Source organism: Drosophila gunungcola (assembly GCF_025200985.1).
Source record: "Drosophila gunungcola strain Sukarami chromosome 3L unlocalized genomic scaffold, Dgunungcola_SK_2 000003F, whole genome shotgun sequence".
Classification (NCBI taxonomy): domain Eukaryota; kingdom Metazoa; phylum Arthropoda; class Insecta; order Diptera; family Drosophilidae; genus Drosophila; species Drosophila gunungcola.
In genome coordinates, this window is record NW_026453179.1 from 48,497 (window position 1) to 120,585 (window position 72,089).

The 72,089-nt window shown below is 36.9% G+C and overlaps 2 protein-coding genes and 2 long non-coding RNA genes across 7 annotated transcripts; 1 reads left to right on the forward strand and 3 right to left on the reverse strand.

The window, feature by feature from the left end:
* Window positions 1-4,683: 4,683 nt before the first annotated feature.
* On the reverse strand, window positions 4,684-5,766 carry LOC128258326 (uncharacterized). The gene is given in 2 exon segments (XM_052989886.1): window positions 4,684-5,080; window positions 5,082-5,766. Coding segments are annotated over 2 exon segments (843 nt in total). The 5' UTR covers window positions 5,670-5,766; the 3' UTR covers window positions 4,684-4,825.
* Window positions 5,767-33,764: 27,998 nt separating this feature from the next.
* On the reverse strand, window positions 33,765-35,883 carry LOC128258512 (uncharacterized). The gene is made up of 3 exons (XR_008267970.1): window positions 35,686-35,883; window positions 34,651-35,219; window positions 33,765-34,149 (listed from the first exon to the last, which is right to left on the reverse strand). It is a non-coding gene; the product is annotated as an uncharacterized LOC128258512 (long non-coding RNA).
* A 4,248-nt stretch (window positions 35,884-40,131) lies between these two features.
* LOC128258382 (uncharacterized) lies at window positions 40,132-58,525 on the forward strand. 4 transcript variants are annotated; one of them, XM_052989970.1, is made up of 4 exons: window positions 40,132-40,642; window positions 41,668-42,306; window positions 42,539-43,055; window positions 58,312-58,525. In XM_052989970.1, the coding sequence occupies exons 1-3, from the start codon at window positions 40,480-40,482 to the stop codon at window positions 43,021-43,023; spliced, it is 1,287 nt and encodes a 428-aa protein (XP_052845930.1). In that variant the 5' UTR covers window positions 40,132-40,479; the 3' UTR covers window positions 43,024-43,055; window positions 58,312-58,525. The 4 variants fall into 4 exon arrangements, with proteins under 4 accessions (XP_052845930.1, XP_052845932.1, XP_052845929.1 ...); XM_052989972.1 differs by lacking the exon at window positions 58,312-58,525 and adding an exon at window positions 43,323-43,465; XM_052989969.1 differs by lacking the exon at window positions 58,312-58,525 and adding an exon at window positions 43,111-43,307.
* A 116-nt stretch (window positions 58,526-58,641) lies between these two features.
* Window positions 58,642-59,341, reverse strand: LOC128258383 (uncharacterized). Its single transcript, XR_008267954.1, has 2 exons — window positions 59,224-59,341; window positions 58,642-58,763 (listed from the first exon to the last, which is right to left on the reverse strand). It is a non-coding gene; the product is annotated as an uncharacterized LOC128258383 (long non-coding RNA).
* Between the last annotated feature and the right edge of the window lie 12,748 nt (window positions 59,342-72,089).

Here is a 72,089-nt window from a genome sequence, read left to right on the forward strand (position 1 = left end):
TAAATGTTGGCCCCCAAGGACCATCGAAATGCGTCACAAGTCCCAGATATATGACTCATCCTAAAAGGCTAGAAAACTTTAGGTAATGTTGTGGTTGTGGTCAAGTTTTCAGGAAATTTTAAATAGTTTTGTTCACTAGGAAAAATATGCCTTAGTTTTAAGGTAAAATATATTTAATACTCTAGAGTTTAAGTAAGAAAATTGGCTTTTCTTGTAATTGAATTTCCAAAACTATAAAATACATCGTCAATAAATGTTGTAGCTTGCTTTCCTTAATGGCAACATTTACCCATTCTCTTTGTCATGAGAATTAACCGACATGTAAATCGAAATTCTATTCAAACCTGTTAGTTGATTGGTAGTCATTTGTTAGAGCCCCATTCGCGTTAAAATGCTTTGCTTGTTTTCTTGATTGACGGAAATTGGGAAAAACTCGTTAGATATCCATGAGAAAAAAAAAACCCATAAATGGTTTTACATGATGGCATTGACTTTTTCTCGATTAGTTCAGCGAGAATATGTAAATCAGACCTTATGATACAGATGATGATAAAAGCTCCACGTTCATTTTAGAATTTAATAGATCAAAGTTATATAGTTTTTTTCAAAATACGTTAATGCTGACATCAGCATCAGCTGGCTGAAAATTGTAATATTTTATTTTTTCATTTTTTATAGCATTTGGCATTGTTTTGACAACTTTTTGGAGAGGTGGCGAAAGCATTTAATAAACGGCACCGAGCGTTGCCGCAACTCACTTTTTAATCACTTTTCATGAGCTTTTAATTACACACTTCTTGTTTGGGTTGCGTCGGAATGAAATTTATGAAAAACCAAACGCATAAAATGCTTAACAAGCTCCTGCTGCCCAACCGCAGGACATATACACAAACAGGAAAAACACACACACACACACACAACATGTATGTGCAAAAAAAGTTGTAAAAATATATGTGCATATGTGTGTGCAAAAATAAAATAAAAATATCCCCACTCATTTCCGTTATAATAATGTGTGAAAGGATATTAATTATGAAACAAGCGAACGGCAGGAAGGCCGGGCAATAAAAGCAGCAAGCGACAGGAACACCATGCGTGACCAACAATAACAACTACAGGAACATCACAGGCGACAGCAACAATATATGGCGACTCCGGTATATTGTATTTTATGGGAGTTGGTCGGGGAACACTGAAAGAAAAATCCCAAAAATTAGTCATTAACTTAAAACTTGTAACAAAAACTTCGATGTTTTTTACTTGCTCTTTAAATTTGGATATAATTTGGAACAATAAAAAAAATACTTTTGATTACCCTTTTTTTTTTGTAAGACTTTTGATGATTTCAGATCGATATCCATGATTTTGTATCTAATATAATAAAACGGCTTAAAAAAATTAAAAATGTACAATTTAACCATTGCAAAACAAATGTTTTTCTTATTTTATGATTAGATTCAATTTTGTTACATTATTTAAAGCATTTTTTTGGTTATGGATCTAGTTCAAATACATTTATTTTGGTAAAAATAATTGATTGAAATGGTAAAATGAACTTTATATAAACCTTATTTCTCTCTGTGGAAAATGGGCGTTGTATTTGGGTGAAACGAGGTGAGTTGTGCCGAATTGTGTTGAGTGGGCGGAGCGGAAACGGGAGCAACATGTGCAACATGTCGAACGGAAGTGTCGGCCATATTCCACACACATGCACACACGCACAACCATCTAAATAGGCCCACGTCGCACACACACAAATTATGTGTCCTGGCCAAGTAGATTTTTATGTAATGTCGGTCGGTTATTGCTTTCATACATTTATTTTATTTCATTTACCCAAACCGCCTAGAGCAACACCCACACAGGCAGGCGAATTTCCCATTTTTGTATACTCCATGTATACGGAATATACTCTGCTTGGATGAAGTTTAAAATCTTTTAAAAAATCGAAACTAACAAATTTGTCAATGGCTTCTGGCAGAACTTTTTTAATTACCATAAATTTTATATTGTTTAGGAAGTAAATAAACTTTTATAATTTGTTTTTTTTATTTATAAAATTTATAAATCAATAAGTACTTAATATTTGATAATGACCACAAATACAAGAATATTTCTCTAAGTTCCCATTTATTGCTTAGTTAAAGAAAATATATATTTAACCAAATAATGTATCTGTAACGGGGAATCACCTTTTTTTGAAGACTTCAAATATACGAATAAAATCTTTTATTTTGATGAGCGCATTAATTTTTGTGAAACTAAAAGGACATCTCTTTGTCGTCGCTTCACTTATTAAGTTGAACAATTTGTGCCCTGCACTTCATGTCCTGTCATACGACTCAGTCAACTGGCCGGTGGCCCATTCAGCCAGACATTCAGCCAGACATTCAGCCAGTCTGCCGGTGACAGGACCCTCTGCGGCGGCAACTGTCGTCCATCAGAGCTGTGCGTCAGTTGATCACGTTGCCGCTCCACGTGATGATGACAGGGAATGCCGGAATACCAGAATTCCGGAATACCAGAGTGCCCTGCTCCACCTCCGTTGCCATCCGCCCACGGGCATGTTCTGCGGCTCCTGCGTGTAATTGCCGTTGTAATGTCGCCCGACGCGAATATAATTGCTGAAATGTTGCATAAACCGACAGACGTGCCAATGGCCAATGGCCAATGGCCAATGCCCAGGACTCTGACTCTGACACTGACTCTCACTCCTCCTCAGTCCAACTCCGGTGTGAGAGTCCAGGTCGCGGCGACGACACTTTTCCATTTGAATTTAATTTTAATTTACGCCCAAAGGCCGGCCAGCTCTGCTCGTGATGCCCATTGCCATTTTCCGGAAATTGGCAACGGCAATGGCCAGAACATTCCGCATTCCGGACATGGCTCCTGCCTTCTGGCCTGGGACTTGAATGCACACAGAGAAAAATACATATATATATATATATATCAACTGTTTAAGTAAATTAGAAATCTTTATTAATGCGTTTACACTTTTTATTCAGTTTTCAATTTTGTGATATCTTTAATCGTATGTTAAGCGCAATTAAACGTAGTCAATTATGGCTTACATAATTTTTATTTTTTTTATCATTTAATACAATAATTAAAAACGTTTGAATTATTTAATTTTAAAGAGATTTTAAAAAGTTATGAACATATATTATTAAAAATAAATACATTTGTTTTATAAACTTGGTATCTTATATGCTATTTAATGTTTACAAGTTGTTGTTGTGACATGCTTTTTTAAGATAAAAACTTATTTGGGTTGTTTATGGCATCGTTATTTGTGTGTGAAGTATGACACTTCAAATCACTTTTTATTTTTTTTGGTAAAATTATTTCCCGTGTAAAAATGAACAGGCAATGCGGTTCTGGCCACGATTCTGACCAAATTTGAGAGGGCTGTTCGCACCGTTGAGTTAATGAGAAGAGACAGAGGTCGAGGGGAAAAAAGGGAGAGAATAAAGGCTAGATGTGGAGCAAAAGGGAGAAGCCATCGTACATTTTATGTGCAACCGGCTGAAATTTTTAAAAGAACAGTTGGTCTAATTGAAGCTGGCAAAATTAGTCTATACATAGAAGTTAGAAAACTCCCAGATTAAAATAAAAACAAGTACGCTATGTCAATCATATTCAATAAAACCTTCAGTGAAAACAAGTAACCCAGTATACTAGGATGGACCCAAAAATAACGCTTTAAAACCATATAAAAATGAACCATATCTTAGCTAATGAAAAAGTTTTTCCATATTAATTAGTAGCATAAATTCGTTGTCTACTCAGACTCTCACAATTATCCATCCTCCGTCAATCAATGTGGGTTTTTTTATGGGCCCGCTTGAGTCATCGCCATAGTGTCTGGTACTATGAGTAACTTTCCGCTGGCAAAAGTCGTGATTCCAAGGGCCGACTCATTAAATGCAGAGGGAATTAACAGAGGAACACAAAAAATAATAAAGAAATAAAGATAATGCATGAGAAAGATGACGCCGAGGGCAGAACTGGAAACCGACCGATTTGATGAAAACAATTTTCCAAATTTGGCAAAACTATTAACCACGCTACGTTAATTTCATTAGCAAGTCTGTCTAACTTGTTTCGGTGACCGTGTTTCATCCACACATACACACAGGGTATATATATATATATATATATATAAATCGCAGCCATTAAATGCGCTAATTAGTTGGTCAATTAGCGTATGCTTACCGGATTGTTTTTGGCTCTTTGTTGGCCCAAAGAGGATGGCTTTTGGGTGGCAGAAAGTGTGGTGTGGTAGGACCACAATCGGAGTCACACCATCACAGCTTGGACGTCAGCGTTTCGATCGCCCAACTGTCGCCACATTAATAAATCAGTTTAAATTAATTCAGTTGACAGCTTTTAGTCAATATTGTTGATAAATTGTTTTCTTCTTATTTCGGTTATTTGGTTATTTGGTTGTCGGTTTTTGGAAGCCTGCAGCTGTTGCCAAGGGGTGAAAAGAGCTTTGACTGGTCATTAACAGCATTTCAGCTTTGTTGATTAGCTCATTTTCGGACCATAACTGTGGGGATACCACTGCAGGTTCGGTTCTTAATGGAAAATAAATCGAATATTGTTTTGTCCAATGTGTTTACATACCTTTTCTCCAATGTTCAGATTAACAAAACATTCATTGCAAAACAAATGTTTAAGCAGGGGAATTTAAATTATATTTATTGCAGAAGTGATGGGCTCACAAAAGCTTTTTTTGTGTTGCTTTGTAAATTGAGTAACAACTTTTGATGAAATGGAATCCCTACTATCAAAAGATGAACAGAAAACTTGTAAAATAAAACTAAATAGCCTCGCTGTTTCTGGTCTCGCTAAGGATGTCGCTCCAGGACATGCTGAATGCATCCTGATCATGCATGCTCCTATTCTGGGCCCTTTCCGATTGGGCATTCTCGAACTCGGCCAGTTTTTCCAGACGGAGTTCCATCCGGCGTTCCAGTTCCTCCGTACTACTGGGCTTCCGTCTGATGGGAGTGTCCCTGCCGTAAAAGGACGATTCGCTGGCCGGCCAACGTGGCGTATTGTTTTGATTGACTGGCGGATTCAATGTCACTGAGATCACTGACGCTAGCTGAATAGTGATCGGAAGTCAATTCGAATTCGCTGCTTGATCGTGAAGTAAAACGAGCATCTCCAGCACCATTTAGAGGAGGGGTTACCCTGTCCTCACATAATTTTATCATGAGACAGCGACCACGGCATTTGAGGTTTTCCTGTTGGAGCAGACGAATCAGGTCTTCGCGGGAATCCATTTCCACATAGGCAAATCCTTTGGGTCGTTTTCCCTTCTTTGGAATAGTTAAAGAACGAATCGAAAAGTTGTTAAAAACCTTGTTTAACTCGCGTTCGGTACACTCCATCGGCAAGTTGCTGACCAATGCCACATATGGTGGACTAGTTGGCACCTGCTCTTCGAAATCGGGAATACTTATCTTCTTCGACAGATCAAATTTGGGTTTCTCGGTACCAACCCTGAAGTATAAATCGCTGTCATCCACCTCAGAGGTTTGTACCTGTGTCACGTGCAACATGGCCTCCAAACTGCGACCAGATTCACCTCCGGAAATTGAGGATACGGATGAGGAGCCAACCGGAGGCAACTTGAAATTACGCGATGACTTGGACATCTTCACAAAGTCAACAGCCAAAAGAAAAAATTATATATATTTTTGAGGTGACGCTTTTGTGTCTGCGTTTGTTTATTTAACTTGTAAACTGTGTGAGTTTTTTGAATTATAAAGCAATGACGTTTTTTATTTACTCCAGCAATAGGCATAGAATCTACGAAAATAATAAACACAAATCCACTTGAAAATTATACTAATTTGTATAGTAAATCAAAATCTAGATTTTTCTGGTACTAAGTACTTTAAGTAAACAAAGTCCAAAATAGAAAAATTAGCAACTTATTTGTAAGCTTTTAAGAACAAAACAGAAAAACTTGTTCATACAAATTTTTTATAAAATACAAAATAAGATAGTAACATGTTATAAACACTAATTAAAATTTTTGTTTTTTAGTCTTTATAGTTTTATATAGTTTTTAGCTTAGATCATAGCATTAAATTTGCAAATGTTGTATTTTTTCTTTAATTGTAAGTGCTTAAAAAAAACTTTTTATATATTATTTGAACCTTCTTCCATTGATTAGAATGATTTTTGACAGTTAATTATTTATTATTAATATGCCTGCCTTTAAGAGTTAATACAATCAGCAAGACCCTTGATAAGTTCTCGATCTGTATCTTTTGGGTACTGTCAATTCATTATTTAATATTTCCAGGCCGTGATCTCCTTCCAGCACACACTCCTCCAGTTAAGCACCTGCCCCAGAGCCTCAGATATATATCGACTATCTACTAGGCAAATGCCAAGGTTCGCGGATCCCAACTGACAACTCTCGGAATTGGTTGGAAAATATCAAAAGTTCAGCAAACAAATGGCATCGAGTTGAGTTCGAGTTTGAGTTTGAGTTTGGCTAATGCACGGATTGTGTCGTTTTCTGTTTGCTGTTTGTTAGTTTGGTCGGCATGTTGGCTTGTTGGGTTGGGCCGAAACCAGAGGATGGAAGGAGGTTTCCACATTAGGCAACTGGCAAACGGGCTACACCCATATTCCGTGGAAAATTGGGTGCGTTGGCCAAACACAAACTAAGGTAAGCTGATAAAAATCATGGCCTGCAGCATGAGTGCCAGTACGAGTGGAGTTTGGGGCCAAGTAACCAATTGCGAGTGGCCCAGGGGCTCCGAACCACACACACTCGTAGTACGTGTCTGGGACCGGGCATTTGGAACAGACAGGCTAAAATATTAGGCCAATTATATTTCAAAAATTTACATGACGATGATGTCGACGATGGCCGGGTCATCCACAGCCCAAGCCACATTCAAAGTCCCACTGAAAATAATTATCGTATCCTAAAAACACGAGAACATCATGCTCTTGGCATTATGATCTTAATTATGTTAAAAGATTATTAATTAATTCAAATATATGTTGAAAAATATCATCTGCCTAGGCATTGCAATCTTAGTTTTTTTTACAAAGGTTTATATTTTTATTATTAAATGTACCGAAAATAAATATTTCTTAAATGTGTATATTTCAAACATTTTTCTTTTACAGAAAACTACTTTCTTAAAAATCTCAGCAATGTTTTTTTTTTTTTTTGGCTAGGTCTGGCGATTCCAATATATTTTATCTTATTTTAGGCCTGTATCCATGTATTAAAACCCGTATATTTTTAAGGCCAAACGGTCTTACATAAAAAAATTTCAAGAATTTATAACACATTATACAAACATTTGATTCAGTCAAAAACAAATTCGCATATTGACACTATTTTCTTTATACAACTTTTAATTAAAAAAAGTAAATTTGATAAAATTTCTTTAAGTTATACTTTTAATTTTAAATTTACCTTTATTGGCAGTGCAAGTACAGTGAGGAAGCGTCAAGTGGCCTCCGCCTCCACGCTTTTTCAACAGTATCTTGATGCTCTCACCATGGAACGTGCATGGGCATAAGTCTGGTGTCTGGAGAGCTACTCGTATCTGGGCACTAGGATCGCCTTTGGCTACACGGAATTTTCTTTTCTTTTAGCTTGAATTCGTTGGAAAACGCTGAATGAAATGTGTGGTGTGTGTGTGTGACAGGGAGTAAGGAGGAAGGGGGGGGAAGAGGGGGCAAAAGGTGCAGCGAAGGTAATTAATTTCGAGGATTAGGCATCAGATTTTGGCGATAACAACGTGTCCCCATAATTCTCATATCGAGGGGCCAGACAAACACGTTCACAAGCCCTATCCTCAGGCCCATCTTGATGTACAATGTCTTCTTTGTGGGTCACCAAAGGGCAATACATTGAAATTAATAATTGGATAGTGGGAATAAGTTGAACTAGGTATAAGCAACTTACTTTCGAGCTGCATACAAATGTAGGCTCTTCGAAATATGACCAAGACTTGCACACTTGACTTGAATATATTGTTTTTGTGCATTAATCGTAATTTAATTGTTCAAAACTATCATTCCCTGTAAACATTTTAGATAATATACTTCTCTGGATAGCAAATAATAGTTTTAAAATCATTTAATTTAAATTTAAATGCTAAAATATACATAATTAAGTGGTTATCTAACAGCCACCATCAATACTCCCAAATTAAATGAATTGCCTAATTTACACCAAACACAAATCAAAACAACAAATTTTAATTTCTTGATTGTATTTGGTAATTGAGCCCGTTCAAATAAACGGAAAATATTAAACAAACAAGCCACTAATTATAATACCTAATCAGCGTTTTCTTTCACCTCTATTTGTTTATGTTGAGGGATACAAACTACCCCAGAACCTCAGAATTACAGAGCCCCAAACCAAAGCCACCGATCCAAAGCCAAAATTCAAAAACCAATGCAAAGCACACACACCAACGTGCACACCCGAAAAGTTTTCCACATGACAGCGTGAATAATTTGTCACCAATTGACGGAAACCCGAAGAAGGGGCGGTTCCAAAATGAAAACCGTCATCAGGTAAATGCAATTAGCCCCGACTCGGGTTTGATTGATGTATTTCGAATGAGCTGCGCCAGGAAAATTAATTAGCTTTAAATTATGTAGGTAGCCCGAGATCTGGAGAGCTGGTGCGGCTGCCACACCCCTCCCCCCAAAAACTCTATGCCAAGCTTCAAATAAGCTTGAGCACCTTATTAATTAATCAATTGGCTTCAGCAAATTGTCTCGAGTGGAGCAATTATCATGATTTGCTTAACTGCAGCTTATGGTCAACTGGAAAATGTTCATTAGGCGGTTCAACAATGTGGATAACTGTTTAAGCTTCTCTTCTAAAATCCGGAGTGCTGATAATTAGTATTGATTTTACTTCTTGCGGCTACAATCAAGTGTAATTATCATAAGTATATAATTTGTTTCGATCCCCAAAATGTTCTGTGGTAATACAAACATACATAAGTGTGGATACAATCTTTATCTTTATACATTTTTTCCTTAACAGTGAAATATTAAATTTGTTGAAGTAGAAATAAAGAAATTTTATGAATTTATCATTGGTAATTTATTTCCTAAGATAAACACTCTTTTTAAAAAATTGGAAAGAAAAGGCAATGTTATCGATTTGACAGTATAAAGCTACCCATTGAATTAATGTTGATTTTATTTCTTGTGGCTCTAATCAAGTGTTGTTATTATATGTATATTATTTGTTTCGATCTACAAAATGCTAGGTGGTAATAAAATTGAGGATACAATTTTTATCTTTATAAATTTGTTCCTTAACAGTGAAATATTAAATTTGTTGAAGTAGAAATAAAGAAATTTTATGAATTTATCATTGGTAATTTATTTCCTAAGATAAACACTCTTTTTGAAAAATTGGAAAGTGGAGGCAATTTAATCGATTTGACATTACTAAGCTACCCATTGAATTTCTTAAAATTCTGTAAGTCTTCCACCCCTGTTTAATAATCTTAATGGCCATCTTATTTGCGCCTGAATCATCGCATAGATGACTTCTCCCGGCATCAAAAAACTGGGGAATCTAAAGCCGCCCCATCGAATTTCGCCAAAATTGACAAATGCACGGCTGAAACAGGCTCGAAATGTGAAAATCTATCAATCGGAGGGTTTTTCACACCGGATTCGGTCCGCAGCGAACCGGGCACCGGGAAATAATGTGACTTTAGCCACGGTTATCAATAACCAGGCATCGATATTTTATGAAAATTGATACGCCACACACAGCCACACACACACACTCAGCGGGGGAGGAAAATAAAAATAAATAATAATGGCCATTATTACAGTTTATTCCATGCCGAATAGTTTCGCCCACTCGTCTGTTTGGATAGCGAGTCCTTGGAGTCTTTCGAGTCCTTCGAGTCCTTTCGCCGATGCCACTCATAAGCGAACTAATCCGTCAAAATTTATTGCCACCACCGAGGGGAGCCACTGTCGAGCCAATTGATAACGTGCGTGTGAAATTTATCAAATAAATTGAGGCCATAAATGTCAAAGCTGCGCATGATTCATAGACAGACAATCCGAGAGTCGAAGCAGAGTCCTTATTAGCCAGCTTCCGTTGGCCAAACAGCCAAGGAGCCAAGGAGTGAAGGAGTTTCGGCTCCAGTCAGAAGTCAATCCCACATTGGATTAGCTGACAAATTTCGGTAATTTCCGAGTGGGGCATTTATTCTGACTCGGGCGAATTTATTAAACTCCCATCAAATGGTAATGCGCGAGTTATGATTGGCATTCTTGTTTATCCATTATGTTGTCTACACTCGAAGAAAAAAACTAAAAGATTGGTTTTAATAAGTGTTTTTACAACTTACATAATATCTGTATTCATTTAAAACTAAATAATATAACCCCATAATTTGTTGTTTTGTTGTTTCTTTACCTTGCTACTTATATTTTGCAATTACTTACAAATTAAGTTATGTTAAAATACTATTGCGGCATGTTGTCAGTAAAATCATTAAGAGAGCTAACGAATTCATATATATGTATAACTTATATTAACTAATTGCATTATAGTTTTGGTAAGTATATGTATCAAGTGAATTATAAACGTTTTTGAGGATTTTAGATTATTTATTTGTATAAATTAAAATTTGAAATCAAACAATTAGGTTAGTTTATTAAAAATTAATAATTTATAACAAAAATTTGAATACCCAGTCGCTAAAAATATTTGTATTATCAGCTTGTGTGTTTCGCCCAGTCAGAAGTCAATCATTAAATTACAGGCTTACAAATCACTGCGTTTCCAAGTGGAACAGATTTTTGCCATTGCACATTTATTAAAAACCCATCAAACGTTAAGCCCCAAAATTACGATTTGCATTCAGCAGTCAGCATTCAGCTGGCGAAATTTCACCCACTTCCTTTCCCACCTCCACTTCCAAGCCCATTTCCATTTCCATTCCGATTTCCATTCCGATTTCCATTGCGATTCCCACTCCCACCATTACGCGGCGTAATCAGAAAGCGTATAGAGCACCGGAGTTTGAATCTGGGTTTTGGGTTTGGGCTTGGGTCTGGGATTGGGCTGGGGCTCCAGTTGGAGTTCGAGTTCCAGTTCAGTTCCGCGTGGCCATCATTATTCAGAATTTAGTTTACTTTTTGCAGCTCTGCCGCAGCTCTGTCTGCCCCGCTCTGTCTGCCCCGCTCTGACTCGCCGACTCTGATTGCATATGAAAGAGGTGAACGCTTTTTCACGCTATTATTAAATTTGGTTATTTCGCTGGGATTTGGCGCGGGCGAGGTGAAGGCCCCGAGTCGCTTAATGACAATGCATGATGGCACGCCCTGATGGAATACCAATTGAAGGGAAGCACTGCGAGAAAAAAGCCACTAGTGTTATGACAGAAAATTATATACCCCAATAATAAAAATAGCACAACATTAGACATAAAGCTAAATAAACAAAACGTCTCACATCATATAAAGCATGTGCAAAATTCTTTTAAATCAAACATAAATTTATAAGTATTTGATAAGTTCTGGCATTTTTTGTTTACTTAATTATATAATGTAACCATGTTTAGTTTTATTTTAATAAATAGCTACATAAGCATTTCCCATAAAATAAAATAAACTAAAATAGTTAAATAATGAGTCAGTGAAAATTTAAGGACGATGACCTTATAGATTCGCTGGCATTTCCCTTTGCTGGAGGTCAACCCTCATAAAGCAGAACAATGTATTCCACCTTTTGTCTTGAATCCTAATCCCAGCTTATACGTTGGCACAAGCAATCGTTGTAAACTAAAAACCGCTTCCAACTTTTACATAATAAATAGCCCGACAATGCGTTGGAACGGGACGGAATGGGGCTCTTAATAAAAGTCAATTGGCAAGACCACGCCCCCTCCCATCGCCTCCCCTTTTTTGCTTCTGCACAGCCATTTAAAATTTTAATAAAAAGTCCTTTTATCGCACTTAGAAGGCCATTTAGTAAGTTAAATTATACCCGAGTATTATCCGGACCAGCACCGACCCCCGAAAATCTCAATCCCAGTCCCAATACCAAAACCCAAAATCGTAGTCAAATTGGCCATGTTAAACCGCACAGCAGTTTGGCCCTTGTTGTTGTTGACCCGACTTATCTCTCTGGCCGAAACGGAGCCGCACCGGCAACGTAAACTTGCCGCAAATTGGCCAACTTGCTGCTGCTGCTGCTGCTGCTGCTTCTACTGCTGCATAAGTCCAATTTATTTTTGGTTTTTTACATCAAAGCGAAGACAAAAAGGCAGCGAAACCAAATCGAATTAAGCTTAAATCTACATAAGCTTTTTCTCTCTGTGTGCCAGTGGATGTGCGGCAAACTGCTAGGGGAATACGGTGGAAAAACTTTGCGAAATTTGCTGCTTAAATTTGGCTTTATTACATCCCATAAAAAGTATTGTAAGGTAGCTGGGAAATTAGAGTAGAACTATATCCAAAATTTCATTTTGAACATTTTGATTTTAACAAAGATTTGTAAACATATATTCTAAACTTTAAATTACTTAACTTAACACACTTAAGAACATTCATTTTATGACTTTTGTTCTTCTAAATGAATTAATTGAACTAAAAAATAAATTTCCTTCCTGCTCATATGATTTCGTAAAGTTAAGCATAATAATACAACAAATAAAAATGATTTTTAATTGTCAGATTTTAAATAAAAGATACGAATTTCTACGTTAGCCATTTTAGAACACATTTAAATTTGTGTATTTTCTTTCATCGAAATGTTGTGAAATAAATAGTGTTATTTGTTCTGGGTAAATCTTAACCCACTGTGCCCCAAGATTCCTGGTTGTTCCTCTGCCTTTTGGTCCATTTGCTTGCTATGGTTGCTGTTGTTGGCTGTTGTTGCTGGGCATGAATTACATTTCTCTTTGCATTTTGCTTGGTTGTTGCTGCTGCTGCTGTCGGTCGGTCGTTTCCATTTTTATTTCGGTTTTCCACTTTTTTTTTTTTTTTCTAAATGCTAATTTATGGGCATGTGTTGCCATTTGGTTGCCGTTGGGTAATTTTAGTGCCCACCAAAACACAGAACACAAAACACCAAGCACACGGCAACAGCAACAGCAACAACATCGAAACAGAAACCAAAAAACAGGAACAGCAACCGAAACACAAAACCGAAACAGGAAATGCAGCAAGCGAAATAAAAAGTGAAGTAAATTGCATATTTATGAATCTGTCAATTGTTTATACTTTTATGCATTCGGCATTTGGGACTATTGTTGCTGCTGCTTTCACACAATTTCCCAAGTTGTTATTTGGCCGCTTGTTCGCTGATTGTTGCTGTTGTGTTTTTTTAATGTTGCTGCTGTATTTTTTGAGCTGCTCTTGCTGCACGGCAACAATTTTTTTCATGTTTGCAATTATATTATTGATCCTAATTATGTTTGAACTGCATAATATTTATCTGACAGAAAACATACATTTATTTTTACAAAGTAAATAAAGTTTTATTTGATAATTGTTCATAACATCTATTTGGCTATTGTTAAACAGATGAAGTTATGAATTATACAAATATTTAAGCCATAAATAAAATTCAGGAGATTTTATATTTTATGTATGTTGTTATTGAGTTAACTTGATTAACTTATCAAATTTAAATTCTATTATTTATTTATTACATATAAGAACTGTGTCCTAAAAAACTTTTAATTTTTTTTGCTGTGTTTTCGATGTGAGAAATGTGTGTTTAGTTAATATTCAACCATTTGTTAGTTGATAAGGGTTAGTAATTATTTCCAGTAATCTGTTTTCTGTATGCTTTGGCTGCCGCCACGCCTCTTTTTTATGCTTTTCCGCCCTCATAACGTATGATTCCATTACCATTTAGGTATTCGCATTTGGATCCGTTCTGCTTCTCGGTTGTTGTGTTGCTGTCGTTCTTGCATGAATTGCAACTGCAACTGGAACTGGCCCGCCCCCTGACTGACCCCCTGAACTCTCCCTCCGCCCCCCTCAACCTTCGCCCCTAAGCAACCGTCCGCCACCCATCGCTGTCCGGCCGGCAGACAAAACAAACGCATTATGTATAACGAAATGTTTGCAAAAAAAAAAAAAAAAAAAAACACACACAGAGAAAACAACGAAAACAAGAAGAGAAAAAATTACACCTACTTCCTGTAGATGTCCGTTCATGCGTACACTGTGAGAAATGCTCGCTGGGCGGTGTTTTTCACAGCGGTAAGCTTCAAAGCTTGACATTTCCCGGGGTCAGCCACAATATTTCGTAGAAACCGCAACCAAAAACACATGTAGTGGCTATCTGACATCATCTGGAGTTTTTTTCTTTGGTTAAATGGAGGTTAAAACAAGATCTATTTAAAAAGATCTAACACATTAAGCCAACCTCTTACCGAGCTTGCGGGAATTAGAAAAAACTATGTTTACACAGTACAGGTACCTTAATGGCTTAAATATGGAAATTAAATAACTTGGGATAACGAAGAATTTTGTTAGCCAAAATTCCATAAAAGTAAATTCCTACCTTAAGCATATTTAAAAAAAAAAGATCTTTGAAACTTGTATGCTAAACTCTAAAATGTTTCATTAATATTAACCGAAATTTTTTTAGAAATAATTTAAATAGGAAAAATCGTAAAAGGAATCTTATCATATATTTCACCAAAATTAAAATGTTTACAAGAAGAAATATTTATTAAACGTCTAAAGTTGTTCAGAACCGTTTTCTAATGAATAAATCAAATCAAATGTGGGCACTTGATTTTGCTGTTTAAGTTTTTATAATGATATCACCAAAGAGTATTTTCTCCAAGTGCATGCAATAAACTTAAATCAATAAACAAAGCAAAGGAAAAGCACTTCCATTGTCTGTCCCCCGGTTGCCCTTTGCCGGTTCGGTTAGGTTCTGTTTCCCATTTGAAGTGAAGGCATTAAATAAGTCGAAAGGTATAAACACAAGCTGGCAAACAAATAAGGCCGAAACCAAGACCAAAACAGAAACCGGGACCGGAGTAAATGGTTTGGCATTGCTAAGGGAAATGGAAATGGGAATGGAAATGGCAATGGCAGCAAAACCGTCGAAATTCCTTCACAGAACATTTATTTTTCGGCTGCCTTTCGTTACACACATTGATTTCTGAGGCACTGGCCACTGCCACTGCCATTGCCCCACACAACCAGAAAAAACACGCGATGCAATAAACTTGAAAAAGGTAAATTGCTGAACATATTTTGTATCTTTCAGATACCACAACTGGCACCCGAAACTGCAGCGCCAGCAACTCAAACGCACTGAGCCAAGAAAACAAAACCGCCAGGAGGAAAACCAATATATGAAGATGCCAACCTGAGTGGAAGCGTTTCTTTAGTTTTCTGTCCTTAGTTTTTATATTTATGCACTTTTTCCCCCCATAACAACTTTGGCACTCGAACAGCTGCTGCTGCTCGGTAAATATTTTACTATTCGCAATCGTGGGATTGTACAATTGGATAGGTAACAGATAATCTTCGAGGACAATAAGATAGCTGAGTTATGGTCCTTCAGATGTACGGGTACTTTAAGTTTTGACAACACATTTGCCATGAAACTTTATTGAATACACTAGTTCTTATGTGGCACAACATTTGCTTAGATTGCATGTTCTACTTGGAAACATATTCAATTGAGTTACTTACTGAAGACGATGGCCGTTGTAGAAACATATATCTGAAAGAAAATATTAAAACACTGTGTTTTTAATTTACATTATCAGAAGAAAATTATTATCAAGTAGAAAGGTCGCTAAAAATCATCATATTTACGGCAGAACATAAAAAGCTTTTGGTTTGACAGTACTTTAATTTTAATAAAATTTAGTCACACTAATTATTAATACGATTTGGTGTAAATTTAAAATACTTATTCATTGCCATTTAGGACTCTTTCCATACAAATTTTTAGCAGTTTCATGTTGCAAACACAGTATTATAATCCCTCAAACATTTGTTTGTTTTTGTTTTATATGGCCACTTGAATGTGTAAATTACTTTATTATGAATTAATAATTTCCCACAATAATATGAGAATTACCACACCTTCTGTCTTCTGTCCGAGCTCGAAAGTGCAAAAACGAAAGCCACAAAAACAATTAAATTAACTGGCAAGTTAATTCGGTTGAAAAGCCACCTGGAACGATCGCTGCTCGGATCAGGCTTCGTTAACAATGTAAGTTGCATAATGTAACTGCTATTTTTAGCGAATAAAACCCGTTTCCCTTGGTGTTGGCCCTTATCTTACCGCTTAAGCAAAGTCAGCAAAAACGTGTCCTGTCGCTGTTCCGCTCCTTGACCACACATATACTATGTATGTACGTATATATTTTTATACACCATTTCTATAGAAAGGAATCCGCAATGCGGCAGCAGCGCGCGAAACATTCGGTGGCATGAAAAGAAGCCCGGGGGACAAGCGGTGGATAAAGTTTGGAGGAACTGACTATCTACGACAGCAATTCATTGTGGATACTCATTAGCAGCAGGTAAACACATTTCTGGAACATTGCTTTTAATTAGTAAAACAGACGCCCGGTGTCACGGGTTCAACAAAGTAAACCAAACGGAAGGGCCTCTGCCCGTCTGTCCGTCCGTTTGTCCGTCCGTCTGTCCGTTAGTCTGTCCGTTTGTATGTCCGTTTGTATGTCCGCTTGTGTGTCCGCCAGTCACCCTGTGCCTTTTTAATTGCAAGAACGTCAAAACATTTACCAAATTAACGCAATCCAAGCTCAACTAAAATGTTCGGGGCGCAAAAAGAAAACCACCAAAAAAAAAAAAAACAGACGAAAAACGGAAGAAAGACGCGAAAAAAATCTACCCCCGAATCGAAAAAAACAATGCTAAATGTCCGTCAATAGATTGCAGTCAGTGTGCGAGGGGACGACTCATTTCCGACGACTCTTATCAGATAAACCTGCTCTAATTTGTGTACACTTAGTCAACTGAACGAGGACGAATGGGAAGTGGAAATGATAGTTGGCCAGCGATATATATATGGGATACGTAATGAGTCTCAGCTGGTGGACAAGGCAGCGAGAGCATACCAAATCACCCTGGTCGAGGAAATGCTTTTTTCTGTTTTCATTTAATTTCACTTTGAGTCGCAAATCGCTTCTTTTCTTTTTTTTTTTTTTGTCAAAGATATACCCTTGAGATATGGTGGGCATTTGTGAATCGCCATTAATCGGTGACCCCCAAAGGGACTAGCAATATGCATTTGTGTAATGTACCACAGACATGCCATCTATTAGAAGTAACAATTTTGTTAGATTTTATTTAGTTTAAGTATTTTTACCAACAAGTCATCCGTAATTTTTCATTTATTTTCATTAGTATTTTATTGCAAGTTTATAAGATTCCTAGCAATTGATTTGAAGAAATTGTTTGGGAAATTTTAATAATTGGAAGTCCTCTTAATATTAAATTTATATTAAAATTAGTAATATATTAAAAGAGTTTGTAAGTGTATATTCATACTACCAATCAAAATAAAGGTATTTTTTCCATTATTTAATCGAACTTGTAAAGAACATAATAACTTAATAGCAGAACCCTTTCAATCACACATATTCTCATACAGATTTTAAGGGTATTTCTTAAGTAAAGTGTTCAAAAAAAAAATTCCCTTTGCTTTCTATTTCTTTTCAGCATTCAGCTTAGAGTTTGTATGTATATCTGGGTGCGTTTTTTGTCGTCTTTTGCGTTTGTTCTTTATATATATATATTTTTTTGTTGGTTCATGTAAAGTGTAATATATTTTTTCGGTACTTTGCAGCGGACAGATACATTTAAAGTCATTCAGTGCAGACATCAGCAGGGCAGTTGAGGAGGGTTGAGGAGGGTTGAGTAAGAATGGGAATGGCAATGAGAATGGGGATGGGGATGGGGGTTCCGGAGGTTGCGGGGTCAGTGGATCGGGGAGCGTAAGAGACAGCAACGAATTAACTACAAACGACTACACATTAATGCCAACTTAACAACAGAAGCCGTCCAAGCGGCAGACAAGCTGAGTAAATGGAGGGGAAAAGGGCAAGGTGTTTTCGGGCAGCAAAAGGAAGAGTCGATGGACAGCATGAAATACCAGAAGCTAACGACTACCAACGGATATACGACCGACTGAAGCTGCCTGACAAACTGCGGGTGTGAGGGAGAGATCCGCAAGATACAGATACAGCTACAGCTACAGATACGAGATACGAGATACGAGATACGGGATACAAGATACGACCCTGGACATGGTCACGGGCATGGCTAAAATACAATATATTATGCGTGCGTTGCCTCTTTTTTTTCCCCCACTTTTTTCCCTCAGCTCTTTTCAGTTGGCAACACAGAAAAAGAAACAGAAACGGAGACACCCCTACCGCTGGCATTCTTCAAAATTAACATACCACGAAAAGTACACAAGACAAAAGAAGTGTTTGCCATGTTACTAGATGGATGGCTGAGTGGATGGATAGATGGATAGATGGATGAATGGATGGATGGATGGATGAATGCATGCCCCGTATCTTTGGATACTTGACCACTTTGGAGAGCAAGTTACGGGGCTGCGGACAGCTGACGGCCAGTGGATCCGATGACCGTGTCCCAGGTATTAAACATATGGTCGAGATTTACCCAGTTGAGTGTTGTTATAAATCGGGCCATTAAGAGCTGAATTCTGGGTTGTTCCTTGTTGCATCGCCTCACTAAACATGGAGTTTACTCGAAAACTTATTATGGTAAAGCTTAATATGGTATAATACTATATTTATAATCAGGATTATATTTTTTATTAAAAAAGAGCAACATTTTTTTTGCGCAAATTTAACTCACATTAAAGTTTACTGACAAACTTTATAATAACATTGCATTATTTAATTTTTGTGGTGTCAAAGTTGTTCTTTTATCTAAGCACCTCTAAAACTCATACTTCATTACGTTGTAAAGTTTACTTGAAAATTAATCCTCTAAAAAATCAAGCACTGCCCAAGTATTTGTCATTATATTCAATTGAATTAATGGGCAGGCAAGAAAACTCGAGTTAAAAGCTTATCAATCTGGATGATCTTAGTTGATGGTGAACTTTCTATGCCGTCCATGCCAAGAAACATTTCTTTTACGGCCCATTCACGTGGATCCAATTAAAGTTGCCACTCTGGCAGTTTTTCCAACAGCCTCTTCGCTCGAGAATCCTTAGGAGGGCACAACCATCGATGGAGTTTCCACAAGAGGAAGCCACAGAATGCTTTGACAACATCAAGGACGAGATGATGTGATTCCGCCTTCGGCTTGCTTCAACCATAGGAAATTGCGCAAATCCTTCAAAACTTTCGCCTAGCCCAATGATAAAAGTTCGGCGGCAAATCCACCCAAGTCGCTGTGGAGCGGAACTGCCATCTTATTAGCGCTCCCATCGACTTTCCTGTGACACTAATCCCGCTGCAAGTTGCCTGCACTTCAGCTTCAAGTGGGCTGCACATAATCCGCAGCTGATCCACCCAAAAATAAAAGCAAAATAACAAGCAAACAAAAGCACCAACAAACTGACAACAAAACGAGGCTAACGTCGATGCCGATTGCGATTGCGATTGTGATTCCGATTCGGCATTCGCAATTCGCAATTCGCGATTTGCGATTTCCTCTGGAACAGATTAAATTCCAAATTGTTTTTCATGGCCCGACAGACAACTGAGTCCTGACTTTCCCCCTATCCACATTGCAGGATTTCCGAGGGCCTGTGCCCCAGGCTCTGGCTAATTCCCATATGCAATGGAAACAATTTGTACTCTACTCTTTATTTCCTTACGCTGTACGCGAGGAAGGATAATATTTTCCTTAAAACTTCTTAAAATAAATAAGGCACTCTCTATCAGTCACGTTGTGGTTGTTTTGTTTTGTTGATAGATTCGTTGAATTCATAATATCATTAAATTCTATTTGATTTTTAAATTTGATTTGAATGTATAGGAATATCTAAGTCCGATTATTTTTAACTTTGTATTTGTATTTAAATGAAAAGTATTTCCATTTGTTTTTTACTTGTTCTATTCCAAGTGTCATAATGTCATAATGTAAAATTAATTAATGTAATTTTGTAAACTTTACCAATGATGGGTATTTCATGGCTGTTGTAATTGTTTCTAGTTTACTTGTTTTTATTGCTGCGTTTTTTCGTTGCCTTTCTGTGTCTGAACAAGCGCGTTGATTTTATCAAGCTTATTATATGGGTCGTGGTCGCATCATCAGGCTGGGGTGCAACCCTTTTTAGGTTCTTAAGCCGCTGCAACAACAATGACAAGGGCTTTTTTTTATGGGGATCGGTTGAAGGCATCGGAATCGGGGCTTAGCCATAACATCCAGTTGAACGACACACAAAAAATAACTAAGCCAAATATAATGGTTACACAAACAATTGCAAAAAACTGCGTTCTAATCAATTGATTTCATAAAAAAGGTTTTCATAAAATCGAATTATGGTTTAACAGAAGTTTTAATCCGTTTCTAGGCTATATATAAATAAATATACATTATACATGATGTGTAATATTGAAGTTTGAATACATTTTGGTTTAGAAAACAATTAATATAACTTTTTTCAGTGCACCCATCTATGGCTGGGCCTCAGCTGGCATCCTGGCCCGCATGATTCGCTCACATCCACGTCCACATCCAAGACCCTTTTGCTGGCGGTGGTGCCCCCAAGTGCAATGCAGCGCGAAATTCCACTCATTTTTTAACAAGTTCTCAACGCTTTTGTTGCACAACAATGCGAAGGTTGAGTCCGGGGACAAGTCAGAGAAAGGGGCATCCAAAGGGGCAGGGGCAGGGGCCGCCGTGGCACTTCATATCATAAACTTAAGTACCAGCAGGGACCGAGAAGACAGCGGCATCTCCAGCCCTCCTTCCCTCATGGCTTTGCTCAGTTTCATGCGTACTCCCTTACCTTCAGAAAGGTAACCCAAATAGTGTTGGCCATCAGGAACAAGCTAGAAAACACATTAAAATACATGCAAGTGCAGGTTTCTTTTATTGGAAAATAACAAATGTGTACATAGTAGAGGCAAAATCAATTCTCAAACACAAAGTCTCCAAAAATCGATGTTATTATGATGGCAAATGGTGGTTCAAGCTATGAAAGTTCGGCTTTATCTTATTTATATTTTATAACCATCTTCAGATAGCATACCTTATAAATGCTCAAGTTACGTTTTTTTATGACCAGTCTTAAAGCAGTTTTAAATAATTCAATATGAAATAAGCATAAAGCTTTTACTAGGTTTAATTAAGTGGTCACTTTAGAGACTATACTAGTTAAATATTTAAAAAAAAAAAAATTAAAATGTAGTTATTAAGGAACTAAATGTTTTATACGTTAAGTGTTCTTAGTTTTAAAATCATTTGAATCAAAAAAATTTATTTATTATTTTGGGTACTGAAATAATTCGTTAATTAACTAAATTTTAAGATCAATTTCGAAAATGAAATATTTAATATTTTATATAACAGTTTTGTCTTTAATCTATATGGATTTTTCTTTTAAATTAGTATATTTTTGAATTATACAAAAGCGGATATCGTTTTTGATATCTGAAAAAAGGCCAAGTTTGTCTTGAAAATAGTTTTTCCGGCATCACTGATCCCAAGTAACCCAAGAGCCAGCATAGTTTGTCAACGTCAGCGGCTGCTACCGGAGTGGCCGCTACCGCTTTTGGTTCTCGTTTTGGTTTTGCTTCTGATGATGACATTGACAGTAGACCCCGGACCCCCTCATACCGCTCCACCCCCCCTCCGGTACGCCCCTCGCAATCAGCTGTTGCCGGCGAACGGGCTGCTCAAAGAACTACCTACGGGTACTTAGAATGTTTTGGCACAATTAAAGCTGCTGGTCGGTCGGTGCCTGTCTCACTCAGCTGACGTTGTCGGGTGTCGTCAGTGTCTCTGTCACTGTGGTTGGCCTCTTGTTGTTTATTTCCCTTTACCAACTATTTTTTTTTTGTCATCCAGCCAGCCGCACTGTGATCTTAACAAGTGAAAAGCTGTGCATCAGGCCGATCGTAAATAGGGAAACTAATTGGAGGAATATTTTAAGAGAAATAGCCAATTCTCATTCAAAGAAACTGCATTAGAAACACGTTCCTTAAATATTTCAAGAAGTTTATAAAACCCAAATTATGCCTGCTTGATTCAATTACAAATTTTATTTTTAATGAAGTGTACAACCATTTTTAAAAGCAGTTTATATCCTATTAGATCTAATATACTATTAGCTGCTTTTAAAACTAATGAATTTTTGTTCATTTGATTGAAAGTTCAATTTGATTGATTGAATTACCAAAAAATTATAGCCAATATCTTAAACATTTTAAGCTTGTCGAGGTACCTAAAATTCTTTCTAAGCTATGTTTTATAAATAGTAATTTGTATGAAGCATAATAACTTTCGGCAGGAAAATAAAAGAACTAAATAACCTTTTTAACCTTCTTACCTTTAATTTTTATTTATATCCACTTTTTGGCAAACAAAAAAGTTGTATTAACAAACCTCACTTACATGTTATGATAACAGTAGATAAGATTAGGCTTAGGTTTTTTTGGGAAATTTATAAGTATGTCCTTTGAAATAAAATGAACTGATCCGATTCTCGACTCAACTCTATTTGGCAAAGCAAGTTTGGGCCATTCCCTTGGGTTTAAGCCCAGTGTGCATTGTCATTGTCCCATCAGAGTTTTGCTGTCGCTGTCATTATTGTTTGCTTTCTTGCTGCTGTCGGTTTTTTGTAACCTTAGAACTTCTCAAGTTGTTGCTGCCTTTCTCGCAGCCTTTGTAAATGGGCATAATACCGGAAACCCGCAACACAACAACAACCGTCGACAGTCCGACCGATCGACAGACTATAGTGGCCGACCAGCCAAGCGAACAAGCGACCGACTGACACCGACAACGACAACAGCTGAGAGATTGCACTGTGAGAAAAAGTTCGGTCGAAACAATACACTCGTTATTACCTTTTATTGAAGATGAAATACAGAAATACTGAAATATTTTTATTTCAATCAAATATCTTAGATTTAAATCATGAATTTATTAAACATTGAGATTAATATAATTATTATATGTTCATTGCTTCAGTGAAATTTGTATTTAAATAAAAATCTTCAAGGGACTGGCTAAAAAATATGTATTTTACAGCACTTTTATTATATTTAATGTATTCAAAAACTACACCAATAATATACTACGTTGACATTTTATATATTTCCTCGAAAATAAGCTCAGAAATACACCTAGGTAATACATTTGAGATGATAGGCTTCGACGAAAAGATTTTAAGTACCTTACTCGAAAATGATTTAAACTCGATTGGAAAACCTGTGTCATCCAATTACACAAATGTAGTTCGTAATTTTTCTCGGTGTCGAAATGAAGCTGGAGTTGGACACAGGAACCGGGGATCGGGTCGGGAAAAAGGGGTTTCGGGATTGGGATGGGGTATCTTGGTATGTGGTTCGAGCAGCTGAGTTCTTGCCGGTGCGGTTCGGTTCGCTCCGCTGCCTCTTACTCATTTCATAACAAAACGCCACAACAAATATCAAAAACAAGTAAGAATGCAATAACAAAGGGTTCATATAGAAACATACCTCTTATTCAGCTAATGAACTTTTTTTAACTTATCATACTATTTCTGTGATGAATAAATATCGTACTTTTCAATAATACTAAATATTTTCTGATCACTTTACGCACCAGTAATTTAATATGAAACATATTATGAATGAACATTTAAAAATAATATTTTGTAAAGCTTTTCAAATATTGTTTTTCAGTTTTTCAATATTATTTAATACTTTTACTATTAAGTTAGTACTTACTTGGGAAAAAAATCAGCAGGTTAGTAGCTAAGGAGCTTTTTTAAGTCTCCAATTCGAGGGTATAACTTGCTCCAAGACAAAGCCGCAGTGCCGTCTTGGCCGCCATCCCTTTCTCTGCCAGTGTATGAAAAACTTGCCGGCGGTTCCGGTGAAAATTCACGTTTAACCGAACAATTAATAGAATCCACTCGACAACTGCACAATTTACAACATTGTGTTCTGTCCACCGAACTCCGACTTCGTCTGGCGGTTCTGTTTGTTTGTCTGTAACTGGCAGCATAATTACCACATATTTTCTGTAAGTGGCACGGTGCGAAGTTCCCATTTAGCCAAGTCGGAGGCACAGAGTTGGCCACTTCCCAGACCGCCGATGCCACGGGAAATGAGATTCATTCTTAGCGTTTTTCCCTCCCGATTTCGCCTTTTGTTTTCCGCAGCATTCCAAAAATGCTATGATCAGCACTTCAATCTTTCGAGTTGGGAGTTTACCAAATGCCCCGGAAAAACCAAAAGAACAATTCACTTTGTTCACGTCTATGATATGATTTAATTAAATAATGGGAGATCACAAGGGAATTTGATTTAATTTGCCATCATTCGGGGTAATAATACCTAGCTTGGAACTCGTAAGTGGATCATTGTTATTTTCAATTAAAATGTATTGACATAAACAAATCTCTTCTGGTAAAACCAAAAGGGAACGAAATTCTGAAATCAAATCAAGTAAAATCTTTACCCCTTTTTCCTTTACCAAATTAATTTGTTTCGGATACCATAGCTACAGTTTGGGAAATGGAAAATATATAATTAAATATCGAAGGGGGCATGTGAACTACTAAATTCAATGAGAATGATATTTTAAATACTATAAATTGAATATAGAGCGCGGAAACCCCCAGGTGAAATGGATGCCATGACCAATTTCATTTAATTTCCCCTTTTTAATATTTTTATATCCGTTCCTTTGTAGTTTTTTTTTGCCGCAGACGCCACAAAGATCATTAGCTGATAGCCGGCAACTAATTGATGAGCGTAAAATAAAAAGCCAACTAATTTTTAATTAAAATTTGTATAATCCACCGCCATAATTAATTCTCATATAATTTGGGCGGCGCTGGCGACTTCTGTTTTTCGTTTGAGCCTGTGTTTTGGGGGCCCATTTACATAATTTCATAATATGGAAATGGATCTGCATCGGGGCAAGATCGAAGATAGAAGCTATTAAAGGCAGACCAACAAATCAAAGTTGATCGGGAGGAGGCCTTCTCCAGAAACAAATTGCAGATCGGTATCTTTTGATGCGTAATTAATAACTGCAGGGGGACCCTTAAAAAAAAGGAGGATCCCAAAAAAATGAACCAAAGCAAGGGGAATAATTCCCGGATCTGTAATGTGAGACCAAAGAAAAGGAAAACTGGAAACCGCAGCGGCAGACAATGGAAACCGTCGTTCGGGGAAAAGTTCGAGTTGTGTGGAAAAGTTGAGTGGAAAAACCTACTGGAAAATCCGTGTCTGAACCGGGTTCTGCTGTTGTTTGTTTGTTGTTTTTCCTTGCACCCATTGTCCACAAGAACCTACCCGACAACTTTATTGATAGATTGCGATTTCTGGGACTATTTCTCGGCTGCCGTACGAACAAAAGGCAACAAGTTTACAATTACCTTTTGTCAATGCGTGAATTCTAAAGGAGGTGAAAGCCGAAATTTGCGTAACAATAAACTTTTCGCTCGCTGATTTATAGATATTTAATAAAGCACTTTCCCAGGCATGCATCTTAAGCCAAAGATCGGCGAAAGAGCGATTATCATTTGCATGATAAAAGTCGCGGTACTTCAGGGGGAGGGTATGGGAATGGGAATTGGATAAATGGGTGTGTCCATGCAATAATAACAAGCTCCTTGCTGCACCCTGATCGTTTAGTTTACTGTTTTTCACCACCTGAAATGTACCCCCAAAAGATTTCCACAATTTTCCAATGCCGTTTTCCCCTTTTGTTGTTTCCGAGCGCAAAATTATGACGCAATTTATAGTTTTTGAGTTCCATTGTTGAGAAGGGATTTCGGCCGAGGCATAACTAAGATTTATTTCCGGCTTTGTGAAATTTACACCACATGCCACCGGAATCGGCTTTTTCTGGCCAGCAGCTGTAAGTTCAGCGAACCAGGCGGGGCGGTTTCAAAAGAACAAAGTTCTTCATTTTATTTAACAACGTGAGAATCGGATGGATCAATCCCGCGCAGATTTGAATGGGCATATACTGGCGTAATAAAAATGTTTATGACCATGGCAACCGGCTGTAATCCGTAATCTCCGCCCTGGCATCCAAACAAAAGCTTCGCAAGTCCTTTCCTTCATAGTTTTTATTTTTTGGGCATTGAGCATTTGCCTTGAGAATCGGTCATGGCAATAATTTTAATCTGCTTTTCATTGATTACAGTATGTTTTCTGGCGACTTTTATGCCTGTAACGATGGATGGGTTTTTTTGATATCAGTTTATGGCCAAAGGAAATGCGACTTTTCATTTTTGGTGGTGAAAAACGGCAATAAAATGCTGCGATTAATGTACAGTCACGGTGAAAAATATTTTCACTTCAGGTATGCCCAATTTTATGGTCATCTTTAATGGCTTATTAAACTAACGGTTTTAATATTTTCATTAAAGTAAAGTGCAAATGAAATTAAATAAGCATTTAAATTTAATAACATTTTTTGTATTTGAAATAAATGAAGGCTTGATGTTAGGTAATCAACAAAGTTATTCTGCATGAATATTATTACTTTATTTGGTTTAACTTAAATATATATATATATACATAAAAATGTTTATTACTGAACACCCTTTGGTGGTTATTTTTTTTACTAATTCTTATCTTTAAAGAAAAATGTACTCTCCAGACCTTTACTTTGGCTTTAAGAGATGCCATCAGCAAAATGCAAATGAGAAACCATAGTTTCTTATCGCTGAATAAATTGTCGGTCAATAAGCATATGGGAGACCCTAGAAAGGCATCACAAGGAGTATAACTCATCGGGAAAATGGTTGCGGTCTCTAGTTTCTGACAGACTTCCCCCGGCGCTGGTGATGCAACAATATTTCATCCCAATAAAATATGAAATATTACGACTCCACTGGCCGAGAAGGAATTTCGGCCTCGTATCGCTGAAATCATAACTCAAGTTGGCCGGCGTTATGTAATCCAATACCAGAACATAAAGTGCACGAGATGTGGCACTCGTTACGTGGCTCTATGTTAATATTGTGCCATAATTTATGGCACTTGCCCCGATTTCTGTGTCAACGCTACAGTATAAATAACAAATTTCGGTTTACGACATCCGCTGACCTTCGCTGACCTCCCACCACCTCCACCCCCATCCCCGACCACATCCAATTTGTACTCGAAATCTTTGGGGCCAGTGTCCACAGATCATTTGAAAAACATAAGACAACGACTGGCTTTGTTCGTAGTCTCCATTGGCAAATGCCGAAACATTTGATTTGTGTGCCATCAAATGCGAACTCTATTGGCGACCTTTCGGGAGATAAGAAACAAACTATATTTCTCAAAAAAACAAGTATAATTGCACATATAGTACGTTTACAGCAACTCGGGTTGAGTTCTATTTAACTTAAGTTGTTAATAAAAACGTTGTGGAATTAAATGAAAGGGTTTTAAAAAAGGAAAAACTATTTAAAGTGAAATTGTGTAAGCCGCGATTATCATTTTAATATTCAGTTCATTTTTGGCCCCATCTTGTTGGCTTTATTTTAATTCATTAGTGAATGCCGCTCGCTTTTATGATCTGGCTGTAATAAATATGTTGGCAGCGAATCGAAAATAAATATTGTTTCAATTTATTTGGCTTGGTTAAAATGAATTTGGGTGAATGCAGCACATGCTGCCGACAGACAGACAAATGCAGCATAAATCATCTTCAGTTTCATCTGCAGCTACAAGTTGCAGCGAAGCGTTTGCGTTCGCATACTTGCCACATGCTGCCAAATGTTGGAGAGGTTCTTTCTTCGGCCGCTCCGCCCACACAAAACATTTCCCTTTCCATTACCACCAACCGTACACTGAACAAAAAGAAGCTTACTCTGATTTCTTACTTTGAAATTCTTAGTATATGAAAATAATGTATGTAATAGGAGCTAGAAAATTATTTAAAGAGATATAATTTTATTTATTTATATTAGTTTAGAACTAATTGAAAGTTAAAGGTATTAAAAGAAAGATCAATTTAGTTAGATTTTACTAGTAATTGCATAAAGTAAGAAGGTTATTCAAAGGAGTACCAATGTATGTATTTTAATTTGAAGTAAGTATTCAATAATATAAATGTTTTTTTTATAAATGTTTTTTAGATTTAATGAAAAAACTGTTTTTTGTTACTTTCTGTATTAATGTAACTCCATTTCTTACCTTCAACATTTAAGATTGCACTGCTCTATAAAATGTGTTGAATATTCAAGAAATTATTTTTGTCGCAGTGTACGATTCAATTCTTCTACCCATTCCCAGTTCCATTTCTTGCCCCGAGTTGCAGTTGCAGTGGCTGGGCCGACACTATGCCTTTGATTTATGGGCCAGCTTCCAATATAATTATGTTGTATCCGAATCGGACGAACGATGTACGGACTAGAGCAGATATTTCAGCTATTTTCGAAACTGAAAAGTCTCTGGGAAACTGTCGCTATCCACGCATCGATCTGGGGCACCATTCGGCTGCGGTCGCTTCCATTTCATTTCATTTCATTCCATTCCATTCGATTCCATTCTATTTTAATTAAAATTTAACTTGCCAAAAAGAAGAGGAGTCCCAGAAAATGTAAATTGATTTATGGCCCCAGCCTCCGCGATGCACCAGCCCCATCGATGTTGGATTTATCCACCGAATCCGAGTGCTAGAAATATGGAAAATGGGGCTAATCTTTACGACATGTGTTGGATTAGGCAAGGAAACCTTTGGGAATTTAGATTTAAAGAGTAAAGTTTAAAATAAAAGACAAGAAAAAGTGAAAAAAGGATTTTTACTAAAATCATTTAGTATTTAATATGGTCAAGAACATGGCTTAAAATCACATGAAAACTGGAGATTAGAAATTTGAAGTAACAATTATAGTTTCTAAAACCCAAGTTAAATATATTTTTATATTTTAGTTACAAATTATTCTTATGATATTATGTAAGTAAATGCACAATACTTTATAATAACTTTACATTTAAAGATTAATTTTAGAAAACATATTCTGGTTTCTGTTTTTTATTTTAAAAACCAAAGGTAACAACTGAAATATTAGCTTAAATGATACATGTTTTTATAAGTATTTTGAAAATGTTTTACAATTTCTAACTCCAGAGTATGAATGATATTTTCAATTTTACTTGTCAATTTTTAACAAATGATTACCATGATTTAACAATTAGTTTTTTCCAAAACAAGATTTATAATGTTTATGTTAAAGAAGTGAAAATACTAATGTATCCGTAAAGTATAATACTTTATTGATGGCTTTAATTTTTGTAGCTTGAAGTTAAAATACATACATATGCAGGATGATTGATTTTTCAGTTTTAGAAGGCAGTGTTTGTTCATTAGTTTTACAGAAGCGCGCATATATATATATATATATATATATATATATGTATATATATCTCGCAAATTTGATATATGAGTGTAGAAATTAAAAACGAACATTTTTCGTTATCTCTTTGATGCCTCCACCCCCCCGTCCACCCTTCCAGTCCGATTTCCAGAATGATTGAGCATGGAGCACAAACATATATACACATACGTGCATACATATAACCGCAGCCGCGCAAAATCAACACACTAACATAACCTCACATAAATAAATCTGTCAAGTGTTGCGCATAAATATCTCGGCAACATGTTGTTATGCTTTGTTGTTGCCTGAGGATGTTGCTTCGGCCGCTTTTCGCCTTGATTTTGTTTTACTTTTTACTTCTTACTCTGTTGATGTTGTTATTGGTATTGCAATTGTTAATGCTGTTCTTGCGGATGCACAGAAAAAAAATTACAATGTCCTCAAATATGTTTTACAGTTTAGGACATATTTTTTATTTTTATTATCAAATATATATATATTTTTAATATAATAAAATACTTTATTGACTTATATTATTTTATTAAACTCGTTCTCAAAAGAAGAAATATATTTAATTAAACTAGTTTAATAATCAAAACAAGAAATAAGAAATAATTCAAAGCTTGAACATATATAAAATTAAATTACATAAAAAACTAAAAAATAAAATATAATGCATACAAGGACAAACACAAATGCAGGAAACTCTTTAAAAAATATATTAAAATGTTGTTTACTTAAGCTTTTTTTTGGGTGTGCAGCTCCTCAATTGTTGCTGTTGCTGCAATACTTGTTGTTGTTGCTGTTGCTGCTGCTGCTGTTGCTCCTTCTGTTGCTGTTGCTTTAATTAAATGCTGCAATCAACTGCGTAGCGCGATATTTCCAATGAAAAATTACGAAAAAGTGGCAAAGGCACCGAAGACATCGTTGGGGCTGGTGGCCACCGAGGGGTTAAGGGGCGGCGGCAAGGGGTTAAAATATGGGGAAGGAGCAAAGCCATTTGGCCGCGGGCTGCCCTCGTGTTTGTGCATTGAGAAAATTGTGTCCGTTGCACATTTGTTGACTTTGCCACTTGCCTGCCTGCGTGTCCCCCTTCCCCTTCATGCCCCCTTTCCCACACAACCAAAAGCCTGGGTGAATTAAATTCATAATTAATGCGTTGCATGCACGCACACACACACACACACGTTGGGGCATATATACATTTATAGTGTGTGTATATATAGCCGCTACCGTTGCCTCTCTTTGTTGCCTGACACGTTTATTAAAACTGATTTTTTCAAAATACCCTTTTTAAGGGAGATTACCGAATGGCCAAGAAAAGACTTAAAATCTCATGAAGAACGGGAGATTAAAAATTTTAAATTATTTTTTTCTTATTTCCTAAGAGTGGTTTTAAAAAACATAATTTAAACATATTTATGTGAGGTAGTGACAAATTCTTCTTACGACATTATACCTCATCATTGTATGAAATTTTTTTACCACTAGTTCTAAAAATTATATTCTGGTTTCTGTGTTTTTATTTTTCAAAAACCAACCTGTATGTATTTTTTAGTATCTTTGAAAATATTTTTACAATTTCTAAAGTCAGAAAAAATAATAATACCTTTAGTTCTAAGGGAACTCAAATAGTAGCAGTGTATTTTAAAGCATCTAGGTACAAAATCGGTGCGTTAAGGCTTGTTAGAGTAGTTCCTTATTTAAAAATAAGAAATTAATTGAACCAATTATAATAACAATACATAAACATGTTATTCATATTTTAAAAATTATGCGTTTTTATGCCTGGAATATTCATTATTCCCAGAAAGAGTTGAAATGCTTCGTTTAACCCAACTCAAATTAAAAAAAAAAATGTTTTCTTTTAGGTTTTTGTTTGACTTTATTCTGCCAAATGTGCTGCCAGGCAATTTTTGGTCTTTTGTTGGTGATTTGTGTGATTGTGTACGGCTTGCCTTGCTCCTTCACTTTTCGCATTTTTATAACGAATTTTGATTTTATGCCAAAAGCACGCAATTAGAATTTATTTCTTGTTCATTTTGCCTTGCCGTTGTTGTTCGCATTTATCCATTATGCGTGTTTTGCCTTCTTGCAGCGGCACGCAATTTTGTTTTTCAAACAGAAACCAAAAAAAGAAACTTAAATAAAATAACACGAAGAGGAAAATATGGAAAGAGGAGAATGACTGAGCGTTTCCCCGCATGAGAAAAACTAAACATGTCTACTCACTCACCCACGAGAACAATTCGGAAAATACGCACCCGGAAAATGAAGAAGGTGAGGAGAATGTCACCGATTAGGTGTAATTTGTATTTAATGAGTCATTAAAACAATTTAAGTATCAATCATTTTAATTTGGATGCCTTATCAGCAAGTGTCATCAGGTGACGAAATTAATCAAATTTCATATCAAATGTGTCAGCACAAAATTGTTTTCCAAATTAAGAATGTGCCAACTTTTATATTTTTGGGAGGTTCTCTATTATATTAACATTTTTCCTTGTCATATTAATAAAGTAATAAAGTAATAAAAAACCATTATTATTCTTTATCTTACAATTCCACTCTAAAGAATTTATAAGATCACTAATAAGATGCTAATTAAGATCATATAAAACTGAAGACTTTATGATTTATTTTCAAACACATTTTTTTTCTTGGTAATCGTTGCATTAAATTATTTATTAAGTATAATTGAAAATAATTGCAACAATTAGGGATGAACCACTTGCTTGGCCATATTCAAATAAATTTCTTTTAAAATCCACCGACAGAATCGTAATAAACATGCTTTAATTAAAGATTGCAGTAGCCTCTTGATTTATTCATAGATTCAGCTTTTCATTCTCAGTCCGGTGGCCAACTTTATTAATTGCCTTCGCTTTTTTCTGTTTTATATTCCATTTTTATTATTTCTTTTCTTTGAGCTTTTTAGTTTTAAACTCGCCATGGAAAAAGGTGTACGCAATTATTTATTTGCATAAGGAAAAACCTGCAAACGGTAAAATGGCACGTAAAAATGTATTTAATTATAATTATTGCGCTTCTATTTGCCCTGCCTCCACATTTCTCGCTACTGTTCCATGGCTGCTTATATTGTGTTTTTTTTTTATTGCCGGCCGTTTGGGAAAATTATAGTAAATATAAATAATAAAACACGGGGCCAGAGGCGAATGATAAAGTGCATTAAAATGCACGCAATGGGGATGTGCTGCGGTGGGAGGAGGCGTCCCTGCCACGCCTCCGAAACCCGCAATTAAATTGCATGGCACGCAACAGGACGCACGACTCGATAAAATGTTTTTTTTTTTTATTTTCACTATTTTTTTGCTAGCCTTTTCTATGGCAAAATGCGATCCTGGCAGTGGTGGACACTGGGCTACCATCCGCTTATTATCGCGGCTAAATTATTCAGTAGCCCGACAGCCGGACAGGAGCTCCAGGTACGAGTTTCTGCAAATGGCCAGCCGGAGGGCGGAGGGCGGAGGACGACCATAAATTTGCCTGCACTCCGGAACCTTCTGGGCGGAAAAGACCAAGTGCTCTAATGACTGCGGCTAGAGAGGCGTCTAATGAAATCCCATAAAGCGTCCGGCACCCGCAATTATTGCTACCCAATCTAAATGATAAATAAATAGTTATTACGATTTTTATAAGCAGTATAAATAAATTATTTAAGGTCCGAATTTACAATTTTTTAAAATACTGAAAAAGTATTTTATTTGATATTTTCTTCAACGTAGAAACTATAAACTAAAATTGTATTTTTTCTTTGCCTAAGAAATAAATGTTTTTTTTAAGATTCAAAAAGGAATCTTTGTTAAATTGAATGTCACACCAAAACCAATGACATATTTTATATTTTAGGAAACATGGAACTTATGTATTTTCAGAAACAATTTTCTTATTAATACCGTACAAGATTAATTTTGGGAACACTTTTTCTAAATATACCTTAAAAAGTAACTGATCATTAAAAATATTTTGTATTGTAAGGAATTGAATTTAATTATAGCTTAAGATTATCTAAGCTTAATAAATACTACTTAATCAGAAATTTGTTCAGCATTTCAAAGAAAATGTGTTTTTAATAGAACTATTATTGTATCAGACTTTATTATCATATTTCTAACAACTTACTTTTATCACTGTCTTAAAAAAAAATAATGAGAATTAAATTGAATTAAAAAAATAATGAGGCCTTTATAATAATACCTTATAAAAATCACTGCTCGCCTTCAGAAGTGATCAAATTCAGATGCACGACTACGATCCATTAATAGATAGGACCCTGCAGTTTTCAGCTCTATAACTGCTGATCGCAGCATCGCAGCGCATAAAGTTGTACCATTGAAGTTCACGTTTTATGGCCCATTTTAGAACAGCGAATAGATACAAAAGAGACTGATCGTCATGTTGCGATACACAAAGTAGTTTACCCATTTAATAGGTCAGCTCTTGGCGGTGGAGAAAGGCAGGCCAAGCCGGCTAACAAATGTGCCCCATCGCCATTGTCCCGGATGCATAAGTGTGTTCTTTTTTCCCATCTACGAGTGTGTGTGCATCCACAGCTGGGGTAAAAATAATAGTACAGATGAGGCCCTCTGAAAAATTACAACATTTCATATACAGTTTGGCGAATGGGTTTCTAGAAATGGTAAAGCTGGATAATTCCTAAATAATAAAAAAGAGTTTTTTTTTTCAGTTTAGATAGGTAAGCATGCCAAAAAAGTATTCAGGAAAAAGGAAAAAAATTTTAATAAAAAATTCAAAGAACTGCAAAAACATGACATTTAATTTATAGTTCATTTTGATTATTATGATTAGGAAAAAAAAATCGTTACTTCGAACTTTTCTTTACTACTGTCTGTCTGTCTCCTGTTTATCAAAATCAGAATAATTGGAAAAAAATATATATCTCTATTCAGCCTTTTTTAAAATTAATACAATTTAAAAACAAAATAAATCATATTCTTAGTTACAAATAAAAGACCGAAATAAGATGGTATTTGGGTTCTGTTTGTCAGATCTCATTTTTTGGTTGCTATTACTCTGGCTGAGATTGTATCTTGTAGAGTGCATATATATATACAAGTAGAGTATACCTGAAGAGCGGAGATCTTTGGCCCGACGACACCCGCTGAGTCAACACGAATCCGCTGGAACAGTAGCCGGCGCAGATGGGGAGCGTAGGCCGGGGCTGTAGCTGTCTGAAGTTGGGTTCCAGGTTCAGGTCTGTCCGATCTGTCCCCAGTTTGAGTCCCCCATCCACGGATCCCCGTGCTCCATACCCCATACCCCATAACCATTTCCAAAGCCCAGTCCCCAGTCCCCATCACCGTTCAGCGCATGTCATGTCTCGTATCTTTTGTGCTAATCGTAAATAACTGTCGAAATTTTTTGCTACTGTATGTGATTTGCACATGGCATGAGGATGAAAAGGAGTTGCGAACTCATTCCACTCCACTTCACCTCAGCCGCCCCGCGTCCCACAGTGCGGATGGATTCGCTTCTTGTATGCTGCGATGCTGCGCCTTAAATGCGATCCTCTGCTGTTTGTGCTGTCGCTGTTTGGAGTTGCTGTTGTTATCTCTGACGTTGGCAATCGGTGCCAATGCACTGTGGGCGAGTTTCAGGGTTTTACACTCATAAATAATTCACCAAGAGCCGAAACCTAAACAGAATTTCACATGGAATACAATTATTCGCAGTTTTCTTTTACGAGCTTTAGTATAAAATCCCTAAATAGTTAGAACCATACAAACGAACTTGATTTTCTCATAACTTTGAAACTGTTTCTTAGAAATTCTTATAAATTAAAAAAAAAATTAGATATATTTTAATTAGCTGTAGTAAGTTCCAATGAATGTTAAGGAATTAAAGCCAAATCAAAGATATATTTTGTTCCATAATCTTCTCGGAACACAAAAGTCTTTTCCATGTATTCTCTTTTCCTTGCATTCATTGTATTATAGTGGGATATATTTCTAGCACCCACATATTACTTAAGCTTAATCCGCTGCATGTATATTTTTGACAGCGCACTTCGTCGACCTAATCCACTGTGATTCACCGAGGATGGGGAAACGGACCAAAGACTGGTCGGATGGCTGGCTGTTAAGGCCTCTTTATATGCGCACCTTAAAAAACAACAACAAGATGGTTAATGCTGTTTTCTGATTTTTTTTTTGTTTTTGATTTTTTTGCACTGCCTCAGGAACGGGGCACACTTATTGCCACGCAGTCGAAGATACAACACACACTGTCACCCAGAGATACAGATACAGATGCAGGGGACATAGGCTTGAAACCGGAGTTGGAGCTGCGATTCGAGTTGGAGTTTTAGCATGAGCTCGAACTCCGCACCGAAAGAAAAATATAGCAACATAGCAGTATCATTTTTAAAAAACTATCTCCCAAAAAAAAATTATTCAATTGAAAGTTTGTTATTTTATAAAAAAAAAATATTTTTTAATTTATATTAACATAATGGACATTTTTTACTTAAAGTTTTGAAAAACAAATTTAAAAAGGAACGTCAAAATTCTATTAAGACGAACAGCGATTAAAAATTAACTTATTTTAAATTATTTAATTTAAATCCGTTCATTGGAATATAATAATTTATTTAAAATGTTGGTCTGCTTTATAGTTGATATATACAAAATAAAAATCTTTTGATTAATCGAACTGTAATACATTTCTCAATCTCTGAAAACTCTGTAAAAATAATAGATATTGCTTTTAATATTGATTGAAAACCACAATGTTTTTCTCAGTTAATGTTGGTTTGATTTTTTCCACTGATTTTTTGTTGTTTTTTTAAGGCACAGCCAGAGCCACCAAGCGGACTGAGTAAAAACATGTTTGGATTTAATTCTTTTTATTTATTTTCACCGTCGTCGCTGGCGTTTTTTTTTTTTTTCTTTGTGCCATGTTGCTTTCTTTCGTTGCTTTTTGGACATGTATCCGAAAGATACTTTTTGTTGTTGCCTGTGTGTGCCACGATGATGACGCTGACAAAGGTCTCCGCGCCCCACAGCCCCCGTTGCCGTACGCGATTTTAATGAAGCACTTAAAAAGCATAAATGAAAATAAAAACCCAACAAAGGCAACAGACAGCAGATAGCTCCATGGTCCCTGCCGATCAGCAGAACGACAATTGATGTGGAGCCTGTGCCTTTGCCTTGGTCTGGGTCTGGGACTGGGACTGGACCTCAATCTGGAACCTGGGACCAGCAGCCCCTCTATCTGCCTGCAGTTGATGTGGGGACGACCCGGGCCGAATCCATCCCTAGATACATTACATTTTACTGTCGAAGTTTGTCCACAGGCATTGGCAGAACACAGAATTATGAACACAGTGCCACTTCCAAAGTTATAGGGAAAAATTAAGCAAATAGTAATTGTTCAAGAAATAATAGTAATTTGACTTTAAATTTTTATATAACATCGTTTAAATAGCTATTCCGATTATAAATAAAAGCGCCGATAAGCAAGGCATTCTTAAGATTTATTACAATAAGACAGAAACGGATTTAATAAGATATACAATTTTAAAAAGCTTAATTATTTTCACTGATCTATAAAATTTTTGTATAAATTTAAGTTTTTACAGCAAGGCCTATATGTATGAATTATATTAGCAAGGGTTGCCAACCTTAAAAAGGAATTATAGATTTGTTTTCAAGATAAATTTGAGCTCCAACACGGATTTTCATCTAATTGTGTACAAAATAGTTTGTTTTTTAAGGTTGGATTTGTATAAAATTAAATAATTTTGTATCAATGCTTATATATACATTGTTTTATTTGAATCTTTTTTCTCTCTTATTATCCAACCAACAGCTGGCTTCACTGTACTGCCCAACTGCGACTCAAATTAATTCTAATCTAGCAAATTACGGTGGACCATTTATGCTGCCATAAAAATTAAAGACGCCATCCCTCTCCCTTTTTTTTGGCCGATAAGAAAGTGCGTGTGCGTTCATTATGCGGCTCGGTGGGGGAAGCTCATAGTTACGCATTTCCCAGATATATTTACGGATCCAGGGCCACAGAGATAGCTCGCAACAGTAGCCAATAAAATGGGGGGCATTAAAAACATTAACAGCCGCATTACAAATGCACGGGGATGTGGCACAGTGGAGTGGCCATCTCGGATTGATAGAGTCGCCATTGACAATTGCCATTGTCGTTGAATAATTAAGCGGGGGCACGGATAAGTAGCCCATCCCCAAGCCGACCCCAATTTCATTGCTAAATTATGCCAGCAAATAGCGCCCATTTCGTACAGTCACATCATATACTGGGCAATTGGCACTAATCGAATCGATTCTTGAATGACTTTCATCTTCGATGTCGTTTGATGGCCGCTATCGTCGGATATATCTACCATGTGAGCCAATCCATTTTTTTATGACTACAAATTAATCGCTCTGTGGGGGGTTTTTGGTATGATAGCGGAGCCATCTAATTGGTGTCCTAAAACGAGTTGTGCATAAACATGTGATACTTAAATTAATAATAATGTGTTCCCCATAAACATTATGTTCTTTTGTTTTAGTTTTATCGGAATATTTTGATTTTAGAATGACTTGGAATATGAAGTCAACACAACTTTAATGTTTGTTCAGTCCTTGTACACTATAAGGTAAGCTTAAAATATGTTTTAGGTAAGTTTTTTTGTATTTAAAAAGTATAATGAACTTAACTTCAATAGTTTAGTTAACTTAATTAGTTACGCAAACTACTTGTTTTAAATTAAAATTTGTAAAAAATTTAAAAACTTTTTAAATGAATTTATACATTTTTGCCAAAATATAAATTATTTGTATGAATTAAACTTGAGATAGGTCAGTAACTCTTTAATCAACTTTTAAGCAAGGCTCCAAAAAAGCGTTGTTAACACTAAATGCGAACTTTCTCCCGATCTTTTTTGTTAAATTTGGAAACGTTGTAATGGCCGCTCTTTGGCTTATTTTAAGTAACACAAATCCGCTCCCGAACGCAAACACCCCACTATGTAAATAGTTGACCACCTCTGATTTATGCCGAATCTTGTTTGTTTTGCAGTCTCGTTCTCGCCCGCTGAATCTAGTGGGAGGTGGGAGGTGGGAGGTAGGTGGTGTGGTAAGGCATAAGGTGGATGGTGAGAGGTGGTAGGGTGTTGGTGGGGGAGGTGTGCTGTGGGTCGCTGCTCGGCATCGGGGTCTGGGGCACTGAGTAAATGAACGTTGCGCCTACGAAGCGCTACCACTACCAGTGCCTTTGGTGTGTGCGTGTGTGGGCGGTCGTGCGAGTGTGCGTGATGCAATTGTGTGCAGTTGTAGTTGCGGGTTCATTGCACGTACACTCGCACAAACACACGCACAGCGCCCAAAACGGCCAAACGACCGAGCAACCCAACCATCAGTGCAGCCGCTTTTTGCAAAAATCAACTCAATCTTTTAAAAAAATCGAAAAATACAAACATTTAAATACCAAGTGAAGAATTTCTATTTTTAACAGCATACTTTCAGGAGTTTACAATCCCTGTTTATTTTAACATAAATTTGGGACCTGGCCCAGGGTTAATTACCTTGGATCCGTGCCTGAACTGTTTTATTAATGGAATTCATTATCCGTTTAAAACGTAAAACTATTTTTAAGTTATCTCCCTTTTTGTTGTTTTAAATATTACAAAATGTTGTATGTAAAGGTTAAATAGTTAAAAATATAGCATTTTTGGCTTCTTGCTCTTTGTTCTTATAGTTTAGAGTTCTCGAACCTAGATTATCGCTAAAAGTTTACTTTGCAAAATTATAGTAAGCTTCATCTCCAAGTCCTAGCCAGATGTGACATTACTGCCGAACGTGCATTACTGTCGGTCCCACTGTGCCTCCCCCATCGCCCCACTGTCGGTCGGTTACTTCGTCACTTTGTTGCGTGTTCGTGCTGCAGTTGTTGTTTGCCCTGGTCGTCGTAGTTGTTGTAGTTTTGCTGGGTCTCCGGTTTAGACAGCCGGGCTTCGGACTCCGGGTCCCTGCCTCCCTCTCCCACTCTCTTTGGCCCCCTGCCCCACTCACCCTCCTTTGGACACCTTCACTGCCACTCGACTTCGGTCATCGTGGATTTCTCTGCTCTCTGTTTTGCGGACCTGCATTTTGCTCTGCACTCTTCGCTGCTCTTTTGTTTCGCTTTTCGCTGCTTCTAATGCTCCCCCGTTCTCCCCCCTTCAACAAACTCTTTTTCGTTGGCTCCAAGTTAGAGCGAGAGCGACAGTCCCCGAACGAAAGAGAGGTAGCTTGTTTATCGTTGCCTTTCTTTTGGGCTGCCTGCCCGTTGCTTTTTTTCTCCTTCGTCTTCTTCTTCTTTCCGTGCTTTTCTTCTCTGTTGTTTTTTGGTTTTTTGCAGCTCTGAGCTTCGCTGCTGCGGCGGTGTGTTGTTGCTTTTTGTCTGTCTCCTCTTTGGTCTGGTTGCTTTTGTCTGTTTTGCTTTTTCGCCCTGCCATCTTACACACTCACATTACTCATACACCTACACGAGCGGGAGACTTTTGCATGTAAAACTGACGTCGCTGCTGCCTCTTTTTTGTTGTTGTGTCTTTCTTTATTTTTTTGCACATTCTCCCTGTTCTCTCTTCTCGCCTGCATTTTGTGTATCTCATCTCGTGTACGCTTTCGCTGCCTTTCCAATCTCTTCGGCATCGAGGCAGCAACAACAAACACAACGAAAAGCTGGCGTCGTCGTCGCCGTCATCGTTTTCTCTATTTTCCTCAATCGCTGTGCCTTTTCATTTTCAATTCGCATATTTTTGCAAACTCTACTTTCAGTTATTCGCCGATAATTGATGTCAAAGGACGCAGTTTTGCTCCGCCGGCGTTCTCGTAGCCTTTTGGAATAAGCTTCCCGGTGTGCACTACCAGTGTGGCCAGTTTAGTGCCAGTGTGACCATGCCCAAGGAGGATCCGTTTGTGAATCGTGCCCAGCTTTTGAAGGCGATCAAGAAATACCCGGAGATCTGGGACTCCAACAACAAGCTGCATATGTGCCGCAGTGTCACATCGCCCATGTGGACGGAGATCGCAGAGCAGTTTGGCGGTCACGTGCCGACAGGTGAGTGCGAAAAGGATGACAGTCCATTAAAACCCCCTTCACAATCTGCGGCACTGATCCATTCTCCCACTCGCGACCGGTACCGATTTGTTGCTGGCTTTTGCACTCTTCTTTCGCGTTCTCTTTTAGTGCGCGTTCAGTGGCGGAGACATGACTTCTCAAGGGGGATTCAATTTACGAAAACTTTTAACATACAAGTTTATTTGACTTTTCAGCATGGTTTAGAAATTTAAATTAGTTCAAATTTGTTCTATCTATTCAAAATCGAAGTATACAGCCGGGATAAATTCTACATTCGACTATACATATGTAATTTTAAGTTGGCTATTGAATTGGGGTATAAAACTTTTGACTTTGGTAAGAAAATGATTGATTTATATAAATTTATAAAAAATAATTATAATAATTAATAAAAAATTAGTCCCTAAAACGTAGAGTTTACAACAAAATTAATAGAAATTATGAGGTATCTATTTATTTTGAAACAAAATAGCTTTACGAATTTTAGATAATTCCTCAAAACTTAAACTTATTTGTTCTCTACTCACGTCGCTGTGTTTGGTCTAAAAATAGCCAGAGGGCACGTCGAAAAGGAATCGGAGGTCTCCGTCCATTTGGAATAATAGAAGAGTTTTCACCACTATATAATGCAAATTGAAGCTTTCGCAATACAAATAATTGACTGGTGCAACGTACTTTGATAAATGCAATTGGGTGGGTCACAAAACATACACACATAGTCTTGATTGCCTGCAACACGCCACTAGATTTTCTAATATTCATGAAGAGCACAGAAGAACTCACAATAAAAATATATATTTCTATCAAATTAAAACACCATGGTGTTCTAGATGAATATGGAGAAATATTTTAAATCTTTATTAAAGGAAAAGTATGGAACTCTACCTAATATAATGTTTTAATATCGTTAATAAGTTATTTAATAATTTGCGCTAATGACACTTGCTCTATATGGTTTTAAAAACATTTAAATTGTAATGTACGTTCATAATTATTTTGATCAGTTAAACTTCAATCGATCTGGAGCCAGATGAAGTACCACTACCACAATTTGGTCCACCGGCAGATCCTGCACAAAGATCGCTTCAACACCAAGTGGGAGCACTTCGAGCCCATGTCCTTCATGTACAACATAACGGTGGCCAAGATCGTGGGTGCCCAGTCGAGCGGTGGTGGGTGTGGTGCCTCCCCCGATGACCCGCCCACTGCATCTGAGATGCCGTCCGCTGGAGAGGAACCCGCTGCTTCAGCGCCGCCACCCCCTTTGCCCAGCGCATCCCATGGACGTGGACGTCCCAGCGGCAGTTTTAGCTGGCTACAAAGCGCTGCCACACCCACCGCCCCGCAACTGCCACATCTCATTGCTCAGCCGACCCATGGACAAGGTCATGGAATGACCTATACCGCTTTCACGGGCTTGGTCCCACCGCCGGCTGCAGTGACGTTGGAGACGGTGGCCACGCCTCCGCGGAAATTGGGGCGCCCTAGTTCGTTGCATAATAGTATGCGCGGGCGTATCATCGATGCCATCAAAACGCGTCCTTCGCTTTGGGCGGGACGCCAGCGTAGTGAAAAGGGGCAGGGCCAGAGTCGAACCTCGGCCGTTTGGAAGGAGGCGGCCATAGAGATGGGACTAACCCCGAGTAAGTAACTTAATATTCATGGTTAATAAGTAATGCAATTATTCAAAAAACAAATAAAAGCTTTATTTATAGTCCTTAACTTATGGTCCTTAAATGCTACTATATTACAGAAATCTTAAGCTGTTTTTTATTAAACAAAATAAGCTTTATGAACTTCTTTAATATATTTTCAGAGTGAACACTCACTTTTAATAGATTCTCCCGAATTTCTCAAAATTTTGTTTCCTTACAGCTCTTATGCAGACTCGCTGGTCGATCATCAAGCAGCGGTATGTGGATGAGCTGCAAAAGGAGCGCCACGCCCAGTATTCTAACCAGGGATTCCGTTCCACATGGGAGCACTTTGAGCGAATGTCCTTCATGCGAGAGATCCTGCTAAAGAAGGTGGACGAGCGGGAGCAGACTCGCGAACAGATCCAGGAGATCGTCAGCGAACAGCAGCACCACCAGCAGCCGCAACACCACCCGTCACAGCACTTGCACCACTACCGTCCACCACCGCCCCCTTCAGGGCTGGTGGAGCACGCCCAGGACATGCCCATCGGATTGGTGCAGCATCACCACGAAGGACACCAGCCTCCGCTGGCCATGCACCACCCCCACCCCCACAATCCACAGGCCATTCGCCGGCGGGTCAAGCACGAGTCTGATCTCGAGTGGGATCCCTTTGAGATGATCCTTCACGTCCACGGCGCAGGCGAGCCAGCTGCCAACTGAAGACTGAGAAATTGAAAACAGCCACCCCCTGGGTAAGCATGAGAAAAAACTTAATAAAATATTATACATCATTATTATTTACCCTAGAAGAATTCGCTCTACAGAAAGTCAATCGATTACTTTTTCTTAAATTTTATTTGCAGATCTTAGATCAAAATTTTTCTTGTTAAATTTATAGGTTACTATTTGATTAATTATTTTGAAAAAATTATATTTGCTTGAAACAATTTGTTACTTAACGATGTAAACCACCTTTTAATTGTTAAAGAATTGTTCGTTCCTTTAATGTTTATTCTCAGGTGGAGTTGAAAAAATAGGAGACTTTTTACGTCCTTAAAATAATCGACAGATGTAAAACTATTTGCTACACCCAAAGCCCACATCTATTGTAAAACCGTTTTGTAATTCCATTTTCTACTACTCTGCTATTAAAACACTCTGAATAAAACATCACTTAGAGATATAAAATTAAATATGTTTATAATTTGTAAGGAAAAAACAGGTCAAATTTTGTAGATATGAAAAAGTTTAATAACGCTATGTTCTTGAGTTGAAATTGTTTAGTGAATTGATATTGAATTAAGGGGCTTCAATTCGATAATGAAATTGAAACCATTTTGGTTAGATTACGGTCTCTATATATTTCACCAATATCAATTTCCACAAGAACCCGATTGTAATATCTGAATGGAAAAGATTTATTCCACCCGAATAAGTGCTTTGCACTCAATCAATTCCGATAATCGTGATGCGATGCGACGGATTGGATATTCGAGAACGCCCCGAGCGCGAAAACTAAATTATGCTAATTCTCACAGTGTGTGCAACATTTGTCGATTGCCAAACTGGCAAACATGTTCCACTCGGTGTACACACACTGCCACAACCGACTCATCCAATAAAGCTCTGCTTCTGCTTCGCCCCCATCCATCCAGCAGCATTTTGTGGATTTGTGTAAATTTCTGGCTGAGGGCCAAGGGCGCAACACGCGTAATTCCAATCACGTGCCAGTCCAGAGAGAAGAAAAGTTCTCAAACTGTAAAACGTTTATCAAAATGTTGCCCGCCCCTAACCGTCCGCCCAGAAGCCACCCACATAATTGGCCCTCCCCCTCCTCGCTCCCTCCCCCCTCCCTCCGCAGACTCCGACAATATCTTCAATAATAAATGCATTTCACTGTCGAATTTGCCGCATTTTGCACAACACACGTGCCTTAAATAATTCACGTCGCATTTAGCGGCGTTTTTGCCAAGCCTCTAATGGGCCCAGCGATTTGTAAAAGGGGCGTGACGAGGGGCGGTGGGCGGTGCGGAAACGAGGGGCGTGGCACGACGCCAGGTAAAGTGGAAAGTAGTTGGCTACGTTTTACGTTCTAGTTCGAGGCGAAAATTTGCCTAAAAACTCAAGTAGTTTGTTCAAACTTTTATGTGCCGTGCATTTATCAACGCCAGCCAGGTCGGAAAAAAGGGATGGAAAAGCTGGGTGGTGGGTGGTGGTGGATAACCCATCCAGGAGTCTAGGAGTCCATGAAGCGCAGCAGCCCGGAGCAACAGCGCTGCCGTGTAAAAGTTTCCACACAGCCGTGGGTTGGTTAGATGATGGAGCGTTATTTAAATGGTTTTCAGATGCGTACGTGCGAAAATGTTAGTAATAATTCAGGTGCCAGAAACCAGGATGATAAGTCCTTACTTTCGAAAAAAAATGCCAGCGATTTGTTAGCTACAATGGATTTGTAAAAGAATGCCAGAGAACATTTAACATCTTAAATAACGTAACATTTTTTTTAGATACACAAAATTCAAATCTTATTCGTTTTAAAAACGTAAGAAATAAAGAAAAATAGGTGCATTGGGCAAATGTAATCTATTCCGAGAAATTTAATTATTTCTATTAAACTAACGCATATTTATTTTCGTTTTGAGACCTTTTTTAATGTTTCAATAAGATTGTAGGTGTCAAGGGGCCTATTAAAGTTTTGCAACCTAAGAATTCCTATTTAATTTGTGTAGTTCGGTTTTGATTGGTTAAATGATAACATTGTTATTTGGAAATTCAATGCTTCACATTAAATGAAATATATGCGTAATGTAGATACAAATAGCATTTCTCAGTAAATTGATTTTGTGTGTTTACATAAATTTCAGGAAGTATCAAATTTAAATTATAACAAAGTTGTATTTTCGGAATTGTGTTTTAGTAATACTTAATAAACTATATTATTTTACCTTACCAAGGAATTACAGGAGAAAGGTAGCATATTTGGCGGATACTAATATTTTTGCATGGGGCCGGTGTAATGGTTTTCGAGTGGAACGTGAGCCGGGAAAATTTCGCTTTCCTAAATGCTCGGTAGGTGATTTCTTTCCGCAGGAAGTACGCATACACACGCACTTATCACACACACATACACACACTCAAATCATTTTCCACGCCCACTCGGCCCCACAAAAACACACACACACATGATAAGAATGCTTATGTGAATTATCGCACATTTTACGGCATCGAAAAAGAGGTTTCAGGGGGACTCTGTAACGGGAAAGAACTAGAAAACTTGTCTAAAAGTGCGCACTCCACTCATATATGTACATATATATATATATAATGTACACATATCTCCAAGGCGGACACGCCGACAGTAGCGCATAAAAACTTTTAAATTTACTTTTGCTAAGAGTTTTTTCCCGCCTCCTAACCAGCCACGCCCCCTTCATGCCCATGCATATTCATTTCAAAATCCACACACACATACACATGGCCAAGTTTTCTTGGAAAAGTTCCTTTACCCCTTTCCCCACCAGAAAATCAACGAACTGTGAGAGAGTCAAACAAAAAAAAAAGTTTTCGGGCTAAAGGTGGGCAAGGGTTTTCGCCGTTTTTGGATGCCGAAGGGGGGGTTTTTCCGGATACGGATCCGGAGCGGCATCGCTTAATAGAGCTGCCAAAATTTGTGTGCCTCAGGTTGCGTCGCTTGTCGGCAGACGCGGCGTTACAAGCGCACCAAATTGCTCACTTCTCGAGGCGCTTCGTTTTTCCCACCTCTACCCTCCCGCCGTAATGCTCCCCTCCCCCCTAATTTCCCGGCCAAAACCCCTCTTTAAAGCCCCATGCCTTGCCGCCAAAAATCCAAGCCAATTCCCCCGACTGCCAAGCAACTATGATGTGGCTGTCTTCCCATTTTTGAACTCTTGTCTATTTTTTGGTCTTGCCACAGTGGAAAAATTTGAAATTGTATTCCATAAAGTGTTTAAGTGTTCAAAATATATTAACTTTTTAAGCTTTCATTCAATTTGTATATGAATTAAATAAAATATTACTTTACAAAATATATATAAGTAGCATCAGTATATTTTATAATCAAAATGGAATCAAATGTTTACAAAAACCCTCCCCTTTTTGTATGGTCAGTATTTTATCCCAGTCCAATCTTGATAAATATTGGCAGTCAAAAACACTCCCCCATATGAACTCCCCCAACGAAAAGCATGTGAGAAATCAAACCTGACCAAGATTCATATCGCCATCTCCTTGGGTTCAGCCCACCCCGGATGGCTTTGAATACGAAAATTCCAAAATAACTTCGATAGGTTCTTTATTTGACAAGTTACCCACTGTGCCATTTGGTTGTGCTTCTGCCTAACCACCTCGTGTCCTTCGTTTCGTGCAGACGCCCTTTTTTTTTGTGTGAAGGGGCGAGGGGATATGTTTGCTGTAAAATGTTGGGCCACGTATCCTGCAGCAATTCGTAAACTAATTCTACATACGTGCCCGTGTCAGCTATCACCCATCCGCCCCGTTGGCTTCCCGCAGAGCGACCAAATCGTTACGTGCGTTGGGCCACGGTGGCGCCCTCTGTGGGCCGTGCGTCATGTTTTGATTGGCGTCATGTACACGGACCGATTCGGATTCGGATTTGGATTCGCTCCGCTTTTCCACACACCACGAATGGTTATGGATGGTGGTGGCTGCACAGAGAACAAATGCCAAAATGTATTTCCGCAACAGTAACTTTCTGCACATGAGTTTAAAAACGGCCTTGTTCTAAATGAAAATGTTAATGCAATGCATTACAAAACCCTATAAAGTCAAAAGTGTTTTTGAATATCTTAATAATAAAGGATTTTAGAATTTGAGAAATAAAATTTGGTTAAAAAGTTTATAAGTTTATAAAAGTACTATAATCTTGTAATTTAAGCATAATATTTACTACAAATTTAAAAAAAAGTGTGTTTCTTGGTGTCTGTAAAATATAAAACACAATAAAAACGTTTCCAATAAATTACTAATTTAAAATTTAAGTAGAGAAAAGAGTAGGTAAATAATAAAGTTACTAACATATAGTTTAGCACAAGACTTTTACCTTTATTCTCCTGAAAATACATGTTTATTGTTTATTATTCTCATTTAACTTTTTCAGTGTGCGTGTGCTAGGTTCGTTTTTTTCTGCTAATAAATAATTGCATTTTCACCTCAAGAACTCACTGACAGACGATGCCTGAAGGTGCTGAGGGAAAGGGACTTTGGCTGGGTGATTTTCTCCGGGGGTGACACAATTCAATTTGCCCGCGTTTCCGTTCCAACTGCAGGTGGCTGGCTGGCTGGCTTGCTGGATGGCTGGCTGGTGTATTGCAAGTTTTTGTAATTCCATTTCTGATTTCATATTTTGCTGTCACTGTGAAATGATTCAATTTTGCAGATTTCTTTGGGCGGGTGGCAATATTTGCATGCCGGCCATGTATCTATGTATCTTTTTTCCGTCTGCGTGCCGTTATCAATCAATAGCGAAATGCGAATTGTGCGCAAATTTGTTGCATACGCAAAAATATTTGCTATATTGCATGGCAATCAAAACGCTGCATGATTGACAGACCGAATGTAATATTTTTTGAGTGATATTTTGCAGCTGGAAATGCAGTGACCTGAAACGTGTCAAAGTCTGTCTATCTCTCAGTATCTAAAAGAGGCATTAGCCAATAAATTCCCATCAGTTATTGCTGCTTTAGCTTCTGCAAATCAGTTTTCCCTTCAAGGGCTGAAAGTTAGACAAATTTTTTAATTAAACTTTTAAATATATAATTTCAACAGCGAACAGTTTTAAGAGGCACACATTTTTTTAAATTTTAAGCGGCATTTACAACTTACCAAAATATAAATACAAACAAATGCTAAGAGTTTTCTCAAAAATGTAAGATTTTATTAAAATTTGATTTTACCATCCGTGTTTCCTGTAAAGCACTTAGAGAGTAATAAAAACAATATGCCTTCCACCGAAATCATATAAAGCACAATAGCCCAAAGCAGATTTCCTTACAACTACTATAGATCTATGCCATAATATTATCCTTCGCTTTGGCCGACTCAATTAGCAGGGAGTTTAATTGCTCCAGTTTCGATGGTACAATCCATTTAGCAGGTAAGAGTGCTTTAAGGAGCGACCTTGTCCATATTCTTTGCAAATGCAAATTCCCCGGACAAAAGAGCTGGCCACAAAGCAGTCGAGTCACTTAGGCCGGAGTCCTCTGTTCCCGAATTTCTCCTTGGGCCTCCGCAGTATCCTTGAGGCTTTGGGTCCTGTAATGCCGGAAGTGTCCTTCGCAGAACTCGCACGTGTGCCGGCATAAAATAATGCGACATTTTTATGACCCGTCCGAGTGCCGCTTAAATCCCTCTCTTTCGCACCTTCGCACTGACAGCTCAACTTAAAGCGGTGTGAAAATTTATGAATGAATTTGACTAGGACACCGACACCAACACCGACACAGGAAGCAGGATCCTGGCAGCAGGTAAGCAATAACTCAGTCCCTGGCCGGGAGTTTTTCTAATTTCTTTTGGCTAAAATACAGTTTCGGGTTTTGGGTTCTTGCAGAGTAAAAATGCCCAAAGATTTATGATGAGGCTCGTTGAACGCGCACACACCGCCGGAAAGTGAGAGACCGCTCCAGCTAATCCCGAATGAATGAATTGCGCTCCTGGGCTCCTGTCGTCCTCGCTGCGGCGGAATGGAATGCAAATCCGTTGATTTAGAAATTCCATTAATATCGGAGTTCCTTCCGCCCGGCTCCTATTTTCTTTATCAATATGCCACACGAGGCCCACAGCCACATGGAACACTTAAATAAATGTAAATATGTATGTGGAGGAAATCAAATTCCTAACATATTTTATCAGAAAAAAAAAACAGAACATTTTCGGGGACGTAAGTTATGTGAGCTGTATTTTTTATTTGAAAAATGTAGATGCGCAGAGATACTCACATAGTATGAATATTATGGTTCTTTTATATGATGTTGGTTTTAATTAATATTTAGAAATAAGGTTAAATTATTTTTCACAAGAATATAAAAAGACCTTTTTTTGTTGTAAACAGCGTGCTTATCAGTTATTTTAAACATCAGTGATTTTTAGAATTTGTAAAGAATTAAGAGAAGTAATAGTTTTTAAATTAGCATTTAATTTTTAGATGCTTAAATGTGGTATTGGTTTTTGGAAATTAAGCTTTCAAATTATATAGAATAGTATAGTATAATTAAAGCGTTTAAAATTTAAATGTAAAAAAAAACAAATTCATTAAGCAATAGATTTCAGGACATTCTATTTAATCAATACTCTTTATGCTACTTTACTCAGAATAAAATGAATAATTAATAGGCCTGTAAGTCCACACAGAATACAAGTTTGTATCTATTTTTCTTCTTCGCCAATGTCTCGGGTCGGAATAAACATGTCAGCTATATATACTTGCGACACTAATTTCCAAACTCATGTATTCAATATTGGCCAACACCACGGACAATGCAGCGGACACTGCAGCCCCTCCATTCAAATGGACCAATGTTGACCAAGCCAAGGCCTGGCTATCAGTGTCGGCTGACCACATTAGCATGTCACTCGGCGGTAAACAGAGAAAAGTTACGGAAACTTCTTGGAAAACTTTGCTTATGTTTGTCCCGCCAAAGAAAAACTTGTCAGATAAACAAAAATCGTTGAATAGATTCGATGGTGGGGGCACTCACTGCGGCAGAGTGTTCCAATATGAACGCGTAACTTTCCTTTTTGGCTGGCTATTGACACATTTGTGACATCCGACGAGTTGGTTAAGCAAATACTGAAAATTTGTGGGCGTGGCCGGGTCTTGTTTTGGTTTCGTTTGGTTTCGTTTCGTTTCGTTTCCGCTGACCAGACGGGTCAATTCCATGGGCCAAGGGAAAGCCCAAAATGGATTGCGTGTGAGTGTCATTTTCATTCTGTTTATTTGTCAGTCATTATTTTGGGCAAATATTGACGCTCTTGTCATGCCCAGTAGCACTCTGCGTTAATTGATTTCGAATTCGGAGCCACTTTTATTGTTATTATAACAGAACCCAAACAAACTGCCCTGCAATCACACACTCCATTGCAGACCCATACCTTTTTTTTCCCCCTCAATCCCTTCAAATCGAGTTATCAAATATCTAACCAGTTTAAGACTGAGCATAGGTGACTTGCACTCACAAATTGACAAACTTTTATACTTTTACGAGCCATTTCGAATGGCTGTTTGTCGTAATCTTGTGTCTTAAATTATCTTTTTATTTATAAACTTCTCAGGCCATCAAAATCGATTTGTCACACAGTATTGAAAAACATTTTGCTAAATATAAGCCATTGCCAGATTTGGTATTTAAAATTTAAGCGAATACAATTCAATTTTTAAAAGATTGCCTAATGCTTTAATAATACACAATGACCAATAAAAATGCACATTAACTTTGTGAAATGTTGACAGGCTGGAAATATTTCTTGAAATTAATTCACAAAAAAATAAAACCGAAACGTGTATATGAATAACAAATATATTACATTATTTAAGTATATTTTGTTAAAAGTAAAATAAAAGGAGTTATATCTTAAAAAAATTATTAATGCTTTCAAATAATAAAACCTTATTCAATTACTATTATTTTGTTTATTTATTAAATCAATACCCATAAACCAAAGATCAAAACCAGAAAACCGTTTGACATAAACAATTAAATATGTTCATTGTGGTAATATTTTCTTAAAATTTATTTATAGAAAAATACTATAATACGTTTAATCGTTTGTTTTTTGAAATTGCAAAACCGTGACGTTAATCCGAGATTAATCACATTCAGATTGCCAACTGGTCTTTCTCCACAAGTCCGAGATCAACTTGTTCTGGCTCTTGAGCTGGAGTGTTAATATTTGTGCAGTAAATAAGCAAATTAAGTGTTTCCACAAACGGCTGCAAATATGCACAGATACAGATAGGCGGTAGGCAACCAACGGCAACGGCTATAGATACATGTACAGTATATAGAAGATATGGGTTCAGTGTATACAGGGATAGCTGGGGATGGCCATAAATAGGCGCATAAATATTTGTTTATGTTTTCACATCGCGCTTATCAATGTGCAAACATAAACGGCGCTACTTCGGTCTTCAGTTCTTTTGGTTTCAGTACTCAGTGCTCAGTACTCAGTACTCTGGGCTCAGTTTCTGCTCAGTTTTTGGTATCGCTGTTTGCCCACGGATTTTGCCTTTGCACGGTTTTATCTTATCGCAGCAGTGGAACTACGGGTCACGCCAGGCCAAACTGAGCGTATCTGTATGTGCTGCCTCTGCCGTCGCTGTTTGCTCAATTAATACAAACTTTAATTGAAAAACAATACAATTAACTAAATCAGTTAAGCGCATCGGTCGCCTCGAGACTGCGAGTCTGGCGCCCATTATCAGTCTGTTCGACTCTTGCTGGTCTCAAACATGAATACCAAACACCAATCCCCAACCCCAAATTAAGATAATTTCCTATATAGGAAAAACTGCAAAGAAGCAGGTTTTCCTTAAGAATGCATGGTCTAAAACATAATTTATAAGATATTCCTAGATGTATAAGTAGCATTTGGAATTATAAACACAGTACTTTTAAGAAGATACATACACATTTAAAGAAAAAATAAAGAATCTTCGTATTAAGGACGAGACCAAATACATTATAAATTATTTATAAAATATTTCGAGTGTAAAAGATATATTTTATCTGTTTGCGAAACTATAAAGTAATGTTGTTTATTTTAGCTAACAATAAAACGTTGCTACACAAGATAAGTTTAGAAACACAAAAATAACATTAAATTTAAAAGAAGTTTTTACACTTCATAAAAGATAAACATTTTTTAAAAGTTAATTTGGGAATTAAAATTACAATTATTTTTCTTTGCTTTCAAAATTTGTGGTCTGAAAGCAAACTCCAATATGATATAACGATATTTAATATTGTGGTTATGATGGAGTTCTAAGCATAATAATAATAATACGTATGTGTTAATACAGTTTCGCGACCATTCCGAATTTTAAATTCAACAAAATTGATCAATTATTAAATGAAACATTGTCTTAGCCAAGTGCAATGCCCATTTGTGGTTGCTCCAACTTATTTTGATGGCAGAACAAGACACTCTGCTAATTTCATTGTTGTTTGCTTGTTCTTGCTTCTTTCGGTGTGTTTTTATCTAAATTACTTTTAATCGCCATTTAATGTTTTTGTTTTTCTTGTTTTGTGCTGTTGCTGTTGTACTTGTTGTTGTAGTTGCCGGTTTAGGTTGTTTTGTTCATGTTTTATTGCGACGTCTTTTGGGTTCTCTAATCTAATTGCAAAATACAAACACCGAATGTGAATGAATCTAAGTGTGAGTATACACTGACAAAATGTAATAGTTATCTTCATAATTGTTTCTTCACTTTTGCATAAACTAATCCAAACAGTTGAAGTTTTAACATCTTAAAAGGATTATAAATTTTAGATTATAATCATATTTGATTGATAAGAAGTCAAGGTTTCACTATCGAAAGCATAAATTTGTGTTTCTTTCTTTAAGTATAAGCTATGTACATTTAAAAACTTGTATTGAGGCTTAAAAGAAAAAGCTCTGTTATATTGATTAGCATCCGTTTTAAGCCCATATAACTCCCAATTAAACTTCAATTTCTCTCCCATTTCTTTCCGTGTAAAAGTAAGAGTGTAATTATTTGGAAAAGTGTGTGTGACGGGATGTTTGTGTGCTTTTCAAGGCCCGCAACCGCCCCACCATAATTATCCGTCCTTGCCCATCTGGTTCCCCATGGAAATAGATTGCGCGCTATCTGGAAATGTTGTACGGTCTGCAAATCGTATAAACAATTATAAACAAACAGTCGGGGCGAACGCTTCTTTATCATGGCCTAGTTCTTTTTATTGATATCATAAGAATCCCACCAAAAAAGAAACTGAAATCGTTTGCAGCCCGCTCCATCGACGAGTTTCCCCCTGCCCGCCCATCAAAGTGCCATTCGACGCGTGCGAATCCATGAGATACATTTGGCTGTAAACAAAGTCATTCATTATGCCAATCCTCCATATGTCCAACAAGTCGCAGCGATCCTTTGCGTGTTGAACGGAATTGCGTCAATCAGTTTATCGGTCTAAATAGCCTGCGCAGACATATAGACACCACTTATACATTTTCTAAATATTTTTAAATAGTGAAAAATAACAAGACGCCATTAGATCTTTGGGGGTTTTCAATGAGGCATTACAGAGTCATTGAATGATGAAAAACATTAGGAAATCCCTTTTATAAATTCATTTAAATTGGCATAATTATTTTCCAGATCTAGTTGTTCACGAATAATGAAACGAAAAATTATTCATATAATTTCGATGAATAAATAATGTAGTGGAAAACAATTAGAAGTCATTCCACAATTGTTTTTTTTAGAGCTCACGCTTTCGGCCTTGGTCCAAACTTGAAAGTTGTCAAAAGCCACAACAATGGCGAGGTCTTCTCCATAGATTAAATTGGATATGACTGACAAAGTCCCACCAAGCACTTTATCCAAGGTTCAGAGCATGGCAATTTGAGCTTAGTTTGTTTATGAGCTGTAAAATACATGTTTTTATTGCTTTAAAGAATAGCACATTTTTTATTTCTTACAGATGTTGTTTAAAGTGTACTATCGATAATAGATGAGATGCAAAATTACTGCTTAGGTAATGTAAGCGGAACGCTTTTAAAAATATTTCTTATATTTTGGCAATAGGTTCATTAAAACCACAACATTTATTTTAAATCCTTTAATTGAATTGAAGAAATTTTAAGTGTGCCAAAAGTGAAATGCGTCACTGCAAGTAGAAACACATGTACACTGTACAACAAAAATAAAACAGCACAATGCACATGCAATTGTAATCTATAATCTATAATTGTAGTGTTATATATTTGCTTGCCATTTTATTTTATTTATTTACCATTTTAAATTGGGCAACTTGTTTGTTGACCAGTCTAGGTAGATAAATTTGCACCCTGTTGACCCTTGGATGACGCCTTCCTCAAGTACAGAATCTCGTGTGCATGCTAATGAGACTTTCTTTATGTCTCTTTGTGGGCCAGTTCCTCCCATTTCAACACCCACGCCTTTGCGACATATAGATATACACATCAGATATTGCTTATCTATTTTTGTATATCGCAGCCAGAGTATTCCTTTGCTGTCGATAACCTACGGTGATATGTAAACACATTAAAAATCATTCACGTTGTGTATCTCTCAGCGCAGGCATTGCATAATTATGATTAATCAATTAAATGAAAATTGTTTAATTAATCGATTTCCATTTAGTTTGACTTAGGGAAAATAATGATCATATAGGGTTGGCGCATGCTGTCCATCCATTAATTAACCCATAGCAGGGCCCGCTTCCAAACGCGATCCCCCGTGTTTTGGCCATAGTAAAATAGTAATAGTGTGCTGTTTGTTTTATTAATTCGAACGGCAAGGCAGAAAATATAAAGCTGGTTTACAGAAACAGGCGCCAAACATGGCATACGAATTAATTTGCTCGTTGTATTTAAATGCTCAAAGCAGAAAGTGGGAATCATTTTTTCTCCTCTTTTTTTTTCATAGATTGCAAACAAAACAAAAATTAACATACGCCCCGATGTGATCGTGAACGTGCCCGTTGTCGAGGCAAGCAACACAAAAAAAAAATAAATAAAATAAACAACAGAAGAAAAAAAAAATACAACATTTGTTATTCTTGTGACATCACCATGCGAAGGTAAACAAAAAAGCAGGCTGCCACACAATATGGCAGCCCTAGCGAACAGTAGCACATAGATTAAATAGTCTACACAAAACAAAAAATAATTGAACACTTAATATATGCTTACATATTATTTGGGAAGACAAAACTAATTTAAAATTTAGTCAATGGGGTAATGTGTGCAAAATAATATCAGTTACTTTTTCAATATTAAATATATATATATTTTTTACATGACAAATACATAATTTTTGGTTGTTAAATTTGAAATTTGTTAAGTTTTTCAAATGGTAACATGAAATTTTAAAGCTTATTGCTGTAAGAAAATGTATTTATCATAAACATTTTATAATTAAATTCAGTGAAATTTAATATAATATGCTAGTAACCTTTTTTGACCACTGTTAGTAAATACAATAAATGTAATTTAATGCTTTAATTTTTTGAGACTTTACTTCTAACTTTTGTGTGAAAAATAATTATTATAATTATAGTTTAAATTGAAATTACAATTTTCTTTGGAATTGAGCCACACAATTTTTTGACTGCAAGCTAGAGGCAGGAATAAATAAAAACAAACGATCGCTGGCGAGCTCCTTATCTAAGATATAGCCCCCAGCCTCAGACCCAGACCCCAGAGCCAATATTGTATACCTAATACCCAAGCTCTCATAGTCGGTTTGGAACCCCTGGTCCCGGCTCTAAATAGGCGCAGCTGTGTGCTCGTATTAGATAAGTCAGTCGCATGGGGTGTGCGGGTATTAATATGCAAATTAGTTGGCGACCACTAAAAGCAACAACAACAATCGCCAGATACACAAATAACAATGACAACAACAATATGATGAGTGATTAAAAGTAATGTGCAGAGGCAGTCGTATAGCAAAAGCGCCAAATGAGGATCGCACTCGTGTAGCAGAATTAAAACTAAAGGGTATGTTTTGGGTATATCAGTCTAGATAGCTAAAACAAAAAAAAAACAGATTAACTAATTCAATTTGTTGGTTAGTAGGACGAAAACTGGTTAAGTAATACATATATTAAACTTTGGAATAATAAATATATCAGCATTAAAACATTTTTAAAAAAATTTATTCCCTTTGATAAAAATGGTTTTTGAAAATTAAAACAATAAAATAAAACACTTAATTGATGTTTAGAAACATTTTCAAAATTATTTGCTTAGCTTGTATTAAAATTTAAAACTTGGTTATTAAAACTGTTATTGTGATAACAAAATAGAAGATTTTTTTGGACTTGTATTATTATCATTAATTTTTTTATAAACCATAGTTTTTTAAATGATCAAAGATAATTCAATAAAGTATACAAAATATAATAGAGTTGTAATTGTAATTGTTTATCAAATGTATTTTATTGTTGTGCCAGAACCCGGTTTTCCATGTCCTCGTTTGTTTATTTAGCTTAATAAAAAAAAATATTTTCCCTATCACTCAACAACCGAAATTCTCTTTGATATCCTAAACAATCCCCCACTATTGGCGGCCCCCTTCCATTCCATACCATACCATTCCATGCCATCTCATTTTATTTCATAGAGGCACATATCATGCGACGATCGAGTGGTCGCCACATGGGGCACTGGCACTGGTTCTGGCTCTGGCTTTTGCTTTGGATCTGGATCTGGATCGGATCGCATCGCTTGGGTTTCGGTTTCGGATTCGGTTTCGGTTAGGGGTCTGGGTCCGCTTGTCTGTCATCCATTTGGCAAACTTCAACAGATCGTTTCGTCAACAACAAAGCGAGTCGAAAACAATGGACGGCACTCATCGAGTGGGCTTGGGGACTGTGAAATAAAGCCACACTGAGCTACAAACTGCCAGCATATGACTATGTGCTCTTATGACACTGAAAAGCTTAAAACAAATCAATGCTTGAAAATATAGATTTAAACTAGAAATTCGAATTAGCATATCATTTTTAGTAAATCAATTTTTATTATTAAACTTTGAATTAAAAAATTGACATTATTTTTTGTTTGTTTTATAACTTTTTATTTAACTGAGTTCATAAATTTTAATTGAGTTTAGAATAGAAAGATGTCAATACTTACTTCGTTACACAAATAACCCAATCGCTTTAAAAATATATATATATTTTTATTCAGAATGCCGCAGATTATAGAATTGATTTAATTATTAGCAGGTGATTTGAGGGTGTACTAAACTTTCTCAGTTTTTTCTGTTTCTATTTCAATTTATACAAATTCGTTGGTGTCACACTGGCAAATCTGACTGATTGTGGGTCTCTTCTACTACGCCGCATATTCGAAGGCAATCGAGCCCTGCGTAGGAGGTGTTTGGCGCGTGTGTCGGCATATTGAATAGGTCGACCCCCAGCTATGGAAAGACAACAAAAAGCGCGATCCAGCACCCGCACCCCCACCCCCCCATGGGGTTCGTCACCCCTGGCCAACCCACACCACCACACCACCCCCCCCACCCCCACCCACGTCGGTTCTTGCCGCGGTGGGGCGTGACAAATTTTCAAGCGTTGCCTTTTCATGTTTTGTTTATAATTTTATCTAATATGCATGGAGCACTTTGGGCTGTCATATGCCCCAATCGATGGATCTATGTACAATGGGCCCCACAGACCGAACTACCCCCGTCCCCGTCCCCGCCCCGCCCCGCCCCCTTTCGCTCACCTCGCTGTGTTTGTAAACAAAGCGAACACCCAACGCCTCTTGAATTTGGAATTCATTGGATCGATTTGTGCGACGATTTCAAAATCGCTTTCAAAATTGCATCGTCGTTTTCCCAGCTGCGGCTTTTGATTTTCTTCCTGGTTCGTTAGGGGGGCACACATTTATTATTATTACACAGAGAATATATATATCACAAATATGATAAAAAATATAGAACACTTTACAATGTATGTAATATATATATTTTAAAAAATATTTTGCTTTACCTACGTCTATCTATCTATAATAGTACCTTCATTATTTGTAGGAATTTCTTTTGCAGTAGAAGAACATTTAACAACATTATAAACTATTAGTCATTCAAGAGAATTTTATTTATTTCTCTGTACTTGACCCTCATATAAACATATATATAAGTGAACATTATTAGGAACATAGTACACAACACTTAATATGATAAATTTAGGTGTGATTCGCTTCATTTGCATTTTGTGTTTGCTTCTAATTAGTGATTTGAAATTTTTTTATATTTTCCAGTTTGTGGCTCGATGATATGGGAAGGCCATATCGCTGGCGCCAGACTCGATCCGAAAATGGAGAGTCCACACAGAGGTGTTTGGATTAAGACAAGGCCAAGATTGGGGCACGTGCCTAGACTCTCATCATGCCAAGGCCTTCGGATGAGCCAACTCATTTGGGAAACGAAATGGCATTAAATACAAGTATAATTACAACGCGTTCTTATTTATAGAGATTACCCAATGTGACAACCTGCCATTTGCACAGATTTGATCATATTTATACAAAAATCGGTGTAAACAAAGAGAAGAGGAAGCTATAGAAATAAACAGAATTGAATTGTACAGATTTTTGGCTCTGAATAATATTTATTTAACAAAATAAGAATCGCCATGGCAACTATTGGCAGACCAAATGGTTTTTGCTCGTGACGGGCTGCATCCCTCAAAATTGCGGTAGGAATTTCTTTGCTGTCAAAGGGATAAGCCACAATCAGTTAAATAAATAGGTTTCTTTAAATACACACTCGCATTGATTTGTATTCAGGACATTTATCATTAAAAACAACAAGCCATGCATTAAATGTGCAAAATTTAAGCTCCGAAATGGATGTGGATGAGCCCAAAAATATACACAAAATAAATAAAATCAAACTGAATTTTATTTGCTTGACTCGTATTCGCAAAAGGCGTTCATTCGCATTTTCATTCATTCATTCATTTGCTCATTCATATCGAAATTCGTTTGGGATATGCTCTTGTTTATTAAAACATGTGCGTTTCGATTTTGTTTTCTGTATTGCTTTTTTTTTTTTTTTTTAGATTCCAGCAATTTTATTTATTTATGCAAAGAATTTTTGTTTTGAATTCAAATTAAGTAGGCACCGATACCAGTGGCAAAATGTTCGCTCCGAATATTTTCACCTCTTACCTTTGCCAGCAAATCGAGTGGAAGCAATAGTTGGGGCAGACATTAATAACGCACATAAAATATTGCACCTGTTGCCAACTTTTGATGGGCCATGAAATACTAAGCCAGTTGAATAAAGTTGGTTGCGGTAAGTTGTTTTTAATGCCTTCCTCTTCCTGAGCGCGCAATATTTTTTTTTTATAAGCCAAAGCAGTGGCTAGATGAGAAACTTCTGTTTTAAAGGCAAGCTTAGACACATTTGGAGAAATGTTGAAAATTATAAAGATATTAACATTTAAACAACATCCAAACTTAACTTAAAAAATTGTAAATTTAAATTGAGAATGTTGCAATAACATTTCTTTCTAAAAGACAACATTTTTGATATGATTTAGTTATTGGAATATTATACTAATCTTATTGTTATATTATGTTTTTCTACATGAAGTGCAAATTAATTAAAAAACAAAATGTTTAAACAGTTTCTTATGCCATAAAATATCTTGCACAACTTACGAATCAAATCCATTTTATTAAATTATTTTCATATCTTCTACTGAAACTTAATTTGCAATTGTCAATTTAATTTATTTGAAGCAGCAATAAACTTTTATTTAAAATACCCATTTCCAGATCCCCAAACTAATACTAACATTTTGCGATTGGCTGCTGCCAATATGATGTGTGTCTCGAATGTGTGCCAAATCTATTAAATTTCAAGCGTTGAAAAACAAACCAGAAAAACACTGGCAGCGCGCGAAAAAAAAAACACAAATTGCGCTTTATTTAAGTACAAAAATAACAAGAAACGCAGCGGAATTGAATAGAACTGTGGTTCAGAGGAGCGGGGGCGGGGGCGGGGGCAGGGGGCGGTGAAGTGGGAGCGGAACAAAACGCGGCGGCACTAGAATAAATTTGAAAACCGCACTACATTTTTTTCTGTTATTTGCGCGCGTCCAAATTTGTCGGTTATATGGGTTCATTCGCACACTGTTGTTGTGGTCGACGGCGTCCGCCAGTTTTATATGGTATATACATATATATATATATATATATATATGCCGTGGAAAAGGGGCGGAGGGGGTGGCAGGTGCAGGATGGGTTAAGTGAACCGAAGTGATGGGGGGTATGGGTGCTTTTGGGCGAGGGGGGCGTTCAAGATTGCCAGTCCTAGCGCCTCAATTCAGATTCTTGTTTACGCGCCGACGTCCAACAATTTTTGCGTCGTCTAATCAAAACGAGAGAAATGGTTTTCATCCTTCCATTGCACTAAGAAAAATTTACTTTTTCCCTTATTTTTAAAAGTTTTGTCATTGTGAATAACTTGTATAATTTGTAAAAAGCCAAAGAGCAAAAGATACAAGGCAGTTGAATGTATTTAAACTCTATTTTATTTACAAGAGATTCTAACAATAGGAAATTTGTCAAATTTCCTTAAAAATAAGGTTTCTCTAAAAATTCACGAAAATAATTATCTTATTTACTCCTTTGATTTTATGAATATATTTATACATTTTTTGTAACATTGTAAAAATATTACTAAGAAGGTGTATAAATTTGTATAGTTTATAGGCTTTGCAGATATGCATACATTTGTATCACTTATTTTATTTACAAGAGATTCTAACAATAGGAAATTTGTTAAATTTCCTTAGAAAAAGGTTTCTCTGAAAATGCAAGAAAATAATTATCTTACTTACTCCTTTGATTTTATGAATATATTTACACATTTTTTGTAACATTGTAAAAATATTACTAAGAAGATGTTTTAACTTTATAAATTTGTATAGTTTATAGGCTTTGTAGATATGCATACATTTGTATCACTTAAACTTGATTTCATAGGTTTTTATTTTTTCAGTGTACCCCTTCCCTGGCTGTGTTTTTCCATTTTCCCCCGTCCCCTTTTATCCACCTCACCGCCCCCCGGGTTTTTTGTGTTGATTGCAAAATGTGCGAGCATTTCACTGCTGTTGTTTCGACTATTGTTGGCTTTAGTTTTGCATTTATTCCGATTATTTATTTTCGTACATTTTCTTTGCGTTGGCTCGTATTTTTGGTTTGTATTTTTGGGGCCGCAACCTACGAAACTTTCCACAATGCAGTGGGCGGGCCGCTTCTATTTTCAGCGCAACGTTTAATGGCTTTTCTCACATTTGACATTTGCACGGAACGAACGACAATGCACATGTGTGCATGTAAACAAAATTTGAATTTGAATTTGAATTTGTTTACATTCGCCTAATTGGGCGTGCACGGAAAATCAACAATGTGATCGATAATAAGCAAGCCGGCTTGACATTTGCCTAAACTGTCAAAATTTATGAATTTTTGTAGTTTACTCAAAATTTGCCATAATGTATACATTTAAGTGAACATTAAAAATCGCAACAAAGATAATTTAACTATTCCAATGACTAAATAAAATGTAAGCATTTTACTAAAACATAAAGAATAACTACTAGTTATTAAAATAGTCATTTTAAGGCTGATGTTATATGTACATATATCTCATTTAATCAAAATTTAAAAATATATCTTTAAATTAAAACTATTAAAATTGCCACTAAATGTCTACATTAAAAACTACCATGAACATGAAATCCTTTTAAGTGAAATACGATATTTTTTAGCGGGGTATTGAAACACGATATTTGATGACGCTATCGATATTGGATTGATTTGCGGAACAGTGAATTGCGTTGATGGTAAATACGATTGACAGATAAAAGATTGGATTGTTCGGCACTCGACTGACAGCTCTTCGCAAACCGGGAAACGTCAAACTGCGAAGTCGCTGAAGGATGATCTCTTTCGGAGATTGCTTATTACCGAGGACAATGCACTTGCCAAATCCCAGTTCACTTCAGTGCATTGCACATTTCCTGTTTCTGCTTTTCAGACATCCCAATCTCAAAAACAAAAAAAAAAAAACAAAATAAAAAAAAAAAAAACCAGATAGAGATCTGCTGCCATTCAATTATGGGCTAGACCCCTAACAAATCTCTAACGGATGGCAGTGCCAATCCCCTCAGACAAAAAACCAAAGGAATACAAATCGTATCGGCTTTCTTTTACGGACTGCAAGTGTTTGGCAACCTGATCAAGGGCTTATCTCGCCGATCGGGGCGAGTGCATTTGTCATGGGGATCAGCCGATATTGGATGGTCGGGGGGCCTTGTGACCCGGCCACAATAGGGTCCCTACAATGCAGGCTTCACTGCCTGGCATTGTTGTCATAAATTACACTTCAATTGTTGGCCAGGTCTGGGCACTTGGCATCAGGGATGCGAAGTGTCTAGGTAGACGTACCTGCGATGGTACTTTTGTTTTCCATGTCTTTTAACTTAACTTACAATTAAGGCATAATCAGATTTTTTTTTCAAATTAAACTATTACAATTCAAATATGTATTAAAATTTTAATTTATCACTATTTTTATATTTTCGTCTATTAAGATACATTGTGAATTATATATGTACAAGGAACATGCATGTATCTCATTTATTCTTAATAAACATTTTGTTCATTCGTATTGTTTAAAATTTTAAATGGTTAAATATATATACGTTTTTACAAACTCTATTCGATATCTGTACTAGTCATTTTAAATCTTAATTGGTTAAGTATAAATTTCAGCCACACTTAAACTCCATATTAATATATATAAAAAAAACAATATTTTAAAATGGTATTGTATTTCGTCCACTTATATAATATTATAAAGTATTTAAAACAACCCAACAATTTACAGTGGCAATACAAAAAATGTATTCATATTCTATAATGCAATGTATTGTAATGCAAAATAACAAATTTATTTTTACAAACGACTGTTTATAAAAGTTATAAAACAAATAGTTTATGTACCTTAAATATAGTACCTTAATTGTTGCCTAGAAATATTTATTCCACATTTGGGCTCATTTCTTACCTAAGAACAAAAAAAGACCTTTCCCATCATTTTGGCCCGAAGAGTTTGGCATGAGGATCTGCAATCAACGCTTTTCTTTTTCGGCTGCCTATTTTCCTTTCTTGTAATTTTTTTACAGGTTTGCCGAAAAGTGTCAAAAATATCAAATGTCCTTCTTTCTTCACGCTCCCTGGGACAGGAGACTGGTGACTGGAGAGCTACCTGCCAGGCATAATTAATTTAATCATTGCCCATTGCACACATTGAGGGGCGAACAATAGGGAGAGGTCTAGACCTAAGCCCAAAACCCACCGAGCACAAGTGTCCATTGTGCCGGCAGTCCTGATGACGTGCCCCAGACCCACGACTGGCATAGGGTACATACATAGACGTACATACATATATACCAATCCCAGATCTCAGAGCTCAGACAATCGACCCCTCAGCTCAGACCCTCACTCCAGACCGTGACAGACAAGATTCTCGAGTGAACAAAAAAATGTACGGACCAAAACCAGAATCAGAACCCAAAACCGAACCCAACCCAAACCCTAACCTGATTTTCAATCCGAACGTGAAGAATCCTGTCCGCACCGAACCCTCATCGCGAACCCTGATTGAGGTCTCGAGAGTTGATCTTCCCCCAATCCGCAGCGTCATCGTCATCGTCATCGTCTTCATCATTATCATCAACTCTTCATTTGTGTGACAAACAAAGACGGCGGCAGCGGTGGAATCAAGTCCCTGTTTTCGCCTCAGGGATGGGCGTGCTTCGTGATCGATCGTGTGGCCATCAGGAGAACTGTTTATAGCTCTGCTATTGATAGCACAATGAGTCCTCATTTAATCGGGGGTGCCGGTAGTATACCTGTTTTTAGCCCGGGGGAAGATCACAAAAGCGGTGGCTATGTATAAGAATTATTAAAAGGGAGCTCGAATTAAATACAAGAGGATAAGAAAAAACAAAGGGTCGAAAGTAATGTACTAAGACTATAATCGTTTAGTTCCTGAACAATAAAATCCTTACATTTTGGCATTAATAAGCTATAGGCTGCTGGAGCTAAGCTGCCCTTTTTAGCCAAATAATGTCTTTAGGAAGTGAAGTAATAGAATAGAAATAAAGTATTATATTCCTTAAATACGTATATAACATTTATTGAAAACCAAACTGAAAAAATTGTATTAAAAACATTGCTATGTGTTCTCAGTGACTCCCACAAAAAATTCTGAATAAAGTGAATATCAAACAAATACAACGAAAGTATCAAAATAAAACTTATGTGTTTTAAAAATAAGGCCTTAGACTACAGTTTTAGACTGTTCGGTATAGAAATAAAAGGGACTATATTAATACTCACACTTTAATACGATCTGTAGTTTATTTTATTAAAACTACATTTTCAGTTTATTTTTTGAGTGCACATATATTTCCATATTACCAACAGCATAGCAAATAATTTGAAATATTGATTTAAAAAGGATAATCTTTATTTAACATAAATGTAATATTGTTAGTTTAACACTGTAGACGTCTATAATTATTTTAAATTTACTATTACCAATATTGAAATGAGTTTGCATTTATTACAAGATAGATGGTGTCTACAAAGTCAGTGAAAGTAATTTGAGAGCATTAAAAATAAAACATCCATCATGGAGATGAGTGTGCATTATAGTGTGTGTAAAGAACTCTTGAAAAATGAAAGATGCGTGAAATTTGAGATGAATCTTATTGCGTGTCACGCAAGGTGTATCCAGTTGGTCACGCACCCATCCCGACCGATCATCTTTATGGCCTGTGATGTCCCACTGTGAAGGTTTCGAATCCGAACCCCCTACCCCTACCCTCCCTCCCCCTCCACCGATCTCCTGGATATCCATATCCCCGGCATATATAGTATCTTCTCGATCGCCTGACCGACGACAAACAGAAGAAGCGGACCATCAGAAAACAGAAAGGAAAACTGTGTGTGCGTGCCTACCAAGAAAAGAGTGATGAAAAAATGAAAAAAAAAAAAAACAAAAAATTGGGATGGGTACCCTACTGGCGTATTTTGGTAGTTAAATTGCGGCCCATTGTCTTTGGCCGAGATCGCTGGCTATTTGTTCAAAACAGTCGACATGCATAAATGGTTGCTAATATCGGTATCGAACCGGTTTCCCTTTGTCCAACCAACTGGGCTCGGCACCTACGAATCACCCTCACGGATGAGTTCGATTTACCTGTCCCATATCCATATCCACACCTATATACTACCAATACCCATGCTATATCCTCCATTTCGGAGAAAGAAGAGGGGTTTTGGGGAAATGGGCCATCATCTCGTGGCGCGCACTTTGCATATAAATCATTTTTATGACTTGTTATTTTTCACTATTTATTTTACTGCTTGCCCCGTCGTTGCTGTTGCTTATCGAGAAAGAAAAACAACCGATTTTCTGTTGATTTTCGTTCGTCTCACTGGAACTTTTGTAAATTACAACATTATTTAGCCCGGGCCGGCGATGCGGGATTGAATAATTGCCGGACTCCATCCGGGGGCCTGTGGGGGATCGTAATTAAAGGCAACTCATAGCGATGCTCCCTGCCGCGCTATATATATATGTATATATACGCATCCATCTGTTTAATTAACAGCATTTGACCTTGTCCAATCGTTTATAAACAATTGCCCTACGATTCCATCGAGTGCTGAAATCGACATTTGTCCGTTTTGCGGTGGAAAATCCGTTGCGGATCCAAAATGGAAAATTACTGGCCAACGAAAAGGGTGAAGGTAATCCCCGGCAAAACTATTCTCCATCCCCCCGGACTGGATTATTTATAGCAGCCGAACTAAAACAAACTTGGCACAAAAAGGGTCAGATTTATGTAGCTATTAGGCAATTAAATTTAACGAGCAATCCAAATCCATAGATCTGGAAATAAAGTTGTCGCAAATCTCAGAAGTATATTTTACAACGTGTCCTGAGGGCGAAGTAAGTAGATTAAAAAGGATTAAAATCGTCAAGGGTGACAAATGAAAATGTTAAAGTAAATAAATCGCAGGAAAGTTATTAAAATAATTAGGCATTAAATTGATGTGAAGAAGCGAATTATGCACTGATGAACTGATGGGTAATAAATGTTACAGATTAAGCACAACAAAATTTCCAATTTCGAATCGCAATTTATTTTTGTCATCCGTCATGAAGCCATTTTAATAAAAAAAAAACTTCTAAATTTTGTAGTAAAGTCTATTGGCTTTGAAAAATCAATACAAATCAGCTTTGATATCAAACTTGATAAATTCCCTGTAGCACTTATTGGATTTTTTCTAGCCTCCTTCCTTTGGATCAGCGCAATTTGTTTACACTCCTTGGCGATTTATGTGGCATTTTTTGGGGGGCCAGATGTGCCCCATCCTTTTTTTTTTGGCCCAGCCACTGGCTCTAAATATTGGAAAACGACCCCAGTCCATTGTAAATATCACATAATCCACCGCAAACAATTTTCCGAGGACTGCGTTTTTCCGGGGCTACAATGCCGCTGCCGAAAAATTTTAATAAAAAGTAAATTTGAAATAAACAAAATGTATGTAATATCAGAAATTTATTGCAATTGTAGGGCCCAAGAACGGCGGAAACTGAAGCCATAGCGGGGGATAATGGCGGTACCGAACAGAGAGGCGATTTATAAAAAGAAAACCAAAATTACGCGACTTGTTTAAATTCTGAAAAGCCATTAAACGCAGCTGGGGCCCCGGACACGAAACACAAACTGGGATCCAGACCAGACCAATACAGTACAGAACAGAACAGAGCAGAACAGAACAGCACAGTATCAAGACCAGAACCAGAACCGCAATTATCATGAACGCAATATCCCGGCGTGAAGGGAGGGTCCATGGCAAACACTTTGACGGAAAAACTTAAATCGTTAAATATTTATAAACGAGCTGAGAAAGCCAGCACAGCACACACATAGAGTTGAAGTCGAAGTCGGAGTCGGGAAATTAGGCAAGAGGGAAAACCAGGAAACGGACATCAAGTGGACACCAGCTGGATGGCCAGCATCATCGGTGCTGTATATCAACACATCATAATCCCCAGAGTCCGGGGGCAAAATCAACCATTTTGGGTGGGCAAAGGGGGTAAGTCAACGTTGCCGCGTGTTTATAAGGCTTACCACCACCCACCTAATATGGCTTTAATGACCTGTCCAGAGCTGGGGAAAGGTGGTGGTTGGATAACGCCTTAAGCAGGTTCCTGTGAAGCTATTTCCTCATCCTCCAAAACAAAAAAAAAAAATGCTGGACGGGAAAAGGTTAAGGCAAAAGTATTTTTCAAGATTTTTGTTTTTTTATTTTTTAAAGCCATTAAACATAAATCTTAAACAGTTCCGGCTTAACATCCTTAGAACGAGGTGAACAGGTAAGGAAATAAAGTAGCTACCCTAATTTCCTGCTGAAAGTGAAAATTGGAAAAGGCTTGGAATTACTTGGGATGAGCATTAAAATTTCCTTTGATAAAAGATGGGAAATGGTTAAAGGTTAATGGATTCCCCCCTAAACATTATAATTCGATTTTTGAGTTGGCAAGCTTTATAAATCAATTACTTTTGATGTTGAGAGATTGAACATTATCTGTGATGTGTTTGAGTAAAGATTTGTATAATTTAATGGTTATCTCTTAAAAGTAGCTCAAGATATTAGATAGAAATCTAAATCAGTTCCGGCTTAAGTTTATTGAAACAAGAAGTGGAAAGATTGCAAAAGGAGATAGTAAGACCCAGAATATAGAAGCATTTTATGGACTTAAATTACAATACATTACAATTGAATGAACAGTAGGGAAAAGGTACTTCCACTAACAGTTTGTAAGTGCATATGAAATCTATTCTACTTTCCCTTCATGCACCTACCACAAAGAATCGTTTCAGCCATCACTTATTCTTCCACTAATCTAATGACCCTACAACGCCCCATATTTCTCAAAGTTCTTATCCCACCCAAATCATTGAGAGCGAGGGAAAATATATAATAGAACATGAACTGAATGGAAATCCAAACTGCAAAGTCGGCAGAAAAAGCGCCACTCCAATGGCCATATCCACTTGCAATCTCCACTAACCTTGTTTCACAGCTTGTTCTTCTCCTTTGTCGGCGATTTATGGGTTTTTTTCCCCGAAATGGGAATGGGATTCGTATTTGGATTCGTATTCGGATTCGGATTGGTATTGGGACATCCTCCCCAACAGTATTTTTGCGCCCACGCTGCTGGCACTACAATAGTTTAATTAACATTAACGCTGACGCTGACGCCAACTACTGATGGCAATAAAAAACCATTAAAAGGAATTTATTTTAAGGACCGAACAGGCAATAAATCACATTACATGTCGCTATAAAAACAAAAGGCAACGAAAAGCTCTCTCCTCGATGGCAGGTGGCATTGGATGAGGGGGCGTGGCTGGCCCTGCTTCTGAGGAGGAGGGGGTTGGGGGCAAAATTAAGAGCCACCATGGGGTGGCAATAAAACGGATGAGAATGTTTTGTATATCGAAAAATCAATGCATCAATTTCATTTCTAGCACGGACCGTTTGGGGGGTGGGCGAAATAAAAAAGGGGTGACGACAGAGGTCGAGCGAAAAGTAGTAGTAAAATGTTTGTTTATTTTTTTTTATGTCCATAGTTGGTTGCCGCTTTTTTATTTGTTATCACGAGTGCCTCGCTTTCCACGCGGAAAACGGGGAAAACGGGGCAAACGGGGCAAACGGGGAACAAACTGTGTGGCGTTAAAAGCATCGGCATTAAAAATGACGATAGGACATCAAAATGGAAATTAATGGCGATTATATGCGGCACATAAAAAACACATGAACAGAAACTAACAGCCATATAAGTAATGCGATTACTGAGCTGCCCCAACTTGAAACCTAATTGATAAGGGATTATTCATAAAATGTATTCTGTACAATTTATGTTTTATTTTTAATGGCAGCTGATTAGGTTTTTCGCATTGTAAATATTACGAAATAAGGACAAAGAGCTGTAAATATTTTTTAATGTTCATAAATTTTGTAAGCCCATAATGGCTTTTAAAAGTGTTCTAAAGGGGATTACAATTTTATGATAAATTGGTTTTGTTGTAAAATCAAAATCGTTCTTTTTCTTTAATAATTTAGAAAATTGAATGAGCTGCCTTTTATATTTTTCATTCATTTTGTTAATTACTAGTTTTTTTTTAATAAAGTTAATATAATAGTGATTAATCTTCAACAGTTTCTCCAGCATATACGACCAATAACCCTTGTTGATAGTTACTTTACAGGTTGTGTGGATTATTGGCTATAAATTGTTTACTATATGCCACAATAATCGCATCGCGCAGTACCAATTTCTTTGTACCCCGGGCAACTTTCACCCGATTGAGCGTATCTATTGGCAAGTAGAACATCAACTGGCTTTCAGACTGGTTCGCTTCGATGGGGATACACATGGCATCGTGTGACTGTGACTGTGAGTGTTTGTATTTGGTGGGACCATAAAATTGACTGGCAGAGGGAAAACTCATTGATTTGCCATTTGAGCGCAAATTCATCGCAATGAAATCAACGTTGGTAGAACTTTTTTAATGCCACTTTCAATATTTGTTTGTGCACACCATCCCATATACCCATATCCCATATCTGCCCGCTTTTGTAGTGGCTGTTTGTTCTTGTTTTATTTTATTTTTCACCCCACAAAAAATCCCGCCAGCGGGCAATTGTAAAGCGCGTTTTGTAATCGAAACTTTTAACGACTTGATGCGATTGGAAATTGTGTAATTTCGAGCCACTAATACACACTCCACTGGCACATCGAGGACCCTGCCACATATCGGTGGGGATTTTGTACCCGTATCCGGATCCGAATCCGAATCGGAATCAGAATCAGAATCGGAATCGGAATCCTTGTGCGTGTCTGTCCCAAGTGGAGGGTCCTTCAGATTCTTTGCTGTGCTGCCAAGGGCGCTACGATCCATTGAGCAGGGCACATCGGTTGATTGCATAAAACCCACTGATGCCGAGTATATATCCGCCGAAGGTCCTTAATTGACGAGGTTTATAATTTCCTTTTTTTTTCCCTACTTTCTCTCTTCGGCACTTCAGCAGCTGTGGTAATTCCTTTGATGTGCCAGTCGGTGGTTAAGAGCACGGAAGCCATCCAATTCGGCTAATTAATTGAACTGATGCGGGAAAATCGGTGGGGGCAGGTCTTTGAAGTAATCACTAACTATTGAAACATATGCCCCAAAGACACAGCTAGCTAGGTGCTTGGAACATTGCAAAAATATGACTATTTAGTTATTTATAAAAATGCGATCTTGCCTAATTTTAATTATATTTATTTTCTAAAAGAATGAGGAATAATTATTAATTTTAATAATTAATTAAAATAATTATTAATTAATTTTAATTAATTAATTTAAAATTTAATTTTACAATATAAAAATAAAATTTGTGAAATTATTTTAAAAAAAATTTGTTGTATAAAATGTTTTTTGAAAATAGAATTTAATATTTAAAAGTGCCAGCTTTTATATCCTGGAAAATCATAAAAACAAGGGTTCAATACTCGTAATACCCGTCTGTAAAAAAACAATAGACCAGGCCCAAAGAACACCATAAACCTCAAATCACTTGGGAAACACTTTACAAATCGAAATCGTATATCTGACTGCTTAGTTGGCGATTATTTGTCGATTTTGCCAAACTTTCTCCATACCACAATTCACCTTATTTGTGAGATTTGCCTTGACAATTTATATAGCGCCATTTGCCGCAACGCAACACACGCACATTAATGTCAGCTTCGAAAACTTACTCCCACGCCGATTGAAAAAAAAAAAGGGGCTTTGCGGATTCGTCACAGGCCGTTGAAGGAGAATCCCTCGAAGTGCTGGCAAAGCAATTCGAAGCGACGACAAAGATGTGCTAATAAATTTCAACTTAATTTCCGAAATGTGCAACTAACACATAAAAAGCAAGGCATACGAACACACACACACACACTCTGTCGAAGGATCAGGACGAAAACTTCCGCTTCCGCCAGGACCTTCCTCTGGAGGCATTGTTCCTTGAGGATGGCAAAAAAATTTCGAGTATGGTTTTTGCATAAAACTTCAATTTAAATTGACATTTGAGTGGAAAGTAATTGCATGATATGCACGGAGCATAAAAAAGGCAGTAACTGCCCTGGGAATGGGGCGTGTTTAATATATGGGCCATACCCCTGATCCCCTTCGCCGCTTACAGCTTAGCTTTTACACTGAAAACAATCAATTTTACCTTTAAATGTTTTATTTAATTTAGAATAAGAAATTTCATTTACAAAAAATAAATGCAAAAAAAACGTTTTGATTCGAAAAATAAGTATTGTATTAGGTTTGATAAAATTATATTTTAATATGTGTAATATATTCGTGCAGTTTATAATAACTTGTATTACAATTAAGGGAAGCTAACAATATACAATCATTTTAAATTAAAACAACAAAAAATATTAATAATAGAATAACATTAAAAAGTTCAAAAAGAATTTATTGTGAAAAAATTAAATACTTTTTAAAGAAGTATTTATATATTTTAAAATGTTTAAGCAATTTTTAAATTTATCAACTTTTTATTTTTTTTCAGGCATTAATTAAAGAAGATAGTACATGCATGCCAAATGTTTAACTTTGTGGTAGAACTTTACAATTTTTTTTAAATTAAAAATAATATTTTAATAAGCTATTGTTGGGATATTTAAACTCACAGTTATAGCCCTAATTTATATTATTAAACATTAATCTTAAACATGTAATTTGTTATAAACCAATGAAGTTTTCCATATCTTAGAGTGGAACTTTCAAGTTAAGTGTACTTTTTGGAGCATTAAATGCGATTTCGCTCTACTCCCATCCATATCCATCCATCCATCCATCCATCTATCCATCCATCCAAGGCGG

Excerpts from the sequence above, each read along its gene's own strand:
- LOC128258382 (XM_052989970.1), top strand. The coding sequence starts at position 40,480 with ATGCCCAAGGAGGATCCGTTTGTGAATCGTGCCCAGCTTTTGAAGGCG. Across the intron at positions 40,643-41,667 it reads TGGCGGTCACGTGCCGACAG|TTAAACTTCAATCGATCTGG; the intron begins GTGAGTGCGAAA and ends TATTTTGATCAG. Across the intron at positions 42,307-42,538 it reads AGAGATGGGACTAACCCCGA|CTCTTATGCAGACTCGCTGG; the intron begins GTAAGTAACTTA and ends GTTTCCTTACAG.